This window comes from Leptidea sinapis, chromosome 32 (assembly GCF_905404315.1).
Source record: "Leptidea sinapis chromosome 32, ilLepSina1.1, whole genome shotgun sequence".
Taxonomy (NCBI): domain Eukaryota; kingdom Metazoa; phylum Arthropoda; class Insecta; order Lepidoptera; family Pieridae; genus Leptidea; species Leptidea sinapis.
In genome coordinates this window covers 4,210,512-4,271,459 of record NC_066296.1, presented here as the reverse complement: position 1 = coordinate 4,271,459, position 60,948 = coordinate 4,210,512, and the positions used below count along the sequence as shown (strand labels likewise).

The window sequence follows — 60,948 nt, the reverse complement described above, 5'->3', positions numbered from 1 at the left end:
AGTCTTCTTTCAGTAAAATACCCTATCTACGATATTTAAGATACTTTCCCTTCATGTCCCATAACTTTGGGACATATATATATATATATTCGGGCGATATTTATCTTGAGGTCAGAGGGCTGTCGAGGACAGAGTGGCACTTGATCCCAGAACAAGGTCTATTGGCTCTCATCAATCAACTCCTCAATGAAACTACGAGCGCTAACACTCCAGTATTACTTAGATAACTAGAAACCTAACCTTTTGGGTGACCTTTTTGTTGCAACTCATACAAGGCTGGATTTGCAAGCGACGCGTTTTCTAAGTTAAGGCTACACCTCGCAATGTAGGCAGAGGAGAGCTTTATGTCCGGTATATAATGAAGGTTGTGTGGGCGGTTTCGCGCAGGCGCGTGGAACGGAAGCCGACCAATGACGTCAAGAGATCGATCGAAGCTCGGACGCGTGGAGGCGGCGGGGCGAGCTGTCAGCCAGCTAGGACCCGTGGAGGCTACTACCCGACGTGGGACGTGTTCCGCGCGGGTTACGTAACGCGCGAAGCCCGGACGCTTCATGTTACCGCGAGCCGATCTCACGCGCTCATGTGCGGGCTAAGCTTCAGAACAAGGAATAGCCCTTCGCAGAAGACCTCACTCCGGTGGGGCGACAGCTGCGCACACACCACCACAGCCAGTGACTAGACACGACCCCGCGAGTGACATAACCCTAGTGTTATTTGTAATATATATTATCATGATTGCTTATATTAAGTCTTTACACGCATAACTCTTTCGCGAGTCTATTTCAGTGAGGCGTTATTGTGAGATATTTACTAAAAGGTAAGAAATTTTTAATATGATCCTTATATTTCCAATATTTGGTTGTAGCTTAGAAAACGGCGTTCAATAAATAATGAAAAAGAGGTGGAAACTCTTTTGAACACAATAAATACTGGCTGGTAAACCTACATTGGATAAATTTTCTCTGCCTTTATTTTTTAAATGGATAAAACTAAATTACGGTCGGTAAATAAATATTTGTGTTTGAAACATTTCAAAAACGTAACAAGTTAATCAAGCTTTGTAGGATTCTTGAGGTGCAAATGCTCAACCGTTGCAAGTTGGTACATACATACGCCGATAACTATGAGCCGTATGAGAAAGCTCATGGTCGCGTAAAGGGCAATGGAGAGGGCTATGTCCGGATTTTCCCTGCGAGATCGAATCAGACATGAGAAGAGATCTGTAGTAGAAGCAGAGTCACTGATATAGCCCGGATGATTGCGAAATCGCAGAGGCACTAGGCAGTGCACACATATTCGAAGGAACGATATGTATTGGGGCATGGCAAAACGCAGTGTTGGTAGGCAATAAGATGGACCGATGATCTTGTCAAAATCGCCGGAATACGTTGGACGTGGAGCGCAGGACCGATCATCGTGGAGATCTTTGGGGGAAGCCTTTGTTCAGCAATGTACGTCTTCCGGCTAAAATGATGATGATGACGTTGGTGCGCCGAATTTAATCGTTGAAGATCATCCACCAAGGATGACACTCACTCGGGTCGTCCAACGATGTATAGTGACCTAACAAATGGTTAAGAAGGCTGAAAACATTGTTTTAGCTGCTCGTTGTGTCAAATTACGTGTTATAGCTGAACAAACAAAGGTTTTGACTGGATAGTGTGAATAGCGTTTTACACGAACGTTTGGGGATGAACCCGTTACTGCGGATTCCAAGAACACCTACCGATGCACAAAAACAAATGAGACAGAGCATTTCTCTAGCGTCTTTGTAAAAGCTGTTACAACAAGATCCTGAACATTTCTTACAAATATAGCCATGGATGGTACGAGGCTTCAATATTGTTATCCGAAAAAGCTACATACTAGGACCTGGAAGAGCCATAGAGAGAAATATCATCCCCATCATCTGGATGTGTGTGTCCACTCCACAGTGTGGCTTTCAAGGAACTTTCTTCAACGTACTACAAACCTGTGGAATGAGCTTCCCTGTGCGGTGTTTGCGGGACGATACGACATACCTTTTACCTTCAAAAAAAGCGCGTACACCGTCCATAAAAACCTGCAACACTCCTGTGATTCCTCTGGTGTTGCATAACAATGTGGGCGGCGGTGATCGAGTAACACCAACTGACCCGTACGCTCGTTTTTCCTACTTTTCCATAAAAAAAGATCTGATCATTTTTCATCCGACCCAGCGCCCAATGATTTCTATCTATTTTGAAAGTTGAAGGATTATTTGAAAGGACAGAGATTTGGAGATGATGAAGGTATCAGGAGTACAGAAATCTTAGGGTTGCAGGATAAAGAGTCTTTTGAGAAAGAAATTTTAAGTTAAGAAAAAGATATTCAGGTACTAATACATATACTAATACATTACATTATACTATTACATTATACTAAGGCGACTATATCATAAAATAAAAATAATTTAATACAAGTTACCGGCACCATAAGCATTATCACTTTTAAGTGCAAGTCCTAAGTAATGTAGGATCCAGCTTAGTTCTAATAATTTAAGTATATCCTTTACAGTGCTGTAAGTGTGGTTCACCGAGCATAATGAAGACTTTGTTGGTCTGTGCTCCAATTTCGTAAAACGTTAGAGATAAAATTTAAACGATTACACCAAGATTACACAACTAAAACTGAAAATAAAATATTAAGAACGATGCGGGACTCGAACCCGCGACCTCTCACGTTCCGTGCGAGCGCTCTTTCCAACTGAGCAAAAGTTCGAGTGACGTATCGTTTATTAAATATTATATGCTTTGCTCAACTCTCAGATTGTGGCTTGATCTTGGTTGAGTTCTAAAATTTTGTTTTCAGTTTTATTTGTGTAATTAATCCCAGAAGTGAGGGTTGTCACTTTAAAAACATAACAAATTATTTAAACGATTGTGAGCGTTGCGTATTGTAATAAACAATTGTAGTATGTGATGAACAGGGAACAAGCAAACCGGTGAAGATGATTAACATAGCGGGCGTGATATCGATCATCCTGTTCTACGTGCTGATCCTGGCCGTGGGCATCTGGGCGGGGCGCAAGAAGCCGGCGGGCAATGACTCCGAGGAGGAGGTGATGCTGGCCGGGCGCTCCATCGGACTCTTCGTTGGGATCTTCACGATGACAGGTAGGAGACCCCTGTCCGTACTAGCACTGTCGACGGAATAGGAATGTGAAGCGAAATAAGACAGGCCTTACATAACAGAGCAGATATGGTTGTCATATAAAGTACTATAGTGTATACGATTATGTCAGCCAACGAAGGAGCTCCGTTAAGTCTACTCTACTTTGAAACCGCTAGAAGCTATTGTTATTTATATACCTAGTCTTGCTATAAATTCTAATGAAATAATAATGCTAATTCGGAGTGGCCTCCCTTGGCTGCAATACAGTCCTTTAGACGTTGAGGCCAGTTATCAATTTAAAAACACGCACTCTTTCTATGGGAAAATTCTTCACTGCCAATCGTACCAATTGTTTTAGGAATTGAAAATTATCATGACGTTAGAGCAAGCCGTACTCTCTAAAACTGACCATAAATCATAATCCAGCGGATTAAGTTCGGGACTAGACGACGGCCAGTCTTCAGCTCTGAGAAGTCCGAAACGTTCGTTTCCAACCAAGACAGCGTAGACAGAGCTTTATGACCCGGCGCCGAGTGATGCTGGAAGGACTATTCTTGGTTATTAAACATGGTGTTGTTAAGAGGCTTCACTACCTTCTCAAGCATGGTATCTTGATTCACTTGTACCGATGTGTTGATACCTTTTTCACAAAAGTATGGCTCAATCACTCCTTCATAGCTAATACCTCAACAAACCATCATTGAAGTCGGATAGTGGCCACGTTGCACACTTTCGACTAAATGGGAAGCTTCCTTAGAACTTTCAGCATAAATACGGTCATTTTGTTTGTTAAAATCTTGCTAAAAATTGTAAAAATTTTCTCATCCGTAAACAAAATTTTTCTGTGTTTCTCCTTTCTTCAATAGTTGTTTTGATTCTACCACCCTATGCTTTTTTAAATTATCAGTTAAGAAATGACCAGTACGTCTCTTATAGGCTGCAAGTCCTAAGTCATCTTTTAAAATACGCGACATGGTTCTAGATGCTTCTTCATGTCCCGATTTAAAATCTTTTGCTTTATGGACAGGATTTCTTCGAATTCTTTTCCTTACTGCTTTGATCAACTTTTTCGTAAGAACACTACGTAGACGGTCAGATCTTTTCTGTCACAAACAGAGGAGGTTTCATTGTACCTATTAATAGCCTGGTACACAAAAATTTTACTAATACCAAGAAATTGGAGTTTTAAAAATTGCATTTGGGTCCATACCTGCATTGTGTAATGCAATCACAGTGATTCGGTTCTCTTTATCACCCCACACCAGTTTAATATCGCAAAATATTTAACAATGTATTGGCGTCAAAATGAGATAACAGAATAAACAATCATATAAAAATAACAGATTCCAAATTCAAATGTAATATTTTGTTTATTTTTAATTGTAACAGTATTTATGGCCAGACTAAATACATATCAGAGATTTCAACCTATATATTCACTCATCACGATATCTCTGGAACCATAAGGCGTAGAGATTTTAAATTTGGTAGAAATATTCCTTTTGTCGAGTAGAGTTCAGCTAAGAATTCTACCCGCAAGAGTTTTTCATTATCAGGAACAGAACAATTTGAGTCGGGTCAGCTAGTATTTAATAAAGGTGCAGTAAAGTCCTCGACTGGCGACCACGTACCTACCAGAAGACGTAGTGTTGGTAGGCCCCACAAGATGGACCGACGATCGGGTCAAGATCGATGGAATAGGTTTGATGAGGGCGGCGGAGGACCGATAGTCGTGAAAATCTTTGGGGGAGGCCGTTTTCCAGCAGTGGAGGTCTTCCAGCTGATGATGATGATGGTGCTTAGTCGAGGGTGTGTTGCAGCGACGTGGGTTGGCGGCGGGTACATCAACGGCACTGCGGAGGCCATCTACACATCAGGGCTGGTATGGTGCCAGGCGCCCTTCGGATACGCGCTCTCCCTCGTGTTTGGTGAGTGTCTGTGGTTCAGCATCAGGATTAGTTATATATTTTAATAGAATCATCTCACTTTATGTCAGAGCCAATCACGTTTCAATCATAATAATAAAATAATAAAAAATATTTTATTTCGTAGATAAATCGCATTACACTTGAAATATGTCTTTTTTTCATACAGCTCTTTCGGAAGGCAGATTTCTTCATAGAAAAACGAGCAAGAAACTCTAAGGTTGCTCTTTTCAAAACAGAATGGTATTACAGGTTCTTATTTTCAATTAAATTTACAAATCATTCCAATTACAATATATGCAAAGTGATCATTTACTAAATGTCAATTACTAAATGCCTTACACGAGTAAGTGAAAAAATGTAAATTAATAAGTAAATACTTAGTTATAGTTATTGAGTACATAATTAAAGTACAGTACTTAGATGCATCAATACACACATACCGTAAATAAAATAAAGGCATTATGCGAGCATTTTACTAACTATTATATAAAAAAATGTAATAAAATTAACTAAAGAAGATGGCTATTCGCGCTATTTATAACCTAGGTCCTAAAGAATCATTGAGAGCAATATTTAAAGAAATAAACATCTTGACTGTTGCCTTTCAATATATTCTTGATAATGTAATGTATGTTCATAGGCACATAAGTGAATTTGCTAGAAACTGTCATTACCATAATGTTAACACCGGGAACAGACTTAAGCTTATAATGCCTACTACTCGGCTAAGTCGAGTAAGTAAGTCGTTTGTGGGGCGATGTATACGCTTTTACAACAAGATCCCAGAAAATGTTCAAAACAAAAGTAGTACGTTATTCAAAAGAATTGTTAAACAACTTTTGTGTGGTAAAGATTACTAGTTAACACATAAATGACTTTCTTAATGATACCACAGATTGGGAATGGAGCGACCGCCCTCAGGCTATTAAATTATAAGTTTAATTCTAAAATATTGCTTTGCAAACATATTTTTTTGATGAAAAAAATAAAAAAGGCCGCTGAGTTTGTTGCGCCCATTCTTCTCAGCTCTGAGGCATTCATTTTGGAATCTGTAGTAATTTTTTTTGACTTTTAATAAGTGATTTCACATCACTTTCTGTTATGTGTTTCACATCCTATTTAGAATAAAAATATTTGAATTTTAATAAAAAAAAATGAAATAAAAAACACATAAATTTGATTTCCCGGTGAGAGGATCATCCAGCCACCACTTATAGTCCCAACATGTATTATTATATTAAAGAGACCCCTACCCTTGCGTGTAGTTGCTTGTGGTCAATTATTTTCTCATTCCATGAGTATTCTCAAGGAATCAATTTTGGAAGAAGAAATAAATTACAAACATGATAGAATCACTCGAACTGAACGAATGGAACGCGAGAGGTCGTGGGTTCGAGTCCCGCATCGTTCATAAATTTTGTTTTCAAATATCATTTGTGTGATGAATCCCACAAGTGAGTGTTATCACTTAGAAAGAAATATTAAATTGTTTACATACCAATCAGTAAGAGTCATCGACACGGCAGTGGTGTGTCTATGGGGAACCTGCCCATGCCCATTACAATGCAATACCGCTCAGGATTATTGAAAAACCCAAATATTCTGAGCGGCACTACATCCGCGCTCGTCACCTTGAGACATAAGATGTCAAGTCTCATTTGCCCAGTAACATCACTAGCTGCGGCGCCCTTCAGACCGAAACACAGTAATGCTGACACATTACTGCTTCATGGCAGAAATAGGCGCCGATGTGGTGCCCATGGTCTATCCGGCATCCTGTGCAAAGGAATCTCCCAGCGGTAAAATTCTACCTATTTATTATCTATTTGGTTCAGTTTGGTGTAACATATTGTCGGGTTATGTGCAGGTGGGATCTTCTTCGCGAACCCGATGCGCAAGCAGGGTTATGTGACCATGCTGGATCCACTGCAGGACTCGTTCGGGAGTCGCATGGGTGGTCTGCTGTTCTTGCCAGCACTCTGCGGGGAAGTGTTCTGGGCGGCCGGCATCTTGGCTGCTCTGGGTGAGAAATACTAACATTTTATTCAAATAAAATTTGAATCGCGTTCCGTGCGAGTGCTCTGCCAACTGAGCTAACCGTTCGAGTGACTTATCGTCATAAAATCCTGTATGCTTTGTTCAGGTTGTGGCTTCATCTACAGGATCTCAAGTTGCTTTTGTATTTGCTTGTGGACGATTATTTTCTCATTCCGTGAGTATTCTCAAGGAATGAATTTTGGAAAAAGAAACAAATTACAAATATGACAGTATCACTCGAACTCATTGGCTCAGTTGGAAGAGCGCTAGCACGGAACGCATGTGGTCATGGGTTCGTGTACCGCATCCTTCATAAATTTTGTTTTCAAATTTTTATCTGTATTTATCCTAGAAGTGAGAGTTGTCACTTTAAAAACATAACAAATTGACATTGTTTTATTACTCGGCGCAAGAGACAACTGTCACTATATTAATCTCTCAGATGACAATGAGTCAGTTGTCTATGGTGTTCCTCAGTCTACATGAAATCGTCTGCACTATAATTTGCCATAACCAAATTACAAGAAACGAAAATAGATAATTGCGGCGCATCCAGACATGTTCTGTATTTTTTGTTTATCTGTGTGTCTGATGACTATTGTTTACATATTCATATTTATAGAAACACACATTATTATTATAAAGTAAAAAGTAAGGTAATAGTTATTTATGCAACTGTTGTGTAATAAGGTGTATTAAAACACGAATGTGGGCTTATAATAGTATCACATGAGTGTTTTAATACCTAATTATCAACAGTTGCATACAAGACTTTATCTACACCCATAATATGAATACTCTATAAAAGATTCTGAAACAGTTAGCTTACTGCTAACATTAAAAAAGCCAATACTGGTAACCATAATATCACCCAAAGGAGTATTATTATGAAAACGGATGATATAATCTTGTACTGACTTTCATTTCAACACTCGTTTGGATGATGTAATGGTTATAAGAACATTGGGTGTTTTAATGTTGGGAATAAGCTAAATGTTTTAGAATCATTAATAGAGGATTTGAAGCTTGGGTGTAGTTAAAAAAAATGCGTGCCTACAAAGTACACATGTCAGAAATGAAACCTGCATTGTACATGAACCTCTAAACTGCATATGAAGTCCTGGTACATGTTGCTACGATGACACATGATTTCAACCGCTATGAATGACAAGACCATTTAAGTTACGTCAGAATATATTAAGGTGTACTTGTGTCATACATACGACAATCTCTTCTTCAACTATGATCGCCTGGTACCAAAACACTGTATAATGCTTCCTATCTCATTTTCTCACCTTCATTACGTAACCCGGTAACGTTTTCGTTTCAATTATTAGCAAATTTTAGTAGAACATGTGGCAAGTCAATGTCACACATTGTTCGAGATTGGGTTGTAGTATGAGTTGTCACACTTTGCGACTACACCTGCAGTATCTAGTTGCAGTTCCTATACGACTTGCAGTGTGCCACGTGTGATGTGTGACGTGCGTGCATGCTGTCTGCCCCTCATTATTTAAATCTGACTTGCAACCAATAGTTCTGAAATTGCAGTGTTTCTATCTTTGTAGTTCTTCGTGCTTCATCATTGTCATCATCACCAGCCGGAAGGCGTCCACTGCTGGACAAGGTCTCCTCCAAGGATTTCCACGACGATCGGTCCTGCGCTGCCCTCATCCAACGTATTCCGGCGATCTAGCCCAGATCGTCGATCCATCTTGTGGGGGGGCCTACTAGCACTGCGTCTTCCGGTACGTGGTCGCCATTCGAGGACTGCTCCAATGACCATCTGTCCGTCGAACTATGTGCCCTGCCCACTGCCGCTTCAGTTTCGCAATCATTTGATTATTATTATTATTATCAATCATAGGATATATTACTATTTAAATATGAAATGCGACCAATAGTTCTCAAATTGCATTATTTCTATCTTTATAGTTAGTAGTGCTACTCATATGATATGTACAGGAGCCACCCTCGCCGTCATCATCGACATGGACCAAAAGACGTCCGTTATATTCAGCGCGTGCGTGGCCGTCTTCTACACGCTGTTCGGGGGCCTCTACTCCGTTGCCTACACTGATGTCATCCAGCTGTTCTGCATCTTCATCGGCCTCTGGATGTGCATCCCCTTCGCGTGGGCCAACCCTCATGTGAAACCCCTCAGCTCGATGGAAGTCGACTGGATCGGCAAAATAGATCCTGAGTACTATTGGTTCTACATCGACTACGGGCTGCTTCTTATTTTCGGGGGGATTCCCTGGCAGGTGGGATTCATTCATTAATTCATTCATCATTCATTCCATTCATTCTATTCATTATATTCATTCCACTCATTCCACTCATTCCACTCGTTCCACTCATTCCACTCATTCATCACTCCATTCATTCCATTCATTCATTTAGCATGCATTCATCTCTCATTTCATTCCATTAATGCATTCATTCATTCATATTCTTTCATTCATTCATTCAATTCATCATTTGACACAATATTTATGTTCCTTTATGTGAACGTTATTAGGCGAGAAGTATAAAAAACTAATAAGATTCAAATTACATCAGAAAAGAATAAATTCATTGCACCTTTCCAATATTGTTTAATCTTAGCATTGTTAATAATACAACACACAAACAACACACACAACACACACACGTTATCATATTTCATAAAATTCACAATGTATGTTATTTTAAGGCTAAGAAAGAGCGGAGCCTCCTGGCACAAGCATTATTTGTATGCTAAATGGAGGTTCTTGCCTCTATTTGTTAAGGAGAAGGTGTTAAAACTAATAAAGAATTTTTAATCATTATTATATTAATATGATGATACTAAATCATTTATCTATGTCTGTGTTATAGACCCTACTATTACACACACATAGGCATTGGATTTTTGAATTTCTATTGGATGAAATACAGTTTCTTTTTTTTTACCACGCACAGACAGATGCTATATCTGTCATTACGGGAGACCTAATGCGACAGTTACAAACAAACAGGAATAATATATGCCAACATCAAACTAAATCAATCTTAAACTAATCATACAAAAACATTAAATAATAAATTACAAACCAAACATTACATTAGAAATAATATATTACACAAAAAATTACAAAAAACTTGAACATACAACTATTTACCAAAACATACTACATATAATAATACCCTTGCGGTTCCCTCCACGTACACCCAAAAATGTCCACTTTGTTGTGGTTCGTTTATATCGCGAAGGGCTCTAGCTAAGGGCACCTTTGCCGTTATTCACGCCATCGGAACGGATAGTAGTGGCGGATGGAGGTGACTCCTCACGTCCTCCATACCGGTACACGGAGACTCAAGCAGCACAGAACTCCTTGGTTGTGCTCCTTCCCGCGCATTAAATTTACCACATACGCTGCTAGAAAAAAGTCCCTACGCTCAACTCATTATACCCTATCATACCCAGCAAAAACAGTGTCGAGTACGTAAGTGGGTAAAATGGGTATACTCTAAACACCTTGAATCCATATTCCATATATCGGTTCAAGTAACACAATGACCGAATTTCCTTCAACAGGTGTACTTCCAACGAGTGCTGAGCAGCAAGACGGCGGGGCGTGCGCAGGTCCTGTCCTACGTGGCAGCCATTGGGTGCATATTCATGGCCATCCCGCCGGTGCTCATCGGAGCCATAGCTAAAGGAACAGGTAACTTTCATTGATACAGTCACTATATACCATAACTAGTTGACCCGACAGACGTTGTTCTGTATATAATAAAAAAAATGTTTTTTATTAATTTGTCAATAATATTTCATAACATCAAGAATTATTTCGTAAAATATGCTCCCTGTTGTTATTATGATATTGTTTCACAGTAGAACTGTCATATCGTGCGTCAATAAATTATTTTATATAAATATGTATGTTTAAAAAATATAAATAATTATAGGTCCCAAATCGAAATAAAAACTAGCCTATCTCTCAAGTTTTACTAAACTGCACTCCATGAAGTAATCCCCATTAAAATCAGCTTAGGCGTTCACTGGAAACAAACATCAGGACACTGGATTTATATAAATTAAGATATTACATATCACAATATTTTTAACTGAGTTTCTCATTATGAGTTACTGAATATGAGAATTTCGGAATGTATCAGTAGATAGGTTACATAATATTTGCAATAATGTTTTTTTATGGAAAACACCTGGTTTTAAGTGATCACCGCCGCCCACATTCTCTTGCAACACCAGAGGAATCACAGAAGCGTTGCCGGCCTTTAAGAAAAGTTTTTTTGAAGGTACCTATGTTGTATCGTCCCGGAAACAACGCAGAAGGAAGTTCATTCCACAACTTTGTAGTACGTGGAAGAAAGCTCCTCCTCTTGAAAATTACACTGTGGAGGACACATCCAGATAGTGTGGATGATATCCTATCTTGTAGCGTTGAAGGTGGAATTCGGCGGCAGGTATCAGGTTAAACAGCTCGGACCACTCCCCGTGATAAATGCGGGTATTATCAAAAAAAGGAAAAAAAAATGATTATTAAAAAAAGTATAGACTATAAATTTGGAGCAAAATCTTTAAATATTTTATTTTATCACAACAAATAATTATAGGTACTATGTGTGGGAGGGATCAGTGAAGGTTCTGCTCGTCTCATCCCTTACGGTCATAAATAAAAATTCGATATAATGATTGTTAATTTGAGACTCACAATTGAGATGCCGACTCCACATAATGTGGTAAGGGCTTCTATGGATAAAAATTAAGATTTCTAAGACTTGCGAGACTGGTTTCAGAGTATGTGATCTTGCCAAAATCGATTCTAATACAAAAACATCGATTCGAATCAATTATAAATGTCAATAGTACCTAAATAAATATTTGCTAAACTACGACACTCAAAGAAATTGATGGCTTTATTTCCGTCACTACCATTTACAGGAAAATCTATGCTATGTTTTATTTCGGAGATCATGGAAAAATTGAGTAAATTATTGATATATTAATATCATATTGACGCATCAGAAAAACCTAAGCGACATATGGGTATTCTGCTTTGGAACAAAAACTTTCAATATTTTATTTTGTTACAACAAATAATACTATTTGTGTAGCGTGGAACGAGACGGACTTCACGGGTACCCTGAGCGAGGATGGCCAGCTGACTTCCGATCAAACCTCCATGATCCTGCCCCTCGTGCTGCAACACCTCACGCCGGACTTCGTCTCTTTCTTCGGCCTGGGCGCGGTGTCTGCCGCCGTCATGTCCTCCGCCGACTCCAGCGTTCTCAGCGCATCCTCTATGTTCGCCAGGTATTGTGAAAAGTGCCAATGAGTTTCTTGCTACTTCTTCTCATTACCTCAACCCTTTACGAAGTAGCAGTAGATTCAATAAGAAAGGAATTTTTTTGACATTCATGTGTCATGTCCGTAACCAACATGAATAACATGATTTTGATTTGATTTGATTTATTTCTTTCACAGCTCCATTCTCACCGGGAATTTTGTGAATCTCTAATTTAACTTTAACTTTTACTACTACTCGCTGTATTAAAACAGCGAGTAATAGTAAAAGTTTTACATAAAATAGCTGCTTGAAGATGTAAAAAGTGGAATACTTCTTTTGTTTTAAAAAAAATTGTAGTCTCTATAATCATCGTTACAATGATGTCACCATTATTCCTGAGAGCTAAATAATTGCCCAGGATGCCGGCTAGATTATGGGTAGCAAAACGACGCCTATTTCTGCCGTGAAACTATAATGTGTAAGCATTACTGTGTTTCGATCTGAAACATAGTAATGCTGGCGCTGTTGCTAGTGAAATTACTGGGCAAATGAGACTTAACATCTTATGTCTCAAGGTGACGAGCACAGTTGTACTGCCGCTCGGAAATTTGGAGGTTTTTCAAGACTCCTGAGCGGCACTGCATTGTAATGGGCATGGCGTATCAATTACCATCACCTGAACGTCCTGCTAGTCTCATCCATTATATTCACAAAAAAAAAGAATAATGAACGTACAACCCAAAGAGAGTACTTCTTGAACAGTTAAGTTGGGAAATTTTATTTAAATTAAACACTTTTTAAAGGACTAAAACGTGTATAACTCTAACTTTGTTTTTACATTAGATTTTTGCGTAAAAGTTACATTTTTATTATTATTTTAGTTCAAAATTTAAAATCTTCAACTGCAAATACCACATCCGAGGCAATCATAATCAGTATATCTATACATTTCTGCGTTTACTTCAGTTATCGAAAATTATATTGGTCAATAGGCAGCAATGTAAACAGTTTCAGCTGCAAATTTTGAATTTAGAACCCGATTTGGACAGTGACATCAGTGGAGTAACAGTTAGGTATATTTTAAACCAAGACGAAAAAGAGGGTTGCTAAAAGTTTTACGTTCGTCAGTCTGTCCCTAATTTTCGATCAAGATCTGTTCAGTCGGAGGTTTTTTACGTTTTTAATAAAAAATCACACTCAAATTATAAGGGGGAAAGTTTGTATGTTTATTTATTGGCTTGTGTTTATATCTGTTACTTCTTTACGTTGTAAAGGGATTTGGATTTAATAAGTTAAGGTAACCTTTTATGAGAGAAGCTAATACTCAAACATAATATTTTTATTTACAAAGAATAATTAGTTAAACTAGTTATTTAAATGTAAAGTTCCTTAAATTAAATAAAATTTGTCTTCTAGACTTATATGTCTTTTCCAGGGTATCATTTTAGTGAGCGGACATCAACATAAATATTTGTATGACATATTTTGTAAAATTTTAAATGTGGTTAAATCCAAAAAACTTAAATCCTTTAGTGGTAAAATATAAATATGCTTATTTGGTTTGTAAATTTCTTCACATAGCTTTTCCTACCAACTGGCGCCAATTCTCTTTCATTATCTCGTGTACGGGAAAGCTGAAAAATATTAGCTTTTGAATAGTTCCGATCCAAATAAGTGTCAAGTCTTTTTGTTAATCTTTTTTTTATTTTTAGATTTTTAGTGAATCTGAACTACACTTAATAATCATTTATCTAAATTTGTGTAGATCTACTTAATTTTGCAATGCAGCAATGAACGTAAGCTCATTGCAATTTTATTACAGACAGTTACAAATTCTGACACAGATCGCACCCTTACTGTAAGTCGTTAAGGAGTTCCATTGATCATCATCATATTTGACTACGGCAATAACTTGAATCGTTAATTTGCTCCTAAGAATTGAAGACTTCCGTTACTTTGTTATGGATCCCATAACCAGAACCTAACCAAACTACCTTTGAAGTATATCCTTTCCAATAAAAAAAGAATTATCGAAATCGGCTGGCACGATATTGAGTTATTCGTAAATTTGTTGCGCACATACTCATAGCAAATTTAAGACTTTTATAGTTTTCTGATTGCCATTGTCAGATCTGAACCAATTGCTATAACACCACACGGAAAGCAGAAGCTTTCAAATAAAAAAGGATTACCGAAATCAGATCACCCAGTCGAAAGTTCTGAGCTAACAAACATAAAAAAACATACCGACGAATTGAGAACCTCCACCTTTTTTAAAGTCGGTTAAAAAGTGCGACTCTATTGTTTTCATTCGTCACTGTGTCCTTTCATCTGTCCCATTCTGACAAGCGGGTCTTGTCTGGAGACTTGTCAATAATATTGTACTATATTTAATAAAGAAATATTCATTTTATTAAATTACTTCTGCTTTTTGCATTTCCATCTTATATAAATAAAATAACCTTACCGATTATAAGTCACGCCATATTTTTTTTGAGTCGTTAATGTATTATTTAAGCATTTTTTGTAGCACACACAGGCTTGTTGATTGACACACAGTTGACACACGACTAAGGAGAAAAGTGTGCTTACATTGTCTTTAAGCACACTTTTGCCGTTCCGTTAAATGTATGTAAATTAACGTTCCGTTAATGTATAGAACGTCATTGTACATTCCCCCTGAAAACGAGATCTGGAAAGGTCTTGAAACGTCGGGTTGATTAAAACAAATAATAAAATGTAACTTTTACCTAAAAATCTAATCTATAAACGTACACTCGTTTTAATCTTTTAAAAGTGTTTTATTTAAATATGTTACACTCACGTTTATAAAAAATAATACTATTACAAGTCTTATTGACTAGAAATAAATAAATATGTGCATTTTGGTAGGAACGTGTACAAGCTGATATTCAGGCAGCGAGCGTCGGAAATGGAGATCATCTGGGTGATGCGTGTCTCCATCCTGGTGGTAGGAGTGCTGTCCACCATCATGGCGCTTACCATCCCCTCCATCTATGGGCTTTGGTCAGTACTGTTCACTTTGCCTTCTAATTTCAGATCAACAAATATTGAGAGTGAGATAATAAGATTAAGATGTATATGAAGGTCGATGCAGCCAATAAGCGATCATTATCTTGTTGCAACATATTGAGGAGTAAAACTAAATTGTAATCATGGTTCTAACAAACAGTATCAAAGTCGGTTTTATTTTAATTCAAAAATTAGGTTTTATCTCAATTGGGGCCAAAACTGCAATTTAATACTTTAACCAATATTATTGAAGTGAAACCATCTTTAGCATCGTTTTGATTTGAAAGTCGATGAAACGAAAAAACGACAATCTATTGAGACCTGTTTAAGGTAATGGAATGCGGGAAGTAAGGTAGAAAGAACCTTGGTCAGTTCATCCCCAGAAGACTTGTCGGAAGAAGTTTGTGAGTCAGTGATAGAGAAATTCCTATTGGTCGTGTAACCGCTCTTCGACAATATATCTGTCTCTCGTTTAGCATCGAAATAATTTTGAAATTTTGAGCGATCAGTAGCAGCGATAGGTGAATTAACCTAGACAAAATCAACCAGTGCTATTTGGCCCTAGATCATTCAAATACACCAAAATCGGAAGTGGCGTTTGGCACACTACGCCCTGACCAAGTTCTGACTCTCATTTTGTTTATAAGATAGTTTATTTTGCATGTTCTTGTAGCTTGTTTTAATAGTTTTCTTATATATCCTCTCATATCATCTTAATTATAAGCAATCTATTAATGAACGTAAAATAAATGCGCTAAAATAACGCCGCGGGCGCGTCGATCTAGGCCATCCCGCGGCAAGGGGGTACTGGCCGATTGTGGAAGGGTACGCTCGTTTATCCTTCTTTTTTATCCATCCAATTGCCACGCAAGTAGGCGTTTCATCACCTTATTGTATAACATGTCTTACCGCAAGCACAGGTTTACTTCGACAAGTACGTATATTTCTTTTCTCTACGAACACAGGTTTACTTCGACAAGTACGTATATTTCTTTTGAGGACTTGAAAACTAAGTGCATGTAGTAATAAAGGAGCATCAATGTGGTTATTTTATACGATTTTATAAAGTAGCATTGCATCAAAAGAGTTTTGGCGATCACTTAATTTGACAATATTGGGAGTCTTTCAAACAAACAACTACAAACAATTACAAATTTTTACAAATTTTTTTTGGAGTCTTTCGGTTCGGTTGGTATGGATAATATGGAAAGGATTCCAAACACTACAGGCATAGGTACTCGACGTGACTCCGAACGAAACTATTATATAAGATTTTATACGTGGAAGGCCTTTTAAATGGCTTTCCAACTCGTAAAATAAAACCTAACTGTTTATATGCTTTGCTTAACATTTTATCTATCTGAGGCAAAAAACTTAGCTTTGAATCCATGATAACTCCTCAGTCACGAATTTGAGTAACTCTAGTCAATTTTTTATTACACAATTTGTAATTGAATATTACTGGTAATCGCTTTCTACTAAAAGTGATGACAAAACACTTATCAGAGTTAAAAAAAAGATGGTTGCTATAACAAAAAGATTGAAAGCTACTCAAATCAACTTGAAGAGAATTACAGTCTTCTACATTTCTAATAACTCTAAAAATTTGTGTCGTCAGTCACTAACATCGTTACTATAAATAATATAGTAAGTAATGGTCCCAAATTAATATTTAGACATTGACCCTTGTGTAACTCCAGAAGGCATAGATTTTTAACGCGATGTATAACCTACCTATGTATACCACCTAAGACAACAGCTTAAGAACGATTCTCTATGTAGGATTGTATCCAATGAAAAAGATCGCCGTGTATACCAAGTCGATAAAGCTTATGTAATAAGGTCTTATGGCATATTTTGACAAAAGCTTTAGCAAAATCAGTGTACACGGCGTCTACCTGTGCGTTATCATCCAAAGCATCGAGAATGAGTTCACTAAAACTAATTAAATTCGTGTCAACACTTCGACCTTTACAGAAACCATGATTATGTGGAATTATATGACGCCTTACAGCCCATGATAGTTGGTCTGTAACAATTTTTTCTAGTATTTTTCCAAATTGGCATATTTTTGATATAGGCCGATACTTGTCAATAAATTGGCTAATATCTCCTTTTGGTATCGGAGTGACCAGTGCCATTTTCCAAATGGCAGGGACACGGCCTTCTCTAAATGATCATGAATAAAATGGTAATTGGTAACGCTAGGTTTGTAGCACAGTTTCTTATCAACACTGGATGAATACCATCCATCATTCTTATCTTAAATAAAGGACTAACTAACGGTTAAGGATATTTTAAAGTTATTGACAATATTTGGTTTTGGACTTTTATTATGTTGACATTTTAATCATTACTTTTATTTTATGCTTTGTTTGTATAAAGTTTATGTAGATAACTTATCTTTTTAATCCTATCTTGTTTCCTTTTCTTTCTTAAATTAAATTTAATGTAATATTCAATGACACCGGTAAAAAGTATAAGGCTCATCAGATATTGTTTTCGACCTATTGTACCTGCATTTTGTTGAATAAATAAATAATTATCATTCATTCATTCATGCATTTATTTGTTCATTCATTATTTCTTTAATTCATTGATTTATTCATTCATTCAACCAATAACGTTTTACTGTCAATTTGACGTGACCGTTGTCGCCGGCAGGTCGATGTGCTCGGATCTGGTGTACGTGATCCTGTTCCCGCAGCTGCTGATGGTGGTGCACTTCAAGAATTACTGTAACACGTACGGATCGCTGGCAGCCTACATGGTGGCGCTGCTGGTGCGGCTCACGGGTGGTGAGAAGCTGCTGGGGCTTCCAGCGCTGGTGCACTACCCAGGCTGGGATGCTGAAAACGAGGTGCAGCTGTTCCCCTTCCGTACGCTGGCCATGACGCTCTCACTCTTCACGCTCGCCTTCATCTCTTGGCTCTCTGTGTGAGTATTCTTTATGCCTTGTGGCTTTATTGCTTCATAATTATGATGGATATTGTAGGTCATCATCATCACTATCATCTGGAAGACGTCCACTGCTGGATAAAGGCCTCCCCGAAAGATTTACCAGTGGGCTCCTTTGCACACAATGCCGGCTAGTTTATGGATACCACAACGGCGCCTATTTCTGCCGTGAAGCAGTAATGTGTAAGCATTACTGTGTTTCGGTCTGAAGGGCGCCGTAGCTTTTGAAATTATTGGACAAATGAGACTTTATATCTTATGTCTCAAGGTGACGAGCGCAATTGTATTGCCACTCAGAATTGTGTTTTTCAGGAAGCCAGAGCGGCACTACATTGTAATGGGCAGGTCTTTTATTTTCATAAAAAAAAATATCTCCACGATGATCTGCCTCATCCAACGTATTCCGGCGATCTTGACCAGATCGTCGGTCCATCTCGTGGGGGGGCCTGCCAACACTGCGTCTTCCGGTACGTGGTCGCCATTCGAGGACTTTTCTGCCCCACCGGCCATCTATCCGTCAAATTATGTGCCCTACCCACTGCCACTTCAGCTTCGCAATCATTTGGGCTATGTCGGTGGCTTTGGTTCTCCGACGGATCTCCTCATAACTCAATAAAGATATTTCAATGACCTCCGAGCTTCGACTAAAAGGCATAAAAAGGCATAAAAGGCATTTATTTTCTCAAAATTGATTCCCTTAGAATTCTTTTTGATGTCATTTCAAATAACTACTAGATACTACTACCGCTTCGGAAACAAATGGCGCTCTGAGAGAGAAGAAGCGCCGCAAGAAAGTCTCCCAGCATTCTTTTTTTGCGCTCTTTTCAATAAAAATATACAATATTGTACAGTTATTTATATCGCTATAAAATCTATATATCACAATCTAGTCCCAGGCTGTCCGATCTATGTACTGCATGTTCTATGGCAGTTGAATTATTATTGAAGTGTTCATTTGTCACATGTACATAGGCTGCACTAAAAGTATCGGGAATGGAATATTTCCACTGTTCCTGTCATATTAAAATCTTTTTAATTGAAAACTCCTTGGTTTTAAAAATCGAATACCATTTATTTACTAAAAAAAAGATTCTCGGTCTTGTCACAAGGTCTTTTCAAACTTGTTTAGTCGTTGAGAAAATGGATTTGACTCGAGAAAATTCTAGAGGGATGATTTATTATGACTTTCGAAGTGGTTTAACACAAAAACAGTGTGTTGACCGGATGATTTCTGCATTTTGTGATGAAGCCCCATCCAAAACCACAATTTATCGCTGGTTTGCTGAATTTCAACGTGGACGTGTCAAGCTCAGTGATGATCCTCATCAAGGTCGTCCAAAAACTGCAGTCACCAAAGAAAACGTTGATGCTGTGCGTAAGCTGATTGAGGAAGATCGACATGTGACATACCGCGAAATTCAGGCAACTTTAGACATTGACATGAGTCAAATACAAATAATCTTGCATGAAAAATTAGGTGTAAAAAAGTTGTTTTCCCGATGGATACCGCATTTGTACTGTGAAGAGCAAAAAGCGGCTCGCGTTACTTCGTGCGTCAGAACTCTCGAAAGATTCTACGCAGTATCCTCAAATGCTGTATACAACATCGTATCAGGTGACGAATCCTGGATATATGCGTACGAACCCGAAACAAAAAACCAGTCACAAGTTTGGGTGTTCGAAAATGAGTTAAAGCCAACAAAAATTGTTCGTTCACGGAGTGTTGCAAAAAAAATGCTGGCCACGTTTGTCTCCAAAACCGGCCATGTTGCGACTATTCCTCTTGAGGGACAAAGAACGGTTAATGCGTAATGGTATGCTAGCATTTGTTTGCCACAGGTCGTTTCAGAACTCCGTAAAGAGAACTGCAACCATTCATTCATTTCATCACCTGAAGATGGTGTGGACGCCTACAAAACGGCCATTTTGGAGACCCCTACTTCCGAATGGAATGGTTGCTTCAATGATTGGTTCCATCGTATGGAAAATTGTGTCAAATTTCGCGGAGAATACTTCGAAAAGCAATAAATACATTTTTAAATAGTAATGATGTGTCACTTCCTTGATTCCCGAAATTTTCAGTGCTGCCCTCGTAATTCTTATCGTGCACTTTAAATAAAGAACATTAAAACTATCATAAAGCTTCTTCTCTTTTGCCAGATATTGGGGTTAGAGGGATTCATTACCGAGCGAACACATAACACATCCAACCCACTTTAATATATTACTTATGTTTGTCCCTAATTTATATGCAATACTATGCTCGATTATGGCATTTGATATGTAGACACTCGTTCCATGGCGTCCAGAGGGGAGCAGTATGTTACATAGTGTTCAGGAAACGAATCCATACTTTTTGACAAATCATATCTATTTTAGCCAAACAAATTTTATAAATTACCTTTTAGACCCTAACCGGTCCAACAGTTCTTTTTTTTATGATAATAAGGGGCGAGACGAGCTGGACGTTCATCTGATTGTAATTGATACGTCCTACCCATTACAATGCAGTGCCGCTCAGGTTCTTGAATTACCCAAAACAATCTTAGCGGCACTGCAACTGCGCTCGTCACCTTGAGACATAAGATGTTAAGTCTCATTTGCCCAGTGATTTTACTAGATACGGCGCCCTTCAGACCATTGTGTCATCTATCGTGTCAAAACTATGAAGCGGAAATATATTATTCCCAACAGCTGACAGCATTATAATCGTTGTATAAGTAACATGGACCATATAACGAAGCAGGTGAAATAACATAGAACCTCCATATCCAGTCCTAACTTCTCTCACCCCCATCAACCTCTTTGTATTCTTGACCCCACCTCAACTCTACTCAACTGTAAGCCCACGTTTCTGGCACTGTACTCCACATCCGCTCTATAAATGATGGCAGGCACTCTAGTTTCGTTCAATCTCTCAAAACCCAGTGGGAGGCTCCTTTGCACCGGATGCCGGCTAGACTATGGGTAACACATCGGCGCCTATTTCTACCGTGAAGCAGTAATATGTGAGCATTATTGTGTTTCCGTATGAAGGGCGCCGTAGCTAGTGAAATTACTGGGCAAATGAGACATAACATCTTATGTCTCAAGGTTACGAGCGCAGTTGTAGTGCCGCTCAGAATTCTTGGGTTTTTCAAGAATCCTGAACGGCACTGCATTGTAATAGGCAGGGTGTATGTATAACCATCAGCTGAACGTCCTGCTGGTCTAGTTCCTTCTTTTTCATAAAAAAAATTTGCAGATTCTTCTCAGGTCTGTAACATGTCCTTTCACATGGGTGGTAAAATCTAACTTTCAATTAGTGATTGAAAAAATCGTGCTTTGAATGAAATTATGTTATATTAATGTTGTGCACTTGTGGACAGGTACCTGTTCAAGAAGGGATACCTGAGCCCTGAGTCAGACTACTTTAACTGCGTGGTGAACATCCCCGAGGACATCCGGCGTGTGGACGAGCCGTCCGAGGCTGGTGAGCAGATGTCGGTGTTGAGTGGAGCCCCAGGCCGGCTGTACGGCGCTGCCGGCCTGGTGGGGCCCGACGAGCGTGGTGGCCGAGACAACCCTGCGCTGGAGCCTGATGATGACCTGGACGACCCCAACGACGGGCCTGCGCCGCTCACCGGCCACCAGACTGCCTTTTGAGACCAGCACCGCTCCGACTGCCAGCAGATCCCACCGGCTGTATACTAGCCTGGTTTGGCTCAAACAACTGTTGGTTGTTACAGGCTACAGGCCGGTGAGTACAGAAGCAATAGCAACGTAGGTTTATGAATTAAAGAGAATTTATTTGAACTCAGAACAAAAGAATTGCCGGAGTGAGCAGACTGTTATATTGAACCTCATGTGCGTCGTGCACTGACCTGTATAAATACCACTGGACAGGCTCTTCCATATGTTTCACAGCAAATTTTTTGTGCCTATTTGAAGCGTCACTCGCGAGCGTCCAGAGAACTAATTTTGACGTATTAATTATACTATTTTTGCATTTTGAATAATTTTCGCTCGAACGCAATAAAGTATACAATTTTTTTTTGTAAATTGTTTCCCACCATCTATCGATGTTTGCTGAGGTTGTCATTACTAGTTTTAGTACCGCAGACTCTCGCTACATGGCCAACAGCGCCAAAATGGCGAATATGAAACTGGCACAAAAGCAATTAGACAGCCGCCAGTCCAGTGGTAGTAGAGGTCAGTGGCGTCGTCCCATTATTTACCTTTTCTATTCTATTCATACATATAGATAAAATTGGAGGTCGTCGAGAAAAATGAATACATATCTTAATCCCTTGTCCAATCTGTGGTAAGAAATATCAGCTAGTTCTAGCAGAATTTAGTATTTTTGGAGTGCAACGTATTAAAATGAATCGAGCGCTTTATAAAGCCCTGTACACACGGCGGAGCTTATTGTCTGATGTTGTGTCATTGGTATGGCTTTACTGAAGATTGGATTGATGGTGTTAACAATCCTTTGTTCTGAGTTCCGTAGTCACTATACTCTCTAGTCGTAATGAATGTTGATTGTGATAAATTAAAGCAACGCAAACATATCAAATTGTGAATTATTCAGCGTTTGAGATACCTATTGTTTATTATATTGATGAGATTCCTTATTTACGTCAATTAGTAGGACGACTGCACACGGGTGCTGTTTATAATACCGTGTGCGTCGGCCCTTATACATATATAAATGTCTAACGTATTATGTGCAATATAGCTCGCTTCAAGCACAAAGTATATGAAAATATTTCTATAGAGTTTTATTTATTATAATTACTATCTGTATTTTTATAATCGATAATAGTTCGAATGTATTATACTCAAATCAGTGTCTGTTCGCACATAGCTTGCAAAGCGAAAGTGTCTTGGATCCGTTACAAAATAATCTATTCAATCCCAATAGTTTGAGATATACGCTTAGTATCATAGAAGAAACATATCATTTGGAAAAAAATGTACAAATATAAGAGTGACAAAATACTTATCGCCTTTGCGTTTATATTTGTTTTAATTATTGTATATAACCTATAACCCTCACTTCTGGGATTAATACACAAATAAAATTTGAAAACAAAATTTTATAAGCGATGCGGGATTCGAACCCACGACCTTTCGCGTTCCGAGCTAGTGCTCTTCCAACTGAGCTAACCGTTCGAGTGACGTATCGTCATAAAATCTTGTATGCTTTGTTCAACTCTCAGGTTGTGGCTTTACAAATTGTCTAGATTATCAAGAGCGACATCTCAAGTCAATTTCCTAATGCAAATATTGGGGTTGAGCAGGTTATCAACTGTAAAGTAGATCCTGTAGAAGAAGCCACAACCTGAGAGTTGAACAAAGCATACAAGATTTTATGACGATACGTCACTCGAACGGTTAGCTCAGTTGCAAGAACGCGAGAGATCATGGGTTCGAATCCCGCATCGTTCATAAAATTTTGTTTTCAAATTTGATTTGTGTATTGTATCTCTATTTCTGGACAGGGCTGAGCTCCCAACGTAAAGATGTTCTACTGTCTGTCCTTCCTTAAGCAGAAAATATTTATGTTTTTCTCTTCCTCGAGCATTATCGATTGCGATTATCTTATTTGTACTTCCACGTAATATTATTTGTAACAAACCTTACTTATTTTTGATGATCCCTTAGCCCTGGTGGTTGATAGATTTTGTAAATTATTACAACATTGATTATCCTGTATAGAATTTGATACAACTACAAACTATAGTCTTCGCTCTGTGAATCAAGTTAGATCTAAGTGTAATGCTCAGTGTTCACTGTATACATATAATATTAGTATCGAACTAACATTAACTGTCGGAATACCTTCTCCTTTCCCACTCACGTCCAATTACAATGTAATTAATTAAATATAAATAAATGTTGCAGTACCATTTCAAGCTTACAATATAGATGTATTTTTCAAATCACTATTTATATAAATATTCGATGTATTTATTGGCTTTTCTAAATTATATTATATTATATCGTTATATATATAGATGTATGTACTTATGGAAAGTTTGTGATAGTTCGCTCTCAGAGACTTTACGAAACATATCAAATCTATGCCTATTGTTATATCTACTTGTATGGAATTAATGTTTAGCCAACACTCTCCGTTGAAGTAGGTGATCATTTGGTTTATTACTTCTTGTTTCGTGTGTATACATTATAAAAATCTATTTAAGTTAAAAAATCCGCTGTGTGTTTGTTCGCGCCACTGCAAGCGTTCAGAGTTTCGCGGAGTCTGTTGCAAGCTTCGGCTGCTACGAGCTAGAATCACAGTCTGTACCCGGCCTAAAAGGTGTACCTTGTACAGTCGCTAGAAAAACTCTACAAATTAGTTAAAAAATATCATAATTTAGTTATTTTATATAAAATATTTATTTTCGTTTCAATAAATAGTATTTTTTAGTTATCCATGGTTGTGCTAACATCTAAGTTAATAAACCCACTACACTCACTCTGATGAAAGATCTCCGAATGGTCAAAAACTAGTCCCTACCCACACCGATAAATAGTGAGTAAAGCCGTATTAATAAATAAGATCTTTATTAACTTCTAATGCTAGAAACACTATGGATTAACAATAAAAGTGTGTGTGTACTTAGTGTGCAAGCAAGAAGTTATACTTCTTTGGCCTAACAAAGCAAAAATCCTTAAAATTATTTATTCCTCGTGATATTCTACGTTTGTAGAAAGAACAATATTGTAAATATTTTGCAACGATGGCTTTGACAATTAATTATTAAATAGCGAATACGGCTGCACGGGCTTGAACTCTTTGCCTATCCTAATAATGGACGGCGAAACCAAAAATAAATAAAGAATTTCGCAAACGTCAGAAAATTTTAGGAACCAACTTCAGCCTGTTACTTTTGTGTTACAGTGATGCGCGCGCATCTTAAAATTTCACTCTCATCATATTTTCATAACGCGCCTAAAGATGTATAACTTCAATAAGATCTTCATGAACTTCTAATGCTAGCACCACTATGGCTTTATTAAAATTATTTGCGACTGTACCGAGCGCTTAGGGTGGGTACAGACTATGATACTAGCTCGTAGCAGCCGTAGCTTGCGACAGACGACCGTGAAACGTTGAAAGTTTAATAATTTAATGAAAATCTGGTCCGTATGGTAAACTATAAGAAATAATGACGTATAGGAGAGTGTTGACCTCTACAGTATAGACACTTAACAAATAATATTTAGTGAAACAGAAACATATCATTATTTATAAGTGTAGTGTAGGAATTGTTGTTGTTCTTCTACGTCTCGGAACGCCTCACGTGCAGACATTCAGTAAATGAAACTATTTATGTATTTAATAATAGTTCAGTATGAAAATATCATGATGTAATAATAATAGCAGAACCTTACATTAAAGATTGGTCACTACTGCGCTCTAGATACCGCACTACTTAAGAACAATAGCATTTTTATTACGGCAACTATTAGATGCTTTTGTGCGTGGCACTCAATGGCATCTTAAAAATTTTGTACATACGCTTCGTGTTATTTTACACTGAAATTATTAAAATACAAAATACTTACTGATGATATGTGATCCCAGTGTCTTTCTTATTTCTTGTAGTATTATTTTTAAAAAGTTTTACTACGCAACCCGGCATTTAAATTTCAATTATTAGCAAAGTTTAACTGTGGCACGTCAACGTCACACATTGATCGAGGCTGGCTCGAGTACTTGGGCGTAGTATAAGTGGGAGCTTGGGCGTAGTATTAGTTGCCGCACTTTGCGACTACGCCTGCGGTATCTAGCTGGAGCGCAGCGGAGACCAATCCTTATTCTAAGATCAGAACCATTGAAGAAATAAAACTTGTTACTCTTTAAAGTGTGCTAAAGCTTAGAGAAGAGTGCCAACTGTGCGTCAGGTAATAAAAAATGTTCCTTATTCAAATATATTATTATGTATGTTATATTAATTTAATCTAAGTAAAGAAATTTGTTGAGTTACCATTTTAGAATTTGTTAATTACAAATGTTTCTATTTTTATTCGTTGTTGTTCATACATCGCACAATCCTGACAACTTTTCGGTAATGTCTGTATTTGATGTGTGTAATAAGGGTTGTCGCTCACTTAAACCTCTTGTAGCCCAAATGCCAAATTATCAAAATTAAATGTCCGGACAAATGCCACATTTTGCCGTGAACAAATTACCTTCTATTGGTTTTATTAAGTCTGGTCTCCGAGTTAATACTTAGAGCAGTATCTTTTTTTAAATGTTCTGTATGAAATGAATACTATATAATATGAGACATATAATTAAAATCGCAATATCGCAATGACTGTAACTTTGAGGTAACCATGCGAATCACTTCGTTCTAGTTCTAGCAATTTGACTTACGGCAATATACTTTCGTGAAGTGATACAGATATTATATACTAGCTTTTATTCGCGACTTCGTTGGCGTTGAATAGTTACTTTTGGGTAATTTTTATTACTACTTAGAATACTTCTAATACAATTAATACACATACAAACTGCTCTTTCCGCTGGCAGCTCTCTTATCATAATACAGCGCATATCCCTTGTCATTGTGGACAGTCTCTTAATAGTATTTTTCGGTGAACTTTAATCTCTTATTTGATCCCCCTGTGGGTTAAAGTTTCAAAAATGCTCCAACAAATGTTTATAAATTATTTCTTATCAAGAGTCGAAATACAAAGTTTCATGATTTTATCTTCGATAATGACGAATTTCCATACAAACTGCCATCCCCTATTTCAACCCCTCCATTTTTTTGTAATAAAAGGTAAGCTATGTATTTTTTTCAAGCTCTAGTCTACCTCTGTACTAAATTTTATCAAAACCGATTCGGTGGTTTAGGCGTGAAAGCGTAACAAACAAACTTTGCACATTTATAATATTAGTAAGGATTATAGTGGCACGTGGGAGGGTTGGGTGAGCGACGAGCCTTATCGAGCGGTCCACTGTTAGCTAGGTGTAGTACTTACTTATACTGACTTATTCCTAGTTCTTGTTGATCGTTTGAGATGTTGTGTATACTGGTGTACCTTACGTAGTGCGTGCGCGGGTCGAGCTCGAGCCGCCAGACCACTTGTAAACTGAATATAGTATGTTGACTGGCCTACTGTTGTTTCATTGTATATATCAACTTCGTCTGTGAAAACTTTATACGCAGGCAAGAAATAATTTTTTTTTATTACAGTAAGGGACGAGACGAGCAGGACGTTCAGCTGATAGTAGTTGTACCCTCGCTCAGGGTTCTTGAAAAACCCAAAAATTCTTAGGTGCACTGCAACAACGCTCGTCACCTTGAGACATAAGATGTTAAGTCTCATTTGCCCAGTAATTTAACTAGCTACGGCGCCCTTCAGACCAAAACACAATAATGCTTACACATTACTGCTTCACGGCAGAAATAGGCACCGTTGTGGTACCCATAATCTAGCCGGCATCCTGTGCAAAGGAGCCTCACTTTGGTGCATGGTATAAGGGCAAAGTCCAGCCTATCTATATATCTATCTATAATCTATCATAAATCATGGTTTTTGTTTACAACAACCAAGCTTGTTTAACTAGCATCCCGTAACATAAGCCGCATAATATACCTCGACTATTGTAAACACAAGCGGCTTTAGCGTTTTAAGTGGCCGGCGCCGGGTTTGGCGTCAAAACAGCTCAGTAAGTGGCTTGTGCGGGCGCGCGGGACGTGTTGGCATATTAGATGTTAATCCACCAATAAAATAATATCTTATGCCGACGTTAGCAACTATTGTGCTTCAGTATGTGTACTTCTCTCTGCGTTAACGTAAAAGGTTGTTGAAGACTTGTCACTCATCTCTGTGCTATGGTTTGGGTAAAAGGTAAGCGGAAAATCTGCCCTTAATTTGATGCCTACTAAGTGTTATCTGTACTTTCATCTATGCCATTTCATATTTTTTTTATAAAAGAGGTGGACAAACGAGCGTACTGATTACGTGATTCTAAGTAATTACCGCCGCCCACATTCTCTTGCAACTTCTATTGCCGGGTTTTTAGAAAGGTGTACGCACTTTTTGCACAATTGGGATGGTAAATAATCAAACTTAACCTGGTGGTCCAATAAGTCGTATAAAGTTGTTCAAAGCATGCGGTGCTATGCGGTCTCCACTGGGGTTGATTGTTTAAGGAAAATAAAACGAAATAATAGTTATTTACATTTTATTTTTTCTACAAAATACGAGAATTTTCTTAAAAATATATTTTGTACATAGATCGTTAACCTAAAATAATAATACTAAGAGGGCTCATAGTTACCAACTCATAGTTACTTGAGCGATCGGGGTGTAGTGTGAGTGCCTTTGATTTGAAGACATTCTGACGGAAGAAAAAGTATACAATGTCATAAAAACACAGTCTAGAGTAGTGTTTGTCAAGGGGCTTATGTTAGTTACACAGACAATATATTTTATTTATATTGGTAACCTCCGTCATGCATTTACAGTAAATCTGTCTGTCTCTCTATGTAACATTTCGACAAATACAAAATCAGTCATTAAGAAGAAAATATCTCCTATCCATATTTAGTACACATAGCCGCCATTTGAGTCGTAGCCCTGGCTTATCGTTGCCGGTATACCAGCAGAGCTGTGACCAGAACCGTGTCCACCGGATGAGTAGCCGCCAGAACTGTGTCCTCCTGAGCTGTGACCGCCTGACGAATATCCTCCCGAACCGTGTCCGCCGGAGGAGAAGCTTCCGGAACCATGTCCGCCAGATGAGAAGCTTCCGGAACCATGTCCGCCAGAGGAGTAGCCTCCAGAACCATGTCCGCCTGAGGAATAGCCTCCAGAACCATGACCTCCAGAAGAATGGCCACCTGAACCATGTCCTCCAGAGGAATAGCCGCCGGAACTGTGTCCACCAGATGAAAAACCGCCGGAGCCGTGTCCTCCGGAACTGTGTCCACCAGATGAAAAACCGCCGGAGCCGTGTCCTCCGGAGCTGTGGCCACCAGATGAGAACCCTCCAGAACTAAAGCCACCAGATCCATGGCCTCCTGAACTAGGTGCACCGTAGCTGCTTGATGGAGCTCCATATGAGCTAGATGGAGTTCCATAAGAACTGGACGGAGTGCCGTAACTGTTTGAAGGTGGAGCTGGGGCACCGTAGCTTGACGACAAACCCCCTCCGAACCCACTTGATCCAAATCCACTGCTTCCGAACCCAGAGCTGCCATGACCCGCGCCAAAGCTACCAATTCCGTGGCTAGAACTGCCGAAGCTTCCTCCGCTTGAACCGAAGCTACCGTGTCCAGAGCCGAAGCTGCCACTAGCAGACGGGGCACCGTAAGATGGAGCTGGTGCTCCGTAAGAATCCGTGGGTGCTCCGTACGAAGAAGAAGGAGCAGGAGCCCCATATGAGCTTGAAGGGCTACTGTGTGATGGGGCTCCATATGAGCTAGATGGAACACTAAATGAAGATGATCCTGAGGGAGCGCCGTAGGTGCTGGAGGGTTTCGGGGCACCGTACAGTGATGATGGTCCCGTTGGGACACCATAGCTGGTGGCTGGCGGCCCGGCTGGCGCTCCGTAGCTACTCGATGGCTTGGGTGCTCCGTAGCTGGTCGAGGGACGTGATGGCGCACCGTATGAGCTTGATGGTACACCGTATGAGGGCTTGGGGACTCCATAGCTGGAGGATGGTTTTGATGGAGGGCCGTAGCTATTTGACGGCCGTGGAGGGCCGTATGAAGATGATGGTTTGCCGAATCCACCGCTAGACGGTGGCAGGTATGATGAGCTGATTGGCGCTGGAAACAAAAGTAAATATTTATAATAAATCAATGTGACGCAACCGTAGGTATAATAACTATAATGATATTTTATTTTTTATTTTTGAATAGTATTCTTCCAACTAGACTGAATTCAGTTTTAAATAATACAGGGTCTACCACTATTTATTGATAGTGGTCTATATTTAATTATGATCTTACATATATTTATTCAAATAAAACAAATCCTATAACTATATTTACAATACTATGCTAACATTAAAATAAAACTATCATTACGGGGAAGCGTACCAAGAATACTGGCAGCATTTCCGCTTTGGATAGCTAGGCTGATCCGTTGACCGAAATAGCTGCCAACGCTTGGGTTTCCATATTGAGACGCGCAGATACTTACGTTCTTTGTACATTCTTCACACACATGGGCCCCACGGTCCAAGTTTTTGTTTTGACATTAAGGTACGAGACGAACAGGACGTTCAGCTGATGGTAACTGACACCCTGCTCATTACATTGCAGTTGAAAAACCCAAAAATTCTGAACGCTACTAAAATTGCGCTCGTCACTTTAAGAAATAAGATTAATCTGAGACTTTAAAGTCTCATTTGCCCAGTAATTTCACTAGCTACGGCGCTCTTCAGGCCGAAACACAATAATGCTTACACATTACTGCTTCACAGTAGGGATAGGCGCCGTGGTGGTACCCATAGTCGCGGCCCACACCAACGACCTTTTCCGTGCTTGCCATCGTGGCGGGTAATACCATTTGACTCTAAAACAGCTGGTATATTAAGAGCAGCCCTGCGGATGACTTCATTAAGTTTGCGTGACGACTTATACGGCCGATTTTAGGCAGGATAGTCCTTGACGCCCAAGAGAAACTCTATATAGATCTTATATTAATCTATATATATACTATTAAACACACGGCATATACATAATATACAAACTACATACCTTCCCGTTTGTAATGTTTGGGTGGTCTCGCCGTCACCAACGCTGCAGCCAATACAACACCAGCCAACTGAAATCAAATTATTATATGAAATCAAATTAAATAGAAATTAACACCATATCTATTAGTGCATAAATGTGATATTCCCATATTAACGATATTTAATTATCATGAAGTAACAATGTGCCCGTCGCTACACACTGTGTTTTGTTTATGAAATTCGAAACCACAGAAAATACTCTGAAACTTTGGGCCCCATTTTGTTCTGTAACGCAAATCGACTCTCATGTGAATTTTCACATTTAATTGTATGTCGAGATTACAAAACAGCAGAAGGTGGTCAAACTTAGTGAATTGTTTTTCATATAATTTCTGAAATGTTGTCACTGTGATAGTAATACTTCTATAAAGCTCTATTCAGACCGCCATACTATTGTGATATTGGGTATAGCAAATGAGGACACAATGCTAAACTATATCACGGCGTTCACATTGCGCGATATAATCGCAGGTAAAAATAAAGAAAGAAACAAAGAAAGATCTTTATTCTGCAATTTAAACCTAGTATACAAGTGAACTAATTTATATTAACATGCAGAATTGGAGTTCACCTCAGCATAATACTGATCATACCCACAGGTGATCAGCGTCTGGTCTTCCGGAGAACCCCATGGTATATGGCAAGCTCAGTTGATCGCTCAATGTTTGAAGAGTGTGCACACGATCGACACAATGGATTTAATACAGGATAGTCTTAAAATACGATCGAGGGATGAGGACAATGCGGAACTTGACATTATCTTGTCATTAATGGTTCGAAATAAGAAAAATGCCAGAGCATGGGTATCAAATGATATAAAGTTCAGAGGAGAACGTGGTGATTTGAAACTCTTTGAAGATGGAAGAAGGAGGATGAGGGCGACTAACGATATAGCACAGCATGAACTAGCCACATGCTCAATTTTATTCCGTATAGTAAGACATTAATAAATCGAACAGTGTAGTGTGGAAGTGTCCATAATAATGTATGGTGCGCGATATTGTTGTGCTATGAAATATATGATATTATATTATAGCGTAGTTTGATAAGAGCTTAATTGAAACTGATCTGTTTATATTTAAGAATTCTAGTGGCTTTAAGCAAATAGGCGAGAAAGGTGCGATAAGGCTTTTTAAGGAAATAGCAAAAGGTTTGAGCGGAACACTAAAATCAAGAAGTTTTTAAGAGATAACAATATTTATGGTCATAATGTGCCTAGTTTATCCTTAAGGCGAGGTTTTCCCAACACTTTAGGCAAAAAGTGCTCGAACGTATATATCTATAGAGTTAGATATACGTTCGCCGCGGGCATGGCTGAGACACTAGCCAAGCGAAAAGGGTTAGTCGACAACCTCAGACAAAGAATTAGTCTAGCTATTCAAAGGGGGAACGCTGCCAATATCTTCGGAACCTTGTCTAAAGGGATTTTTAATAATATATTTTAGTCCTTATATTTAATTTTTTTTATGGTATTTTAGTTTAAGGTTCATCGTTCTAGTACATTTTTTTTTGTATAAATAAATGTATTAATAATAGGTGAGATGAATGTTGTTTAAATATCAATTGCACAGGACATAATTAAGTATAAAATTACAAAAGACACCTACTGTCACATCCTTCCTACACACATCATTGGGAAATTTTAATTTTTCGTTTTTATGAAAATAAAGGACGAGACGAGTAGGGCGTTCAGCTGATGGTAATTGATACGCCTTCCATTACAATGTAGTGCCGCTAAGAATTATTTAAGAACCCAATAATTCTGAGCGGTACTACAGCTGCGCTCGTCACCTTGAGACAAAAGATGCCAAGTTTCATTTGCCCAGTAATTTCAATATCAATTAGTGATTGAAACAACTTGATATAGCTGTTAATATTCAAATACAAGGAAGATCATCGGGGGCATTAAAAGCTAAACATTACGTGAACACCGTCACAGTGACCCGGTCACAGTGTGGTCGATAGTTGGGGAGAAGGGGGGGGGGGCGCTTGTTATATGAATATGGCTCTTCACAAAGTGAAGCAAAATGAGTACTATAAATACAATGACACTCAGTAGATAGAAGACTGACAGAAAGTTTTTTATAATTGTTATTTATTTTGTTCTTTTATTTATTTAGCTTTATCCTACTAATATTATAAATGTGAAAGTTTGTATGTCTGGATGTATGTTTGAACTTCTTTAACGCAAAATCTATTGAATAGATTTTGATGAAACTTTACAATAATATAGCTTACACACCAGAATAACAAATAGGCTATAATTTATAAAACTATAGTGTGAATTATACAAAATATAAAAGAAGTGTGATTGCTACTAATGAATACAACTAGCGCCATCTCTTATCAACTAGCAAGCACAAGATCAATACAATTTATATGGCAAAACAACGTTTGCCGGGTGAGCTAGTAGCTTTATATATTTTTTATTTGTTAGGATACTTTGCAAATAATACACACACGAACTGCTCTTTACGCTGTCAATTTTCTAATATGCAAATATTGGGATTGAGCAGGTTATCAAATGTAAAGTAGATCCTGTAGATGAAGCCACAACTGTATGTGATACAAGATTTATCAAAGATACGTCACTCGAACGGTTGGCTTAGTTGGAAGAGCGCCGCACGGAACGCGAGTAGTCGCGGGTTCGAGTCCTGCATCGTTCATAAATTTTGTTTTAAAGTTTTATCTGTGATAAAATATAGAATCCGTTAAAACGGGTTATATAACATTGTTTTATTCGTAATTATTTACTTAATAAACCACTTGCACTCCTCTTTAAAATAAATAGCGAAATTTCGCTTGTACTTAACACAATAGTGCGGTGAGTGTAGTATTACGTACTATTTGTCAATGCGTCCGCACTGATGTTAATCAGAGTGTCCAAAACAGGAGTTCTCCTTTCATAATGTTAATCTTATGAACGCACAAACAACAATATACCATGTTGCATTTACGGACATATAAAAAATGAATTGCTGTTCGTTAGTCTCGCTTAAACTCGAGAACGGCTGGACCGATTTGGCTAATATTGGTCTTGAATTATTTGTGGAAGTCCAGAGAAGGTTTAAAAGGTGAATAAATAGGAAAATGCTGCAAAATTAAATAACAACAACGAATTTGTTTTTCTTTTGATGTGTCCATACATAATTTCTATGAGAGAGTTTATTGACGCACGGTTTGACAGTTCTGCTGTGAAACAATTTCATTACGACAGCAGGGTGCATATTTTACGAAGTCATTTTTGATGTTATGATAAATATATTATTGACAAATTCATATAAAAACATTATTTTATTTATTATATACAGAACAACGTCTGTCGGGTCAGCTAGTATTATATATTAATTATTTATATATATATTAATATTTTTGTTATTTTTTATAACTAGCATGCCTCAGCTTATGGTAATTGATACGCCCTACCCATTACAATGCAGTGTCACTCAGGATTCTTGAATTTGGATCAGCTTTGACAGCGCCGGTGTCATAAGTATGTTACACGCGCCTGCTATAAATCGCGAGTGCGGATGATCCGCAGTTCATACAAATCATGGCGGAGATAAGATCGGTTGGTCAGGGGAAAGTGGAGACGCGACATCACTACAAACTGTCTTGGCCTGTACTGTGTACATACTCGCGCCGGTAACTAGCTTGATTATTGACTCTACTCGTGTCCGGCCATTTTGTGAACACTCCAACTGGAATATTAAGATTATCGTTTCAAAAGGCGTCCGAGATTAAGTATATTTTTTTCTCTTTTACGCACATCTATGAAGTTGTCACCAGTAGAACGCTTTTTTGCACAGGATGCCCGCTAGATTATGGGCGCCGGTTTCTGCCGTGAAGCAGTAATGTTTACGCATAAGTGTATTTGCTATTGAAATTATTGGCATCGTCTGTCTCAAGGTGACGAGCACAACTGTAGGGCGGGTTAGAATTTTTGGGTTTTTCAAAAATCCTGAGCGGCACTGCATTGTAATGGGCATGGCGTATCAATTACCGTCAGCTGACCGTCCTGCTCATCTCGTCGTTTAATTTCATAAAAAAAACTTACATTCACATTTATAATATTAATTAGGGATTTATTGTCTTGTTTTAAATTTTGACACATTCTGAAGTATATCATATTTATCGAAGAATTGGCGAATAGGCTTAGTTCTGCAGCATATGCGGTTAAGAAAATCAGACGGTTAACTGACATAGATACGGCGAGATTAGTATACTTTAGTTATTTTCATAGTATTATGTCCTATGGTATATTGTTATGGGGCAGTGCGGCCGATATTAATACTATCTTTGTGCTGCAGAAGAGGGTTATTCGATCGATTTATAACCTAGGTCCTACAGAATCATTAAGAGAAAAATTTAAAGAAATAAACATTTTGACTGTTGCTTCTTAACATATTCTGGATAATGTTCTATATGTTCATAAGCACATTGAAGAATTTGATAGAAACTGTGACATTCATAATGTTAACACGAGGAACAAACAAAAACTTGTTATGCCTACTACTCGGTTGGGTCGAGTTAGTAAGTCTTTTGTTGGGCGATGTATATGCTTCTACAATATGATCCCAGAAAATGTACAAAACAAATGTGTTACGAAATTTAAAAGAATTGAAAAAAAAAACGTTTGTGTGGGTAAGGTTATTATAGCATAAACGATTTTCTTAATGACGCCACGGACTGGGAATAAAGCGAACACCCTCAGGCTCTTTAATTATAAATGTTTATTGTACGATATTACACTGTAATCCATATTTTATATTAAAAAAAAAAGCCCGCTGAGTTTCTTGCGCCCATTCTTCTCAGGTCTGAGGCAGTCTCTATATATATATATATAAATACATATAATTCATTTATATATATATAACATATAACATACAACAATACTACCTTATGTTTTTTTCAAAGTGAAAACAAACCAAGCTATGTATGACGAAGTGAACGATATTTTATCTGACATCGTGTACTGGTTTAGCGCTAATAACCTATTGTTAAATAGCAAGAAAACTAAATACATTAAATTTACCGTACCGCTGCTACTTTTCTTGGCATCACTCTAGATTCCAAATTACAATGGGGCCCCCATTTGAAGGATTGGCTAACATACTTAGTTCTGCAGCATACGCGGTTAAAAAGATTAGACAATTAACTGACATAGACACGGCGCGACTAGTATTATGTCCTATGGTATATTGCTATGGGGCAACGCTGCCGATATTAATACAATATTTGTGCTGCAGAAGAGGGCTATTCGCGCTATTTATAACCTAGGTCCTAAAGAATCATTGAGAGCAAAAATTTAAAGAAATTAACATCTTGACTGTTGCTTCTCAATATATTCTTGATAATGTAATGTATGTTTATAGGCACATAAGTGAATTTGCCAGAAACTGTCATAACCATAATGTTAACACCAGGAACAGACTGATGATGCCTACTACTCGGCTAAGTCGAGTTAGTAAGTCTTTTGTGGGGCGATGTATATACTTTTACAACAAGATCCCAGAAAATGTTCAAAACAAAAGTAGTACGTTATTCAAAAGAATTGTTAAAAAACGTTTGTGTGGTAAAGGTTACTATAACATAAATGACTTTCTTAATGATACCACAGATTGGGAATGGAGCGACCGCCCTCAGGCTATTAAATAATAAGTTTAATTGTACAATGTTACTTTGTTAATGTTACTTTAATTGTTTGTTTTGATGAAAAAAAAAGCCCGCTGAGTTTGTTGGGCCTTTCAATAAGTGATTTCACATCCTATTTTGAATAAAAATATTTGAATTTGAATCGGCGCAACAAACTCAGCGGGCTTTTTTTTCATCTAAAAATATATACATACAATTAAAGTTATTACTTAACAGCCTGAGGGCGGTCGCTCCATTCCCAATCTGTGAAATCATTAAGATAGCAATTTATGTAATAGTAACCTTTACCACACAAACGTTTTTAACAATTCTTTTAAATATCGTAATACTTTTGTTTTGAACATTTTCTATATTATCGCCCCACAAAATACTTACTAACTCGACTTAGCCGAGTAGTTGGCATAACAAGTTTATGTTTGTTCCTCGTGTTAACATTATGATTGTCACAGTTCCTAGCAAATTCCTCAATGTGCTTATGAACATATAGAACATTATCCAGAATATGTTGAGAAGCAACAGTCAAACTGTTTAATTCTTTAAATTTTTCTCTTAAAGATTCTTTAGGACCTAGCTTATAAATAGCACAAATAGCCCTCTTCTGCGGCACAAAGATGGTATTACTATTAATATCGGCAATGCCCCATACTCGTAACAACATATGGTTTTGTGTTTCAAGTTCCAGAGATTAGTTAGTGCTATATTGGCACTTACGAGTTTCCGATTTACAATAGCATTAAACAAAAGCAAACGAGGTTTGATATTGAGCACGTCGGGAGCGTGAGAACGACCGCAGATCTAGAACGAGTTCTCTAGTGACAGGACAGAGGTGTGACCGAATCCGTGATCCGTATTGTTCACCACGTTGAGCAAGTTGGTCTTTGACGGTGCTCTAACAGCTGATTTAGTGTGCGAATCGCGAATGGTTCGTGAACCAAAGCACGGCAGCATTGTCTCTCCTATCTACATATCACAGACAATTTCACAATTATGACAACAATTATCTGTGATCTAATTGTTGCTTCATTCGAAGGGTTCTATTGATCAGGAATACTCTTATATCACTATATACTACAAAACAAAGTCCTCCGCCGTGTCTGTCTGTTTGTTCGCAATACACAAAGACTCTCTCGTTGGTGGCATATCGTGGAAAGACGGGTTTTAATATTGAGCTGTGAGAGGATAGAGAAATTTGTTCGCTTGGATTCCTTCATTAATTAGGAAAAAAAATAGTTAGCAGTGATAGGATTTAAGACGGTGTTTCTTCATTATTTCTTCAAAGTTACAGTCAAATAAACTTTATCCAATTAGGCTTAAGCTCGGCCTTTTTAAATCGTCAATAAAAATTTCTTTTAAACTACCGAATTTACCATATGTTCGTAAGAAGTTGAGCACGTACAAGAAACTCAACAGCCACTCTTTTCAATCTAATAGGCTATTCCTACAATGGCTGTAATATACAAAACAAATTAGTTTGTAAGGTGCTGCATCCAATATATAAGTCGTGTTTAAATAATAAAAATTATTTTATAAAGGTAATTAAGAATGAAATGTATAAATATCGTATATTGGATGCGTCAACCTTTAGAGCTTAAATTCATTGGTTGTGTAAGGATACTTTGTGAACATGATGGTCGTGATTACTGTCACATTAAAATAAATCCACAATGTTTTACTTTCATTCGCCAAAGTAGAGGAAATCATGAAATGAAAGATTGTTGTAATTAACGAGATAGCTACACAAGTTCCTCCTATATTATGATCTGTTCTCACGGGTGGCTGTATCAACGTGGGATGAATGATTGAGTTTTTCATCATATCACGGCAGGAAGTGTACACGAGATCGGATAACTCCCCGCCCCTCACCCCTCGTCATCTCCGTCACATTCACCACATCTTGTGGCTACGACAACGACGTCGCATCTATGACGCAACATACGGAACCAGCTTGATCGTCATTGTGATTTCTTCTTTGTATTCGAACAATATCTCACTGTGATAACTGCGAGTGTGTCTTATATTATGATAACTATAGCTGTAGGGCAAACAAAATAGCTCAAAAACAATTGATGTTGAATATTATATTAAAAACATCAAATGTTTATGGACAGATCACATCATCAGGAACAAAAAAGATAAATGGTCGAAAAGTATTACATAATCGTATCCTAGACAACATAAAAGGAAAAAAGGCAGACCACGTCTTAGATGTGAAGATGATATTAAAAAAGTAGCAGGTGCAAACTGGTCGAGAAAAGCAAGAGACCGCTCTCTATGCGGGTATACCTTAATATATTCTGATGTTGTCGACGTACTACTACATAGACATCGGGAGAACATAGATATGGTAGCGGTGATAGTAATGTCTGTCATAGCGGTTAAATCATGTGTCACCCTAGCAATATGTACCAGGACTTTTTATTTTAGAGGTTTAATGTAAATTTTCCATTGAGTTTTTGGACGCCAAATTATATTTGAAAATGTTCAGCAGTCGCACTGTATCAACAACAAGATCAAAAACAGTAATTGACGCAGTATTCCAAAGATATATGGACCATATTAAGACCAAAGTATTTATATTTTCATACTTTAGTTACCTTAAGCCTCTTGTATTAACTGTCGAAAATGTAAGCTCTGAATTTGAATAAATCTATGTAATATATACGAATAAAATGAAAAATTATTACCATATCACTATGATCATTACTATAACCTACAATTATCCTCTTCCCGAATTTTTACATTCGTCTCATTGCCTTGAAGCCAAAATTTTTGAATTTACCACCCGTGAATTGCACACACGTGTTTTTTTTTGTTTTTTACTCATTATTATTCACACTTTAGGGAAATGAAAGTAGCAACAGATAAAACAATACCTACACAGAGAGAACACATACAAGAATGCCTAACTTGAAAGTGATTATAATATAACGATGGCCAACTTTTATTAGAATAAATAGATTATATCTGATTTCAAAGAAGGCAAATAAAGAGTATGGTCTTCCAAAAAAGTGTATCATTGACTTTATATTTTTGAACGGGTATTTTTTGTACTTTTTGCAGCAAATACCAATTTTTCATGGTTTTAAAAAGAATTGTTTGTATGTTAACATCCTCTATGGTGTTATAGATTAAATTGTGTAAGCATTACTGTGTTTCGGACTGAAGGGCGCCGTAGCTATAGTAATTACTGGGCAAATGAGACTTAACACCTTATGTCACAAGGTGACAAGCGCAGTTGTAGTGCCGCTCAGAATTTTTGGGGTTGGGCACTGCATTATAATGGGCAGGGCGCATCTATTATCATCAGCTGAACGTCCTGCTCATCTCGTTCCTTATTTTCATAAAAAAACAAATAGTTATAACATAGAAATAAAAAGTAATACTAATAATAATAGTTGTATTAGCTGTATTTTTAATATCTGTTTTCTTATGTATAAAACTTATTTATTTTATATAAAACATTGCTGTGCCCTTGCAGGGCGTCACATAGTGTTTAACAATCCAATGTAAGTACCAACCTTTTGTAAAAATGTGATATACAATAAAATATTTTGATTTTTAGTACGCTTACATAATATAGAGTAGAATGCTCTATTTTATAGTACGGTTGACAACCCTGGCATAACGATCGCGAGAGTCGAAAGTAAAATCACTGACGAACAGACGAGCACGACTCCGCTGCCGGCTCCTCATCTCAGGGTTACGTCATCAGACCGCCGGTAATGATGAACGTTCACTTGTGACAGATGACAAGTTCATTTTAAATATTTCTAGCCTAAGTAGATAAACTAACGACGAATATGAGGAAATTAAAAATATAGGCGTTTTAAGATAGGTCTCACATCTTAAACAGATTATTGTTATAACTTCTTTATGTAAGTAGTTCAAATATATTATAATATGTACCTACACATATCGCTTAAAATAGCTGCCCGATATTAGTACCTCAAATTAGTTAGTGCGGCAACTAATACTACGTGCAAGTGGGCGTACTAGAGGCAGACTCTAACAATGTGTGACGTTATCGTGCCACATGTTCTGTTAAACTTCGCTAATACCTGTAACTAAAATGCCGGGTTACTTAGTAAAACATTGTAAAAATAATAATACAAGAAATAAGAAAGACACTGGGATCACACATCATCAGTAAATATTTTGTATTTCATTAATTTCAATGTAAAATAACACGAAGCGTATGTTACAAAATTTGTACGTGACATCTTGACAGATGTCACGTACACAAGCATGTAATAGTTGCCGTAATAAAAAACTATTATTCTTAGGTGTTATTCACGCGTCCCATTATAAGGCATAAAAGGCATTTATGTTCTTAAAATTGATTCCTTTAGAATTCTTTTTGATGTCATTTTTAATATACTAGATACAAATACCGCTTCGGAAACAAATGGCGCTCTGAGAGAGAAAAAGCGGTGCAAGAAACTCGCCCAGCATTCTTTTCTTTTTGGGCTCTTTTCAATAAAAATATACAATATTGTACATTCATTTTTATCGCTTTAAAACAATCGTAATCTAGTCCCAGGCTGTCCTATCACTTAGATATTCAGCTGTGGAGTAGTAGGATTTACGACAGAGCCATATTTAATATAATAATAACGTCAGTTGGTGCTGGGGCTGCTGCTTCGACTGCCGAAGACAGCAAGCGTCGCAAATATGTTGATCTCAATGTGTCATACATCTTCGTGCCGTTTGGTGTCGAGACACTTGGCCCGTGGCGCCCAGAGGCGCGGAGAATGTTCAAAATACTATCTTCGCGCCTCGATAAGGCAACTGGAAACCCAAGCGCTGGCAGCTATTTTGGTCAACGGATCAGCCTTGCTATCCAACGCGGTAATGCTGCCAGTATTCTTGGTACGCTTCCACGTAATGATAGTTTTAATTTTATGTAGTCGTAGTGTTATAAATATAGTTATAAGATTTGTTTTGTGTAAATAAATGAATCTATGTAGTCATAAACAATAATAATAATAAATAATCTAAGCAAAAGAAAGCAATCTTCATAGTATAGTGACGTAGAGAAACGTGCTCGTGTCGAGTGAAGCGTCTGAGAACTGACAACTTATGTATTGTATTGTTCACAGTTCTTATAATAATTGCTTCACTTACAAAGAATATTTCAATGATGACTGATTATTGGTTTTGTTCGTCGCATTGTACCGGAAGTGTGTAGAGCAGTGTTTCCCAACCTTTTTTAAGGCGAAGAGTAAGCAGAAAACACGCAAACATGGTGTTTTTTGGTGAAAGTATAGCATTTCGAGCTATGAACACTACTTAAGTCTTATTTGTAGGTTGCTTATGCTTGCTGTTGTTTATAGTTAACATTACCGAGCCTTTTTGAACTACCACGTTTCTTTGAAGTTAAACAAGTTTTTTGGCAAGGCGTGACGCAATTTTTTGGTACTTCTCTCAGAAAAGTTATTCTTATAGCTGGTACTTCTTTGTGTAGGTTCATTTATTCCGATTAGTAGTGAATAACGAGGATTGTAAGCATATAAACTGTTTTCCACGCAAGAATTTTGAAAATATTGGCTTTGTTACATAGATGGCGGGCCGGCAGCCGTGAACTCATATCGCTCAAGGTCGCTGGCATTTAGTGTCGCCTTAAGCTATGCCCCACGTTAAAATTTCTAAACTTTTTATGCCCGCCATACATAATTTTTTTGACTTTAAAAATTGTTTTGATAAGAAATATAAATGATATGTTTTAGGAAGAAATCACAAAAAAATTGTTATCAGATCATAACGTAAGTAAAATTTCAAAACATAAGTATAATGAAAAACAAAATAGTTTTAATATAAATTTTTTCTACATTCATTCAGTGATCTCCTTACGTTTGAAGCTTGCTGCAGAGAGATTTTATATTAAGTTCCAATTAACTTAGCTTTAATCTCAAGTCTCCGCGTTTTTTATCAGTAAATCATTTACAACACTAAATCCACTTTTAGCTAAATATGAAGATGGAAACGGTAGTAAAAGTTTTCATGCACATTCTTGGAAATTGTCTTTTTTGTTAAATATGTCACCTAGCGTTGCATTTAAATAACCAAAAGCTGTATAATGTAAAAGACATGTCGAGTTCATTTTTAAATAGCCCCCCTTAACTACCAAATTGTGGGGTGTTGGCCCCACGTTGGGAAACACTGCTGTAGAGTGAAACTATCTTCTGTCACTGAACAATGTTTGTAGTCGTACAGTCAAACGCCCGCATTATATTTTCGATACCAGCGACACACTGGGTGAAGGTCGATACAAAATTCCTACACCCCGTGCGTTTCTAAATTAGTTTCGTAGTCGTAATTAATATACCGGAAACAGACATACGACACATGCAATTGCAAATTAGGAGCACATTTATACCAGTGGGAGGCTCCTTTGCATAGGATGCCGGCTAGATTATAGTTACCACAACGGCGCCTTTTACTATCGTGAAGCAATCATGTGTAAGCATTATTGTGTTTCGGTCTGAAGGGCACTATAGCTAGTGAAATTACTGGGCAAATGAGACTTAACATCTTATGTTTCAAGGTGACGAGCGCAATTGTAGTGCCGCTCAGATTTTTTTGTTTTTCAAGAATCCTGAGCGGCACTGCATTGTAATGGACAGGGCGTATCAATAACCATCAACTGATTGGTCGACTCGTCCCTTATTTTCTTAAAAAAAGGTCTATATACTGTAACTGAGTATGTACTCCACATGAGCTTCTGTGATTCTGAACAGGCAAACATGCACAAGAACATTCTTAAGCAGGGGTCCCAATTAGTTTCGCTCGGGAGTCTGTTTTAAGAAATGAAATGCCTTCGCGGCCCGTACAAATCTTATAGAAAAAATATTGACTAAACAAATGTAATTACGGAATGAATCAATGAGAAAATTACATTTTTAGTTGCGGACTATCTGTATGAAGTGTGGAGTGAAATTGGTGCAAACTGTCATGTTCATGAATAAGTCGAGATCGAAATTTATTCTTCATAAAGTTCATATTCGTAAATGCTGTTATCTTATAACTTCGTCCGGCCGTTTTCAAATAACGTCAACAATGCGGGGGATACATTTTGTTAAATTAAGTAGGTATGTACTTTACAGTGCAAGTTGCTGTGTTCTCGCGGTCCGCAGGAAATCAGTCAGCGCGCGGTCCGAATGCGGACCGCGGTCGACCAATTGACGACCCCTGTTCTAAAGAGTTGATTCGGGGTAATAAATGCATTGTGTACCTATATATGTACACTTTTACGGAATATCCCAAAAATATCTAGACAGTCTAAACATGGTACTATAATACAATTACACTTGGGATTCAAAAATCCATTCTAAAAATGGAGCAATCTGTGAGTAAGTTTTGGCAAACCCCATCAAAAGTAGGATAGACAATTTTCGAAGAGAGCTACAGTTGGCAATCTGATAAAAGTTGTCAACCCTAGAAGCGGGATAAACTATTAATACTTGAACAAGTACTTTGTTGACTCCGGTTCACCCCAGTCGCCCCGACCACGTTGGTTGACAAATTATCGAAACAATGCTCTAAATAATATTGACTTCAATAAATAATTCAATTTATACTGAGTAATGACTACCTGCACTGTGATCTTCTGATAACCATTGTATTAAATGTTGTGAAAGTTGCGCTCGCGAAATAAAATACAATTAGGTAATCTATTATGACTGTAAAGATTTTATGAATATTGTTGAATATGAGTGACACACTTTAACAACACCCAGCGATAAACAAGCACGTAGTACAATATGTCAAAGGTTGGTATTTGGTAGCAACAGCAGTCGGTGAGGAGATGCGCCCGCGCGTTACGTCACCCGACCGGAAGAGACTCGTCCTTGACCTTTCTCACTTTCTCCGGCGCTATTGCGCGTCTCGCGGTTATCCTCATTACTCACAAACGCTATTACCTCACCCGCTTTCAATTCTATTGCCGTACCAGTTTTCATTAGTTTTTTATTGGCTTTTGCTTCAACAATATGTTTTGGGGATTTATGAGTTGCTACACAAATTAAGTTTGAAAACAAAATCTATGAACGATGCGAGACACGAACCCGCGACTTCTCGCGTTCCGTGCGTTTGCTCTTCCACTGAGCCAACCTTTTGAGTGATGCATCGCTGATAAATCATGTATATGTTATTTTTTATATTCTTTGCAGTTGATAGCCTGCTCAACTCCAATATTTGCATATTAGGAAATTGACTTGAGATGTCGCTCTTGTTAATCTAAACATCTTTTCAATTTTTTAAATTAGAAAACAAAATTTATTATTTTAATCCTAGAAGTGAGGTTTACAAATTGTTTAGAGTTGCATTATTATTATATTTACCACTAGTGGATTGTCCCGACTTCGTTCACACAGAATTTGAAAGAATCTGAAGTAAAAATGTAAAAGGCTAAATTCTTAACAACAGCAAGGTACTGTAATCCAACTTTGGCAACCATTTTTAGATATTTTTCTACTACTTATATATATTTATGTAAGATTAGTCTTTTTACATAACATCAGCTTTCAAATCACCCGAAAGTACCTAAGTGATGACTGCCTCACAATTGCTGTCTCGGAATGCAAGAGTATTTTGATTTGTCTGTGCCGCAGTTTGTTGAGTGGTCTGCTTTCCGTTTAAATCTATATATGTATATAAAAATGAATTGCTGTTCGTTAGTCTCGCTAAAACTCGAGAACGGCTGGACCGATTTGGCTTATTTTTGTCTTGAATTATTTGTGGAAGTCCAGAGAAGGTTTAAATGGTGAATAAATAGGAAAATGCTCGGAATGAAATAGAAACAACAATTTTGTTTTTCCTTTGACGCGTCTTTCAGTAACCAAATTGAAAGAATAGTTTAAAATGAATAGCTAATTAGAATCTTTATATTTTTCTAACTTTCTCAGGAGGTAAAAAATAAAACTTAATTTTAGCTACCCATACTTGGTATATTAACTACAGTTGTTACCTATGATGGCAATACAATGTTTGCTAGGTCAGCTAGTCTATATATATAAAAATGAATTGCTGTTCGTTAGTCTCGCTAAAACTCGAAAACGGCCGGATCGATTTGGCTAATTTTGGTTTTGAATTATTCGTGGAAGTCCAGGGAAGGTTTAAAAGGTGAATAAATAGGAAAATGCTGCTAAATTAAATAAAAACAACAAATTTGTTTTTCCTTTGATGTGTCCATACATAATTTCTATGAGAGAATTTATTGACGCACGGTTTGACAGTTCTGCTGTGAAACAATTTCATTACGACAGCAGTGTGCATATTTTACGAAGTAATTTTTGATGTTATGATATATTATTGACAAAATCATATAAAAACATTATTTTATTTATTATATACAGAACAACGTCTGTCGGGTCAACTAGTATTAAATACTAATAATATAATAGATTTATTTATTGATCTTGAAACATTGTATTTATGAAATGAACTTTGTCTATGACGTATGTATCTAGTACCCAAAGAGGATGTAAATACTACGTAATAAGAGACGGGACTGCCTAAGTAAAAATTAAAATTTAGTTGAAACTTGCAGTCATTTGATATAAGTTTGAAATAGTAGTAATAGCAGTATGGCGATTGGCGACGAAGTATAATCCGGCTAAGTTTGAAAGCGAACAGGTGCTTAAAACGTAATGGATTTCGTCTATCTCCGTTGTTTACAAGATTATAGCCGTCATCTGTCAATCTGTCAATGACTGCACGTTTCATGCAATCGAGGGAATCCGCTTTTTACACGATTTTTATTAGCTTCATCTGTAAGAATGTTTGTTTGTAACCGACTCATTTGGGCGCGTTTTTGACCCCACTGTAAATAGTCGGATTCCGTTCAAACTTCGTAGATTTATCGAGGACCGATGACTATACATTAAATTGATAAAATTATTCCATTTTTCAATTTGCATAATAAGATTTTTGTACAAGTATAATATTTTTATCTATCGTCTATAGGGAGTAACTGATGTTAATTTCAAATTTCAACCACTTTCTTTAACCGATTTGTCTAATATTAGGAAGTTTTCGAATACCAAAGAGAATTTTCAATTTAACAATACAAATAATAGTTATAAAAAAATACGCTTTTATAAGTAAACCAAACTAAAAGTAGGAAACAATTTCTATTTTTTCGTTAGGTTTTCTACTTATTATTCTGAGATAGTTGATTTATTTATTTATTTTAAGCAAACTTTACAGCATTTCTATTCTACAGATTAATAATATAAACTATATACATGTATTGCCTTTAATAAAGTTTGGCAGATTAAATTATAATGAAATAGTAACGCTGGTAAATAAATGGTAATTATATAAAATAAAGAAGAAGAAGTCCTGAATAATGTGTGGTTGTGATATATGATTATAGTATAGTGTGTATGAATATGTGTTCCGAATATGTGAGAATGTTATGAGTTTTGAGTAGTGTGTAGTGTTCAGTCTAATGGGCATCGTTCTCAGCTTGGGACATGTACTCGATCACTGAGTTAATAAATTTATTACGACTGATGAAAAAAATGTCGATATCTTTAAAGTTTTAGTTTCGCTGCTAGTACCTATCATCACTGTTAGCATCATAGCTGTTTTTTTTTTTTATGAAAATAAGGGACGAGACGAGCAGGACGTTCAGCTGATTTTTCCGGTAATGGATATGCCCTGCCCAGTACAATGCAGTGCCGCCCAGGATTCTTGAAAAAACCCAAAATTTCTGAGCGTCACTACAATTGCGCTCGGTACCTTGAGACATAAGATGTTAAGTCACATTTGCCCATAAATTCACTAGCTTCGCGCCCTTCAGACCGAAACACAGTAAAGCTTACACATTACTGCTTCACGGCAGAGATATCTGATGTCCGAAGTTAACGATATTAACATAACGATGCAGGCTGTACGTCCGTCCGTCAATTTACATAACCTTACGTCTTAATATTGTTGTAAGTTAATGTTGTTGTCTTATTCGAACAAGCGCCCGCCCGCGACTTTGTCTGAGTTAATGCGTTAGCACGTATTATTACAATTAGCTAATAGATAAGAGATAGTTAGAGATAAGAGTAATAGAGGAAGACAGTTCATACGATGGGAGAATGAACTGAAACGGAGGACCACTATGGACCGGAAATAATGGAAGACCATGGAGAAGGCCTTTGTCGAAGGACACACAGTTAACAGAAAGAGGAAACAGACTGTTTAAAAGTTACTGCAAATAATTAAGTTAATAATATAATTATATAAGATAAGTTAATTAATTAATATGTTTTATAGTGTATTAGTTAGTTAGTATTTTTTTATGTTGTGTTAACTGTAATAAAGGATTTATTATAATTATTACAATTAGCTATTTGTTTACTACAAAACAAAACACTAAATAATTGAGCTCGCAACAATACAAACGCATTCAAATTTGTTAAGCCACTTTTGTTTAATCACGTAGACAAAAAAAATAATTCAAATAACTAATTTTGTCTATGACACGCTTATCGAATGAGTATTTAATCTTTAATTATACTGATTCTGATGCTGATAAATGGCGAAATAATGAACAAGTCACCCAGGGGGAAGGGCAGAAGATCATCATCATCAGCCCGAAGACGTCCACTGCTATACAAAAGCCTCCCCCAAAGATTTCTACCACGATCGGTCCTGCGCTGCCCTTATCCAACGTATTCCGACCAGATGAATGACCAGATCATTGGTCCATCTTCAGGGGGCCTACCAACACTGCGTCTTCCGGTACGTGGCCGCCATTCGAGGACTTTACTGGCCCAACGGCCACTTCATTCCGCAATCATTTGAGGTATGTCGAAGACTTTGGTTCTCCTACGGATCTCCTCATTTCTGATTCGATCTCGCAGGGAAACTCCGAGCAGAGCCCTCTCCATTGCTCTCTGAGCGACCATGAGTTTTCTCATAAGGCCCATAGTTAGCGACCACGTCTGCGTACCGTAAGTCATCACATATGCAGAAGGTACTGTCCATCGAATAATACTTGCAATAACCTTTTCAAACGATTTATCTCTTAAAAAATATAATAAGTAAGTAATTGGAATGTTGATTGTATAATCGACTAAATTATATTTTATTATTTATTAACTCGTAATGGACAATAAATACATTGATCAACAAATAACTACGCGTACATTGATACGATGTTATCTATACTAATATTATAAAGCTGCAGTGTTTGTTTGTTTGTTTGAACGCGCTAATCTCTGGTCCGATTTGAATGATTCTTTCAGTGTTGGGTAGTCCATTTATCGAGGAAGGCTATAGGCTATGTTTTTTTTCAAAATTAGGGATCCGTAATAAAATTGCTATTTTGTAACACAAGGTGTAAAATCGAAAACCTATTTTTGCGTGCGCTGCAAAAACTATTCACAATAGAACGTTCGATCATTGAATAATATATTAGCAAGATATATTGTATGCTAATACCTAACACCACCATTAGGTAAAAACAAGTTACTTTTACACTCGAGGGCGTGTGAGTATCAGTCAATGTAATCGATACGGTAGGGCTCCACCATTGACCTGTATAAATACCACTGGACAGGCTGTTCCAAATATTTGACAACAAATTTATTGTGCCTATTTGAAGCGGCACTCGCGAGCGTCCAGAGAACTAATTTTTGACTTATAATACAAATGGCTGCGAAGGAACATATGAATTAATTTTGTTCGTTTTCCGTGTTATTTATACGTATAGAATCAACATTATTAAGTACACAATTTTGTTTTGTAAATAGTTTCCCACCATCTATCAATGTTTGCGGAAGTTGTCATCACTAGTTTTAGTACCACAGACTCTCGCTACATGGCCAACAGCGCCAAAATGGCGAATAACAAACAGGCACAATAGCACTTTGACAGCCGCCAGTCCAGTGGTACATAGTAGAGGTCAGTGGGCTCCATCCGCCGTGGTGACGGTATCTCTCATTACCAGCAAGGAGTATTTACTGTCTGTGTCAGAGTAAGTGACCAAAGAGGATGTAAATACTACGTAATAAGAAGCAGGACTGCCTAAGTAAAAATTTAAATTTACTTTCGCATCAAACGTGCAGTTATTTGACTTTTTTTACTATTTGATAAATAAACAATCAATTTAAACACATGGTATATCAACCCGGATACACCGCTCAAGGAAGTTAATTCCAAAGTTTGGTTGGCTGCCCATCTTATACATACATATGTAAATTATATAATATGTATAATCATTCGCTAAAATACTGTAACTAGCAATATAAAGCATTTTAAAAGTGTGTTATAAGTTTGCAGGTATTTCTTATTACTTTCGTTCGTTTCGTATTATTACGTACTTCTTATTAAACTCAATCTTTCCGAAAATGTTAAAATGAATGAAAATGTAACTGCCTAAGTAAACATTGAAATTTAGTTTAGTATGAAACGTGCATTCATTTGACATAGCTTTGAAATAGTAGTATGTAATTACAGTATCCCGATTGGCTCCGAAGTATAATCCGACCAAGTTTGAAAGCGAACAGTTGCGTGAAACGTAGTGGATTTCAGGTGTCTCCATTTTTACAAGGTTATAGCCGTCATCTGTCAATATGTCAATGACTGCACGTTTCATACAATCTCGTGAATCACTTTTCTTAGAGAGTTTCGCTAGCCTGACAGTGACAGTAGAACCATTCTAATAGGACATAATACTTGTAATAACCATTTTTGCATTTATTTTTGGTTCCGCATACTAATGTGTTTCTACAAAATACTAATTGATATTTTTTTAATGAAAATAAGGGACGAGACGAGCAGGACGTTCAGCTGATGGTAATTGATACGCCCTGCCCATTACAATGCACCATCTCAGTTTTCATGAAAATCCCCAAAAAACTACGCTCGAGCCTTGAGACATAAGAGAATTCTCATTTGCCCAGTAATTTCACTAGCAACGACGCCCTTCAGACCTAAAAACAATAATGTTTACACATTACTGCTTTATGGCAGAAATAGGCACCGTTGTGGTACCCATAATCTAGCCGGCATCCTGTGCAAAGGAGCCTCCCAATCTACTTTGACGGGACTTTAAGGACGCTTTCTGCGGTAAGTCTTATTGAGTTTTGACGGCGCACGTCAAACCGAAACATAAGAATGCTTGCTATTCCATTGACGGCTGTAAAAGGCTCCGATTCGGTGCCAGCCCACCAAGCCAGCATACTATGTAAAATAGCCCCCCACCAGTAAATTCACGAGAAATTTTAATGTCATTGCTCCAAAATGTATTCAAACTTGGGAAGTTGTAGAAACACTGCGAACTGACGTAAATTGTATTCAAATATTATTACATATATTACATTCGAAACGCGTCTGAATTAAAAAGTAATTTAGCTGCGAATTACGTTTAGTGAGTTGTGTCTTAGTTAACGTAAGCTCAAGTGCATTAATTGATGCAAATTCATTCAAGTTTCGTACGTTTATTACATATTTATAAACGGAATTTCTTAAGCAAATTTTAGACAATTTTTATAGCTTACCATCACGTTGAGGTGTCCCATCTTCATGATTCTCTAAGATCCTTAGACTTATGAAATCTGAAACAATGTAATTATAAATATATTGAATAAAATAAAATTTATTGAAGTAGGCGTTACTTTGCGGAAATCCATAATTATCCAAATGTTTTGAGTTTTCTTTGGTGTTAATTCCAACAATAATTTGTCTTTTAAACAATTCGACACGTGTTTCGCCTTTTCACGAGGCATCCTCAGGACATGTTGACTCGCCAAAATGTGGCACGAGACTGAATCTGAGTCTCGAGGCGAAACACGTGTCGAATTGTTTAAACGCCAAATATTGGCGGAATTAACACTAAAGAAAATTCAAAACATTTGGATAATTACTTTATAGCACATAGCTAAGTTTATAGCAATCCATCTATAATTAAAGTTTATCCTATAAACAAAAGCTTTTTTTATATTTATAACAAAAAACTATCAATGTTTATATTTCTAAAAAAACTGATTTAGAGTGCCTCTAGTAATACGTTAAAATTAATATATGATCGTATTCAAAACACTGGCATAGTCACATATTTTTATATATATAAATCCAGTGTCCTGATGTTTGTTTCCAGTGAACTCCTAAACTAATGAACGGATTTTAATGGGGATTACTTCATGGAGTGCAGTTTAGTCCAACTTGAGAGATCGGATAGTTTTTGTTTCGATTTGGGACCCATAATTTCTTTTGTATTAATATATATTTTTATACATATTTTTTATGAGAGAATTTATTTGACAGTTCTGCTATAAAATAATATAATTATAACAACAGACAGCATATTGTACAAAATAATTCTTGATGTTATAAAATAGTATTGACAAACTCATAAAAACGTATTTTATTTACTATGTACAGAACAACGTCTGTCGGGTCAGCTAGTATTTTATATATATTAATATTATTTAATATCTATGTTTTAAAAAAAATTAAGCAGTAAATAAGATATATTTAAATTTGATACACTAAATTTCGGATGGATCTATTAAATTTCCAAAAACAAGTCACAAGCTTACCGCGGAGGTTGTAAGGCTGATATATCCTGGAGACAGTGACACACGAGCTGAACGGTGCGGCGCGGCAGGCGACACTGGCTCCATGGTCACAGCGCCGCTTTATACGTGGGCCCCACCTACCACCACCAGACACCACCACATCGCCATATCACCAACATTCACTCATACGAATACGTACTCAACGAAAACACTGTCTAAACTCTAAACCCTTAAAGATATAACAAAATAATGTATGATGGAATTGATTGGAATCTTTAAAAGGTCTACAGAAAAATATGTATGGCATATTTCTTACATACTATATCAATTTTAATAATAATAAATTTTAGTTAAAAAAAAACTAAAAACACGCTTTTTATAGAAAACCGAACTAAAAAATAGAGGAAAAATTTAAAATTAACATCGATTCCTGCCTTAAAGACGATTGATGTAAATTATATAATATATATATAAAATCTTATTTTGTAAATTGAAATATTGAATAATTTTATCAGATTAATGTATTGTCATCGGTCCTTGATAAATCTACGAAGTTTAACGAAATCTGGCTGTTTAAAGAGTGTTAAAATCGTGCCCAAATGAGTCGGTTACAAACAAACTCTATTCTATACAATATTAATACGCGTAATTTCTAAAAAAAAAATTAACTCATACCACATATTATGTTCGTTGTTTAGAAAATGAAAATATAAATTAGTTTTGTTAACTAACTAACGATTTTATAACTAATAATTGTGTATTATGTGGATGTGTGAAAGAGTGTTAGTATAGTGAATTGTATGTTACAACATTGTTAATAATGAATATTATTAAAATGTGTTAATACTTAATTTAAACATAATTAGAATGTAATAATATTGGAGGGAGGTGATGGTCCAATCCGATGTGTCATACTGGTGAACGGGTGTCGGTGTGGCTGGTGGTAGCCGGTGATAGCTGGTCGTGGCTGGTGTTGGCTGGTGGTGGCTAGGTGGTGGCTGGTGGTTGTTTGTGGTGGCTGGTGGTTGTTTGTGGTGGCTGGTGGTTGTTTGTGGTGGCTGGTGGTTTTTTGTGGTGGCTGGTGGTAGCCGGTGATAGCTGGTCGTGGCTGGTGGTGGCTAGGTGGTGGCTGGTGGTTGTTTGTGGTGGCTGGTGGTTTTTTTGTGGTGGCTGGTGGTAGCCGGTGATAGCTGGTCGTGGCTGGTGGTGGCTAGGTGGCTGGTGGTGGCTAGGTGGCTGGTGGTGACTAGGTGGCTGGTGGAAGCTAGTGGTGGCTGGAGATAGCAGGGTGTGGCTGATGGAAGCTGGTGGTGACTTGTGGTGGCTAGAGGTAGCTTGTCGTGGCTGGTGGTTGCTGGTGGTACCTGGAGGTGGTTAGGTGGCTGGTGTAAGCCGGTTGTGGCTGGTGGTAGCTCGTGGTGGCTGGTGTTGGCTGGTGGTGGCTAGGTGGCTGGTGGAAGCTAGTGGTAGCTGGTGGTAGCCGGTGGTGACTGGTGGTAGCTGGTGGTGGCTGGTGGTATCAGGTTGTGGCTGGTGGTTGCTGCCGGACGACCCTGTCATCGACACTGACATTGCTTTCGTTGTTAAATTTTAAATTATTATTCTTAAAAAGCTTCAAATTTATTCAAATGTCGCGTAACAACTTTATATATTTATAGTGTGTGTGCATTGATGCATTCGCTGTATCCAACAACTGCTGAAGTTTTCTTATGTTAGTTGAAACTTGATCCGTTTGTGTATTTTGTTACATAGATTGTATAAAATTTAAAATATATTATGTTAAACGATGAAGCTGTAACACCTCCAGGGAAAGTTCACTTTTCTGCCCTATTTTCAGGAAGGCAAGTGGTACTTTTACGTCCTCAGAAATTGTGGACTCATGCGTAAAAAATCCTTACCTTACACAATGCAGCAAAATAGCAACAAAACGACTTGTTATTACTTCTTTTACTGTGTGACAGTCAGTATCGATAAAAGTCATTACTTAGTTTAATGCTTTGACAATTAGTGAAATAAAAAAAAAACACGAATTGAGTTCTTCTGTGGATTCCTCTGATATTCGTACAAATATACGATCTTGAAGTTTGCATCGACGGCATGCAACGACCACTTGTTATTTCTATATCAAAGTACTAAATTACCGTACAGTGATTGTCAACGATATGGGGATAATCTTGTTTTCCATTTGAAAACATTTACTAGAAGAGACGGAACGAGTGCATAAATTATTACAAAAAAATGCGTGTGAACAAAGAACCTTTAAACTGCATATGAAGTCCTGGTACATGTTGCTAGGACAGCACTTGTTCTATACAATACTATCACCGCTATCTATATTTTCCTGGCGTCGTGCGCATCACGTCAGAATATATTAAGGTTCGCGTCATAGATATGATAATCTCTTCTTCAATAATGATCGCCTGGTACCAAAACACCGTTTAATGGTTTCTATCTCATTTTCTCCCATATTAAATATTATGAATATGTGTCTGTCTCTTTTTACCGTCTTGCTTTTTCGTTTCATCGACTTTCAAATCACAAAAGAAGTTCTAACTTCAATAATGTTGACGCCTGAAAGCGTCGGAAAACGTCAACGAATTTGCCGCTCTCTGCCTCCGTCGATAAAAAAAAATACAATACCTACCACGGACAGAAAATAGCAAAGCCATATATATATAGGTTGATTTACAAATAAATCTGATGTGAGATAGTTGTTACTTTACTGCTCTGGGTACGGTTCGTTAAATTCCAGCGATGCAATCTTCAGTATCAAAAAACTTCATTTAAATTTGTTTTTCTAAATGACACGCGCGCAAAGTTGACTAGCCACTTGTTATTTAAAGCCACCACACATTATGTCGCTGGCCCTGACATTGGCCTGCAATCAGATCTGATACCGGGAACCAGTCCTAATGACGTCACAGACAGGCCTCATTGCCCACTCGCATACGATACTCAATTATTTGAAGATTATCATTGCTTTTAAACTTACTATTAATATAAGTGATATGGAAGTAAGTATTCTCATCATAAACTTAGAATATGACCGTAATAGACAAACCCTTTGTGAGAATGAGATAACTATCCTTACATAAAAACCTAAGTGTGAGATAGAGACGGAATGGATGAAGACTATGAAACCGTTTTGAAACAATTTAATGTTCTTCGTGAACGAGTAAAAAAAAGGGACTCCGTGTCACCATACACAGTGAGGCAAAAAAACAAGCCGGTAAACGTGTAAATACATATCCCCACGCATACTAACACAAGCCGATCGGCCGCCATTATGAGATTTGCCATCGTCTGTGACAGAGCAGTTTGCGTCACAATAAAATATTTTAATAATGACGTCGTGCGTTGTGAAAAAGTGTAAAAACAATACTATAAAAGTATTTTTGGATATATGATTATTTAAGGGAGAAAAAATTTTGTATCTGGTATACCCCGTAACCGCACACACAATAGCTTAAAGGTGCTTCACTTGCTAATATCGTGATATTCGCGCCGTGGCGCGGAGTCCTTCTTTTTTTACTAGTCCGTGATAACAACATTGATATAAAAACAATACGTTGTAAATAGTTGGGCTATGAGTACACAGTGGGTATTGAATGAAAGTGAGCCGTCACGCTTGGCTATGATTGGGGTAAAATAGTCTCGAGGCGACTATTTTTTTTTTATAATATTGACACACTCTTACACAAACGTCCCAAACTAGGCACAGCCTGTACTATGGGTACAATACAACGATATATGTAATACAATATTAAACATACATTAATACAAAATAGAGTCTCTGAAGTTGTGTTTTTTTCTTGAGTCAAGGCTTACATCATCGTGAAAACGTTAAAAAAATAACCTCTAAAATAAATAAACTAAACTAAAATCAGCTCTGATACGGGCCTCAAATTGGTTTCGCCAACTCATGATATGATTTAAAAAGTATAAAATATATATTCTGTTTAGAAAACCCACTTTAGCTGAGCAAAGCTGAGTTTATATTTTACTATTATTATTATTTAATAATTTCTTCATTACTCTTAGATAATTAATACGCCTAGATAGAGTCTCTTGCTGTTAGACAACCGATAAAAACAGGCCAGAAATAGTAGTCTAGTGTGTGTGACAAGCTACGTCTTACACTCGCGATTTGTATGACACTTTGTGTTATTGTGCGTGCATTGCTCTAAATAGAGGTTATTTCTAAACTCAAACTCTGTTTTTTTTTACGTTTTCACAGCTGTCCTAGAATATATCTAAGAAGTGTAAATGATGTAAGTCTTGACTCAAAAAAAAACACAACCTCAGAGACTCAATTTTGTATTTATGTATGTTTCATATACTTAATATTGTATTAAATATATCGTTGTATTGTACCCATAGTACAGGCTGTGCCTACTTTGGGGCATTTGTGTAAGAGTGTGTCAATATTATAAAAAAAAAATAGTCGCCTCGAGACTATTTTACCCCAATCATAGCCAAGCGTGACGGCTCACTTTCATTCAATACCCACTGTGTACTCATAGCCCAACTATTTACAACATATTGTTTTTATATCAATGTTGTAATCACGGACTAGTAAAAAAAGTAGGTATCCGCGCCGTAATATTAGTATGTGAAGCACCTTTATGCTAGTGTGTGTGCGGTTACGGGGTATACCAGATACAAAAATTTTTCCCCTAAATAATTATATATCCACAAATACTTTAATAGTATTGTTTTTACACATTTTCACAACGTACGACGGCATTATTAAAATATTTTATTGCGACGCAAACTGATCTGTCACAGACGATGGCAAATCTCATAATGGCGGCCGATCGGCTTGTATTAGTGTAAGTGTATGCGTGTGGCTATGTATGTACACGTTTACCGGCTTGTTTTGGTGCCTCACTGTTATGTAAGGTGACACGGAGCCCTTCTTATGTTACTCGTCCGTGGTTGTAATAGACATCTTTCATTGCTTATGAGTTTAGAAGTGTAGGAACTGACGCGACATTGGTTGTAATCAACGTAAATGTCAGATATGGCACGGATGCCGTATCGCGTAATCAAAGTTGATATTAGTTATATAATTAAGTAGGCTCGATCTTTGGCAGATGACAATAACTTCGGTAGTTAGTAACAGCTAAGTTATGGATCGAATCACTGGAATATAAACTTAGAACCAGATAGATTACTGAGTCAAATAATACAGCAAACGACGGCAACGCAAATGTATATCAAACGATTATAGTGTATTTACCAGTGGGAGGCTCCTTTGTACAGGATGCCGGCTAGATTATGGGTGCCACAATGGACCTTATTTCTGCCGAGAAAACAGTAACGTGTAATTATTGTGTTTCGGTCTGAAGGGTGCCGTAGCTAGTGAAATTACTGGGCAAATGAGACTTAACATTTTATGTCTCAAGGTGACGAGCATAATTGTAGTGCCACTCAGAGTTTTTGGGTTTTTCAAGAATCCTGAGCGGCACTGCATTGTAATAGGCTGGGTCTCGTCCCATATTTTCATACATGTAGCGATATTATATTTTTTATTTACAAGTACCCCTATCCTATCGTGTCCTAGTCGTGCTAGTGCATCGCGAAATTGTCACGAGATGAACTCTTTCTATAGTATTAATACCTTTTTTAATTTTCTTTGGATCCTTAAATCAATTTCCATACTTCGTCTACTTATATACAAATAAAAAAACTGTATGTGTACTTATGTATGCAAGCAAGAAGTTATACTTCATTGTTGTAACAAATCCTTAAAATTATTTATTCCTACTGCTATTCTACGTTTGTATATATAAAAGTAAATATATAAATAGTAAAAATCTTCCAAAGATGCCTTTGACAATTATACGGCTGTATGGGCTTGAACCCTTTGCCTGTCCTAATAATGGAAGAAGAAAACAAAAAAAATATCGATTGTCGCAAACGTCGAATAGAAGTAGTAGCATAGGAACCAACTTCACCCTGTTACCTTTGTGTTACAGTGATGCGCGCGCATCTCAAAATTTCACTCTTATCTCTTTTTCATAACGCGCCTAAAGAAGTATAACTTGAAAAAAAGTGTCTGAGTGTAATCTTTACGCGCGATTGAAGTAAATCTTAAAAATAATGAACTTTACAAATAATTATCAGATACATAAATAAATTATAATCATATTATACATTAATTAAAGCCGTGTTACCAACTAAGTAATCACATATTAACGAAGAGCTAGGAGCAATGTTAGATTCTTTTGCATTTTTTTTTCTCGAAATCGCTGAAGATGTCCTTTCATTTTTTGAGCAAAGTTGGCATTTCATTCTCTAACTAGAATAAAAAACACCTCTAAAAACTATTTTATTTTGACAAGTGAGATTTTATTTATTTTACAAACAGTGATATAGAGTTATATTGATAATATTCATTACAAACACTTACACTCATAACAGGCCAATTTTCAGGATCTTGATTTTTTCTTTTATTTTTTGATAAATGAGTAAAATGCTCCTGGGAGTCCGCCATTTCATTTAAATAATTATTATTATCATTTTATATTCTATTTATAATTCATTAATACAATTTGCACGTTATAAAATTTTCACTCATTAAATAAAATAATTGAAAATAAGAAATTGAAGGTTAGATTATTAATTACCTACATATCAATATGACGTTGCTATTTTTTTTTTTATGGAATAGGAGGACAAACGAGCGTACGGGTCACCTGGTGTTAAGTGATCACCGCCGCCCACACTCTCCTGCAACACCAGAGGAATCACAAGAGCGTTGCCGGCCTTTAAGGAAGGTGTACGCGCTTTTCTTGAAGGTACCCATGTCGTATCGTCCTGGAAACACCGCACAAGGAAGCTCATTCCACAGCTTCGTGGTACGAGGAAGAAAGCTCCTTGAAAACCGCACTGTGGAGGACCGCCACACATCCAGATGGTGGGGATGATATCGTAACTTGTGGCGTGTCGTGCGAAGGTGAAATTCGGCGGCAGGAATCAGGTTGAACAGCTCTTCGGAACACTCCCCGTGATAAATGCGGTAGAAGACACACAATGAAGCGACGTCTCTATGCAACGCCAAGTGATCCAGCCGTTCACAGAGTACTGGGTCCCCGACAATTCGAGCTGCTCTGCGTTGCACGCCGTCAAATGGATCGAGCTGATACTGGGGTGCGCCAGACCAGAGATGACAGCAATACTCCATGTGGGGCCGGACCTGCGCTTTTGAATATTAACGGCTGTATGATCTCGAACCCCTTGCCTGTCCTAATAATGGACGAAGAAACTAAAAACTGGATGGTAGAGAAAGGTGACGCCATCTTGCCGTAACGGACAACCGCGTACGTTGCATTGTCATTCAGTTACCTCGTAGTCGCGCCTAAATAAGTTTTACTTTAATAATAAGAACAGTAAAAAGCGGATTCAAAGAGATATTTCAAAATCAACGAAACATAATATTTAAAAAATATTGATAAACCTTGTATATGTCCTGTTTTGCCTGTTGCGGCTTTACACGTCGCGGGTTAGAGTCCCGCATCGTTCATAAATTATGCTTATAAATTTTATTTGTGCAATTAATTCCAGAAGGGAGGGTTATCACTTTAAAAAATAATCAATTGTCTAACTAACCCTTGATCATCGTATTGAACTATCACTAGAAGAACTACCGACCGAGGTAACGGATAAGTCTACCTCGAAATCGAATTACATATAAATGTTTTCTGAAAGTATCTGGATCACAAGATTAGGTTTAGGATGTTCTCCAATTAGATACCGCAACTGTACTCGCAAAGTGCGGCAACTAATACTATGCCCAAGTGGGCGATCTCAAGCCAGTCTCGAACAATGTGTTACGTTGACGTGCGACAAGTTCAGTTAAACTTTGATAATAATTGAAACAAAAATACCAGGTTGCGTAGTAATATTTTGCAAAAATAATACTACAAGAAAGACACTGGGATCACATATCATCAGTAAAGGTTGTTTTCAATAACTTATCTATAGTTACGGATGCATTGCTGTCACCGTTTATTGATAAGATCTTATCTATCCATAGTAATGTCCAATATAGTTATAGTCCAATGCTATCTGTCAATAGGTTATTGAAATGTAAGTAAGCGTGAAAGGATAGATTTGTCCACCTCTAGTAAGTTAAACTAAGTATAGATAGGATATTGAAAACGGCTGTAGTTATTTTGGATTTTAATGTAAGATAACACGAAGCATGTGTTATAAAATTTGAAAGATGCCATTGAGTGTCAAGACGCCACGCCCACAAGCATCTAATAGTTGCTGTAATAAAAAAGCTATTGTTATTGGGTAGTGCGGTATCCAGTTGGAGCACAGCAGAGATCAATACTTAATCTAAGATCACAAGTTTACCGTTTGTGATGATCAAGGCTACTCTCTCTCGCAATGAGCAGCTCGCTGGCTGTGGAGAGCCACTGCCAAGTGTCTCTTGACACTTGACATTCGGAAAAGTGACAGGATTGTTACAAAATGATATGAGACGAGATTAAAACTAGAATGTTTATTATGTAATTTGTATTGTATGAAAACTACTGGACCGATTTCAAAAAATCTTTCACTATTGGAAAGCTACATCTTCACTGAGTGATATAAGTAATATTACATTTTTTAAACGAATAGGGGTCCCTAATTAAAATGCA

At 37.3% G+C, this 60,948-nt stretch overlaps 2 protein-coding genes across 2 annotated transcripts; one reads left to right on the top strand and one right to left on the bottom strand.

The window, feature by feature from the left end:
• Positions 1-442: 442 nt before the first annotated feature.
• Positions 443-27,480, top strand: LOC126974581 (high-affinity choline transporter 1). Its single transcript, XM_050822113.1, has 10 exons — positions 443-817; positions 2,948-3,134; positions 4,953-5,060; positions 6,928-7,083; positions 9,063-9,361; positions 10,657-10,786; positions 12,201-12,399; positions 15,266-15,400; positions 18,071-18,343; positions 21,733-27,480. Exons 2-10 carry the CDS (start codon positions 2,969-2,971, stop codon positions 22,007-22,009), a joined length of 1,743 nt encoding a protein of 580 aa, XP_050678070.1. The 5' UTR covers positions 443-817; positions 2,948-2,968; the 3' UTR covers positions 22,010-27,480.
• A 1,062-nt stretch (positions 27,481-28,542) lies between these two features.
• On the bottom strand, positions 28,543-52,383 carry LOC126974579 (pro-resilin-like). Its single transcript, XM_050822111.1, has 4 exons — positions 52,316-52,383; positions 51,275-51,331; positions 31,084-31,150; positions 28,543-30,147 (listed from the first exon to the last, which is right to left on the bottom strand). The coding sequence occupies exons 2-4, from the start codon at positions 51,299-51,301 to the stop codon at positions 28,919-28,921; spliced, it is 1,323 nt and encodes a 440-aa protein (XP_050678068.1). The 5' UTR covers positions 51,302-51,331; positions 52,316-52,383; the 3' UTR covers positions 28,543-28,918.
• Between the last annotated feature and the right edge of the window lie 8,565 nt (positions 52,384-60,948).

Bases quoted from the DNA above. Each gene is read 5' to 3' on its own strand.
- LOC126974579 (XM_050822111.1), bottom strand. From the start codon at position 51,301: ATGAAGATGGGACACCTCAACGTGATG. The intron at 31,151-51,274 runs GTAAGCTATAAA...ATTTGATTTCAG, and splicing joins TGGGACACCTCAACGTGATG to TTGGCTGGTGTTGTATTGGC. The intron at 30,148-31,083 runs GTATGTAGTTTG...TTTTGTTTCCAG, and splicing joins CAAACATTACAAACGGGAAG to CGCCAATCAGCTCATCATAC.
- LOC126974581 (XM_050822113.1), top strand. From the start codon at position 2,969: ATGATTAACATAGCGGGCGTGATATCGATCATCCTGTTCTACGTGCTG. The intron at 9,362-10,656 runs GTGGGATTCATT...TTCCTTCAACAG, and splicing joins TCGGGGGGATTCCCTGGCAG to GTGTACTTCCAACGAGTGCT. The intron at 18,344-21,732 runs GTGAGTATTCTT...ACTTGTGGACAG, and splicing joins TTCATCTCTTGGCTCTCTGT to GTACCTGTTCAAGAAGGGAT.